This window comes from Doryrhamphus excisus, linkage group LG13, assembly GCF_037039965.1.
Source record: "Doryrhamphus excisus strain RoL-2023G ecotype Guam linkage group LG13, RoL_Dexc_Guam_v1.1, whole genome shotgun sequence".
NCBI classification, from domain to species: domain Eukaryota; kingdom Metazoa; phylum Chordata; class Actinopteri; order Syngnathiformes; family Syngnathidae; genus Doryrhamphus; species Doryrhamphus excisus.
In genome coordinates, this window is record NC_136369.1 from 13,973,044 (window position 1) to 14,045,132 (window position 72,089).

Sequence of the window (72,089 nt, forward strand, 5' to 3'; positions counted from 1 at the left end):
CTGAAATTTATTTAATACTTTGTGCAAAAACCTTTGTTGGTGATTACAGCCTCAAGACGCCTCCTGTATGGAGAAACCAGTCGAATACATTGCTCAGGTGTGATTTTGGCCCATTCATCCACACAAACTGCCTTCAAATCTTCAAGGTTCCGGGGGTCTCTTCTGTGAACCCGGATCTTCTTTCCAAAGATTTTCAATTGGATTCAAGTCTGGTGATTGACTGGGCCATTCTAGCAGCTTTATTTTCTTTTTCCAAGCTGTGTGCTTGGGATTGTTGTCTTGCTGAAAGATCCACCCTCTTTTCATCTTCAGCAGCCTGGCAGATGACAGCAGATTCTGATCAAGAATGTCTCGATACTTTTCTCCAGTCATTATTCCTTCAATGATATGAAGTCTACCAGTACCACATGCTGAAAAACAGCCCCACGCCATGATGCTCCCACCTCCAAACTTGACTGTTGGTATGGTGTTTTGGGGGTGATGTGCAGTGCCATTTTTCCTCCAAACATGTTGTGTCTTATGACATCCGAAGAGTTCAATTTTGGTCTCATCTGACCAGAGTATGTTCTCCCAGAATGTCATGGGTTTATCCAAATGTTGTGTCGCAAACTCCAAACGAGCTTCAACATGCTTCCTCTTCAAAAACGGAGTCTTGCGTGGTGTGCGTGCATGGAGGCCATGGCGGTTGAGTGCATTACTTATTGTTTTCTTTGAAACAACGGTACCTGCTGATTCCAGGTTTTTCTGAAGCTCTCCACGAGTGGTCCTGGGCTGTTGGAGAACCCTTCTGATGATTGTTTTGACTCCTCTGTCTGAAATCTTGCGAGGAGCACCTGGCCGTGGCTGGTTTATGGTAATGCCGTGTTCTTTCCACTTCCGGATGATGGCCCCAATGGTACTCACTGGAACTTTCAGAAGTTTAGAAATGCGCCTGTAACCAATGCCTTCAGTGTGTTTTGTAACAATAAGGCTGCGTAGGTCTTTGGACAGCTCTTTGCTTTTACCCATCATGCAATGCGTCTTGTCTAACACCTTGCTGGTGAGAAACCTTTTTAAAAGGCATTAATCAGGACTAAACCAGCTGATATTACTTTGCACTAATAGGGGACAGGTTAACCTTCTAAATACTGACAAACTTCAGCTGCTTTCTTGGCTTTCCAGACCTTTTTACCCCTCCTTTTCTTCATGTGTTCAATACTTATTCCCTGTGCCATTTCACTTTATTACACATAACTTAATTTATGGACATAAATGTTTGGATTTCTTTGTATGTGTGCATTACTTGGGTTGATGCCGACATCTGGTGAAAATTTCATGTCAATAGCTCGATTAGAAATACGTTTTTTGAGAGAAATGTTGACGTGTTCAATACTTATTTTCCCCGCTGTACATTAGGTTAAATGAATTGAAAGAGAACTAGATGAATAGTTTCTGCAAATATATCAAATAATTTCCCAGAAATATGTATAGCTGCTGCTGAGAACCCCCGAGGGGTGAACTGGCTAGGGCCCCCAGACCACTTAAACCACACGTCCCCATTAACAGGCTCCCAGATATCATTTTGCTCCCTGGGGAGCAGGTGTGTTCCAACCATTTCAACAGACTCCTCTTTTTGTCTCGCTCAAATATACCACGCCCCTACCTCCTCGTCATGATGCTCCTCAATATATGAGATTGATTTACTCTGGGACGGACTCCTCTCCCTCCCTTTCTCTTGCCTTTTCTCTCTCTCATTCTGGGCAAACTGAAACCAATTAGTGAGCAGAGCACTTGTAGCGGAGAATGTAGGGCAAGCGAGGAGTAATAAAAAAGTATTGACTTTTCGGCGACTGTACGCAGCGTGAAAGGGGTGCCGCGGCCTTGTCCGACATGAAAGGAGCGCCATTAATTTCACTTATTTCACCCGGGCCCCTGTCAGGAGGCCCTAATGCGTCCCATGCACACTTCTCGCATGCAGCCACCGCTCAAGACAGCACACCATGCAGCTCTAGCCTGCTTACCAAATGAGTTGACATTAAACATCTAACCAAGAGAGAGGGGGTTGCAAGAGAAAAGAGTAATTTCTAATTCCCTGCTTGAGGCCGGCCTTTCATACGAAGCTAATTTTTCACCAGCCCCACCTCCTCCTATTGATTTTTACCCTCACGTCAAGGCCTCCTTTGGTGGAAATTGACCTACAGTACCAAAACAATGACACTTTTGGTTCAACTTTAGGTGATTAAGAGTCAATGGACCCTAACTCCTATTGGGCTTTCCTACCCAATGATTTAGTAGAGTATGACTTTACTAAAGATGTAGAGTGGCTGTCTATTTGGTCCATCAGGGGTTTATACGCCACATTTTGACTGAAAGCTGGCATTTTCCTTACAACATGACAGCATGAAAACACTCATTCATTCATTTTCTACCGCTTATCCTCACGAGGGTCATGGTCGAGCTGGAGCCTATCCCAGCTGTCAGGGTACACCCTGGACTGGTCGCCAGCCAATCACAGGGCACATATAGACAAACAACCATTCACACTCACATTCATACCTATGGACAATTTGGAGTCGCCAATTAACCTAGCATGTTTTTGGAATGTGGTAGGGAATTGGAGTACCCGGAGAAAAACCGGGGAAAAAATGCAAACTCCACACAGAGATGGAATTGAACTCGGGTCTCCTGGCTGTGTGGCCTGCGTGAAAACCACTTGTGAATGTTGGCCTATCTATTGTTTATAATGCTACTCCTCCTCATGGGGCTGGCCCCCCAAAAAATGTATGAATGCATTATAAAGGAGTGTGTTTGCATGTATTCATATGTGCATGTGTGTGTCAAAGAGAGTAGCTGTGTGTGTGTGTGTGTGTGTACAGGAAGGAGGGAAGAGTGAGAGGCTATCGGCAGACAGAAACTAATCAGTGTGTGTGAGATAAGAAAGCAGCCTTTATGGTGTATGGTAATCATCCACCACCACTCCTCTTGGCCTGCCACCACCATGCATAATCACCACGACTTATTCACATGATTGATGAAATATGCGTCTGTGAAATCTGAGCTGCTTTTGTTATCATCCTGGTTTTTCCTCGTAGAGCCCCGACACCCCTTGTGTCTTTCCATTTCTTCCAATCGCTCTTGTCGTCTTCAACCTCTGTGCACATCTCCTCCTCCTGCGCAGTGGCAAAAGATGTCTAGGAATATGTACAAACAAGAAATTACACACACAGCACGGGGTCCCTCTTGAAGCACTGTTCCCTTCCGCTGTAGTGATACCATGTATGAGAATGAAGGGGGAAATGAGGGTTAGGAAGAAGGGGGAAATTTAAAAGAAAAAGATAAAAGTGTTGATCAAAGGGACGCTAGAGTGGAATGAGCTGCATATAGAGCTTTTGTCATTGACACTTTATCGTACCAGACGAATGTTTCAACAGTGGGACACCACTTGAACACAAAGCAACAGCATGTCCACTTGAGGACATAACAATGGTGACTATCTCAGACACAGAAGAAGTGAAGTCAGCCCTCACAAAAATTGTATTATATCTTCTTATGGAACAATACTATGGAAAGGAGAGTAGTCAGTGTATAAGCTCCTCCATGATGACATCAATGTTGAATGTGAAACACCTGCTGCTATATCACCTTCCCCTTCAAAATCAAGTCATCTTGGAGATTCATGTTTCCCTTAAAGAACCACAGCTCCTCAGTGCCAGCATCACTCATTTAGCTTGATGTACTCTTTTGGCTACCACCACCACCACAATAGCTGCATGTAGGGGAAAAAAACAACTCTGGAAACAGCTCGTCAGAATACAGCAGGATGTAAAGAACATATATCTAAGGTCAAGAGGTAGTCCAAACATCATATAGACATGCAAAGCACAAATAATAATCTGAGAGCTAGCAAAGGCAATGGTGAAACTGAACCAACGTATCCACAATCTAGAGTGACGATGATAAGTGACTAAATAAGTCTTGGACAGGAAATGAAATGAATGGAAACGTGTATTTCTTCATAGAACAATGGCATGGTACACCCTGGACTGGACTGGTCGCCAGCCAATCACAGGGCACATATAGACAAACAACCATTCACACTCACATTCATACCTATGGACAATTTGGAGTTGCCAATTAACCTAGCATGTTTTCGGAATGTGGGAGGAAGCCGGAGTACCTGGAGAAAACCCACGCATGCACGGGCAGAACATGCAAACTCCACACAGACATGGAGGGTGGAATCGAACTTGGGTCTCCTAGGTGTGTGGCCTGCGCGCTAACCACTCACTGTGCAGTTGTGTAATATTCAGTGATATTATATTCAGTAAATATATACTGCTGTCTAGTCTACAATATTTTAGTATATTTCCATGACTATTGTTCTTTGAGAAGATATACGCTAGTAAACAACAAACACAATCTTATAGATGGATCAGAGTGAAGAGGAATCTTGGAAAGAAAGCTTCTTCTATGTTTAGATTGCACGTCAGAGAAAGTTGGAGGCAGAAACCACGGTTTAGATTAAGATTGGGGCTGGTGAATTAAGGCCCCCAGCCTGAGGGTGCTGTTACATATCAATAATGAGAAACTGGGAAGAGGAGAATGAGGTGGAGCTGGGGAGGGGTGGGGGTCGTCTTTGCTCCTCGCCGCACACCTTAGATTAAATATGCACAATTCCAATGCAAAATGGGATAGGAGCCGGCGAGGCCCGCGTACACTTCTAATCCCCTGCGCTGGAGTTGTTTCAGGCGGGGTTAACAGGCTCATCAGTCAACACAGGCTGCTTAACACAGGACATCAATGCCATTTGCACATTTAAGTGTTTGTGATTGCTTCGCTTTACAGATCACACTGACATGGCGACGGCGACCCCCCCCCCCCCCGCTACACACACACACACACAAGCACACACCCACACAAACACACACCCTGTGCTGGCTTGCAATAAGTGACACATACTTACAGAAACATACACATGCTGTAGCAAACCTCTACTAGTAAATGTAAAAGTCTTCAAACAGACGGGTCATATGCCAATGCAAATGTAAGTAGACAAGAGTGTACTGTACTTTCATATTTACTGCATATACGGCGATTCAGCTTTCAAAAATCTTTGACCAACATATTGTTTATGGGCTGGCTGTCATCTGGCTCGAGTGAATGCTGTTTGATAGCACATACACTACATGCACTATACATGTTCTCAGAGACCGGGGTGGCAGATTGTGAGCGGTCAGAAGGGGAAGGAAGAGAGAATGATGACAGGAGATGGAGATAGGCAGTGATTAGACCACACTACATATGGACTATGGTTCAGTGGAGCATATCAATGCACAGGCACAGGCAGCCCATTAATGCACAAACACCCAGATCTTAACATGTTTGAATCCTCTATGTACACTATGACTATAACCATGACGTGAGGACACTGCATTTTAGACAATAACATTACAGCTGTAGTTTCTTCAGAAGGGTTGAACTGAATTCACAATTCAAATTCTCAATTTGAATGTCTTAAAATCTTAAAAACTACTTTTTCTGGGGCTGCACGGTGACGAGTGGTTAGCACTCAGGCCTCACAGCTAGGACACCCGAGTTCAATTCCACCCTCGGCCATCTTTGGAGTTTGCATGTTCTCCCCGTGCATGCGTGTGTTTTCTCCAGATACTCCGGTTTCCTCCCACATTCCAAAAACATGCTAGGTTAATTGGCGACTCCAAATTGTCCATAGGTATGAATGTGAGTGTGAATGGTTGTTTGTCTATATGTGCCCTGTGATTGGCTGGCGACCAGTCCAGGGTGTACCCTGCCTCTCGTCCGAAGACAGCTGGGATAGGCTCCAGCACCCCCACGACCCTTGTAAGGATAAGCGGTAGAAAATGAATTAATGAACAAAAATACTTTTTCCAAAAGATCATTCTGTTCCATCCAAAAAGGTCAGAAATTGCCAAAGTTGATCTGTTCTCGTCACGTCAACAGCTTTGAGTATAATTACTGCACTCTTATGCCATCCATTCACTCAAGTGACAAGGAAGCATCACAGTTAATCATAATCCAGATTGCACATTTTGAGTCCTACACGTGTGTCCATGATCGTTATCCCGCTTGCTGAAGGCCTCTCAGAGTAAAACGCCACCATTATGGAGGCAAAGTGCGGGCTAATTGAAAAACACACACTTCTGAGTAGGCAGGAGTACGATAGGGGGAATGTTTTACGACTGTGCAAATGAAGGGGGCTGCAGAGTTTTACGCACGCTGTAAAATTATTATGGAGAATTAGCGTTCTTTCTTTCCCACCGCAGTAACCTGTACACGACGGATGAAAGATGGATGGACGTGTTACCGCAGGAAATGTATACACTGTCGGGAACATAATAAAAGTAGACATGCCTTCAAGCATTAGCTGCACCCTCCTCCTGCCCTATACCAATATACATTATCCATACTAGTATTTCATATTCAGGTATTAATTGTGGAAGGACATTGCTCCCTATAAAATATCCTCCATATATTGCATATGAGACATTATGGCTTCTTATAGTAGGCCAGCATGCATTGCAGGCACTTACTTTTGTTTATGAATTTAATGCATTGCATGGCTGTGCAAACGGGTTCTGCTGTGCACTGCAGCCGTGATTCTAGTCAGACGTTAGCTTTTGAAAGTGGTGATGGATGCCAGTCTAATGCGAGCGGAAGGATATGCTGGAAGCACAGACAAACACAGACGTGACCACTCAGTCTAGTGTATTTGATGAGCACGTGGCCTCCTAATTAGCAATCTTTTATGGTTACAGGCAGTACCGCTAGTGACACAGCTAATAACACAACCACAAAATTAGCATAGGCATACCCCATATCTGCATTTGCAATTGTCTCATTATTCATGAAACAACACGGTAAAGCTGTAATAACAAATGTTGGTATAAAAATGTCATTTTTTCTGCATAATCTGATGAGCTAATGATTAGCTAATTTGTTATTTTACCTGGTCCACAGAATGTGAGAATAATCAAATATTGGAGAGATGAGCCCCTCATAAGATTAATTTTCAAGCGCTGGGTTTTCATGACGTCCCAGGAAATAACCTCCTTCCCCGTGCCTCTGATCTGCCCCCAGCTAGATGAGTATACTTGGGGTGACATGTATAGACTCACCATTAACATAGGACTGCTTCGGAAAAATGCAGGATTCACTACACATCTTAACTCTTGGGTGTTGAGGACCTCACAGGCGCGGAAAATGCGTCAATCATTCAAAGCAGTTTGGTAAGCTAACACTGGTATGAAGTCATTGCTTCGAAAGGCCTACCCAGGCCTGACTTTTCCCTCTGGATGATCCATGATGGCAACATTCTTGAGGTGGACTAAAACATCTTTTTTGGGGGGAATGGGACATTATTGGCTGTGTGCATTGTTAGTAAATTGCAACTGTCTGAAGGTAAATGGTAAAATATGAGGTATAAATTTCATTACATTTAACTTGGTTTGCTTAATTTCTAAATTTTGAATTACCCTTGGAACCCTTGGCCAATTTGACTTGTTTACAAATCTGGTTACAAAACAGATACGCCAGAAAGGAAAATCATAATAATATATAACTTCTTCCTGCTCTTAGATTACAAGTAACTATGCTGAAGTGTTACTGAAAACATTGGGATATTATTATAGTTTGATGGTGATAGTTTTCTACGAGACAATAAAATAAAATAATGCAAAATCGTCCCAAACCGAAGGTTAAAACCTCTGAAACTCAGTTAGACTTTCAAGATCCATTATATTCATTTAGACTATTACATACATGTATAGTATGATATGACAAGGTCTTAGTTCAAGACAGTAAACAGAGGGGTATTTTCAAGAAACTGATCATTGAAGAGGGACCCGAGTAATGAGGGCAAGGACACATGTACGATAGATAAAAGGACGAGCCTGCACAGCACCCTTCGGTGGAAGACGAGGCCATTGAATTCCTGGAGAGGTGGGGACTGTCATCATTGTGATGATGTGGACGCCTGTAAGTCGTGACAGGACAAGCCACATTAACACTGACAGACTTTCTTGCTGTGACACAGATGGGTATGGTAAATAAAAGGTCCAGGAGTCATGGGCTATTTCCAGAGCTGTAATGGTCAAGCCAGCAAAAATTGGGATATGCTAATGACGGGACTTGAGGCTACAAAGCAAGGCTTAAGGTGCTGATTACAAGCAGAGTAGGGTAATGTGGCAGGGTGGTTGATAGGGCTGCGGCCCGGATTTGAAAATAATTAGGAGCATGGCTGGATAGCATAGCCAGATAATGTGTCTGGGGGGGGCTGAGGGTGGGGGTTGCATGGCCTGGCACAGTATGAAGATGATGAGTATCAAGGCTGAGCTGTCCACTCCATCGGCCCTCTGAGCTGTGACAAAAAGCTCTGCTGGCTCTCGCTGTAGCTGGGGGTGCTTCCAACGATAGGAGTTGTGCGCTAATTACAGAGAAGAGAGAGCGCAAACAGAGACAGCAAGAGACACACAAGGATGAAGCCACAGACGGAAATGAACATAAAAATGTAGTTACAAAGGCTATGAGTCACATTTAGGACAGTTCTATTCTTTAAACTTTGCGGGAACAGTTTAAGGAAGGCCCTTTTTTGTTCCATACCCAATTTTCCAATCTATAAGTCACACTTTTTATCAGAGTTTGGCTGGTCCATACCCCTGAATGTCGTACAATGCAAACTTAGGATGGAACAGAATGGAACACAAATGCCCCACAAAAAAAACACAGTTTAGTTCCATATGTGAAAAAAATAGTTTGTAAATAAATTGATGGAAAGCATCAATTGTTGTATCATTGATATTTGAGCTGTCAAAAAAGCAAAAAAAAATAGTGTCAAAGCAAAAACTATGCTTGAAAATCTCATTATATCCCTTTTCTAGTTGGCATCTGATATTTTCCTGAAACTTACCTATGTTCTACTGCTGATTACTAAAGAACAGAAAAAGGTAGAAACCAACTTTTTTTCTGATGAAAGACGGGAGTCTAATATTCCTTTTGGTAGGTTCCATGTTTATATAACCATAGAACACAATATTCTGTGTGCCTTGAAAGATCAGTCAAAATCGTCTAAAATGGCCGGTATTGAAAGGGTTTTCTTTTGAAAAAGGTTGAAAGAGTTAATTGCCACACAAACGTAAAAAGAAGTTAATCACTGTAAAACAAACAACAAATACTCCCTTTATTTTGATAAGAAATCTTAACCGCTTTTAGCAAAAAAGCCCACTCAAAACACACATAAAATTGTACTTCTAACTATTTTATATTGGCATATTCCTTCTGAAAAATGAATTCCACATTAAAAGTTGTATGATTGTGTGTGTTTGTGTTCTTTGATCAAAGCTAAAATGAAGCTTATGTTAAATTGGTTAAGGTCATGGTAAGGGTTCAATGTCTGATGCACAGTGGCATCACTGCTAATCTTGCTATTATGCTAAATAGCCCACATGCTACCCATTCTGTATATTACAAAGCCTGCATAGACCGAATGACCACGACAGATCGTACTCCCCCAGCCCCAGTTGTCAGCTGCAGGAGACCCCATTCACCCACCCACTCAATCCCCATTCTTATTTATCTCCACTTCCTGGGGCCGCGTTACTTCATTCCCGTGTTGCTGTTCTCTCCTCTTGCTCTTTTCTCTCTCGCTCGCTTGTTTCACTCCTTGTTTCCGGGCAATTGGGTCTGGGTGCTGGTGGTGGTGGGGGGCTGGTATAAGAGGTTGGGGTGGAACTGCTGGGAACTTTGTGTGTGTGCATGCACATATATGTATGTGTGTGTGTGTGTGTGTGCTGGGAAGTGAGCTAATAAAGGACGGTGATCCATGAAAGGCCTTGAGCAAAGACACAGTCAATTACCTAATGCCTGGACCAGACCGCAGGGCCCACACGCACGTACACTTTCACTTTCCACCATGCAGACACACACACGCGCACGCGGCCGTGCATACACCTCATTTACGTATACATGGAAAGGGGGCAATGGAGGGCATAACTGGGAATTGTGTTCGTGTGTGTGTGTGGGTGGGTGTACATACGCGTGTGATGGAGAGCGGCGATTTATTAAATTGCTGTCACTTTTGACAAATTTGTGCAACTCAAATTGAAAGGGCTTGGCCGCAGCAAGTCTCTTTTTTCCCTTGTTTATTCTCGAGTTGAATGTTGTGATACACTTCAGGCAGAAACACTGGCATCCCCAGTTTATTGCCTATAATGGTGTCCCAGCTCAGGACCACATACAGATAAATCGAAGGATACAGGGGGCCACTTTGACGCATTTTGTATATTAAAGTAGCTAAACCAATTCAATTGTAGGTCAATTCATGCTAAGCTATATGAAAAAAATAAACATTGTCAGCTTTGTGTCATGGGTGACCAAGGAAACTACTGTAATATCTAATCATGTATCTTATTGATAATGGTTTCATTTTAATTATACTATGTGCTGAGGGTGAATAAAAAACAGGCCGCTTGACGAAAATGGCCAACGGGCCTCACTTTGGACAGCGGTCTTTGGGCGAGAGGCGGAGTACTCTGGACTGGTCGCCACCCAATCACAGGGTACATATAGACATTCACACTCACATTTATACCTATGGACAATTTGGAGTCGCTAATTAACCTAGCATACAATTTGATACAATTTAAGGCAAAATGAGGTTCTGGCCTCAATAATAAGCCAAACATCGTCTATACTCACATGGGAGGAAACGAGAGTACCAAGAGTAAACCCACACAAGTACAGGGAAAACACAGCACCATCCTAACTGTCTCAAAGTATGAGTTACGAGGTTACATGAATAAAAAAAACGATCTATATTTGTAGTTATAGTTTCCAACCTACCTTGTGTGTGTGACCACTTATGTGAATCTCTCGTCATTGTCTGGCCGAGGAAGTGGATGACTGCTGCAGTCCAATTGTTGCTCCATACTTTCATTTCCTCTGGTTGGCCGATGGGAAGATGGAAAATAAAAAAAGACAAGTAGTGTTTACACTTGGACACATTTTGCAGGCGCATTGTCCCGCAATTTTCTGAGGCAATGCATGTCATTCATTCATTCATTCATTCATTCTCTATACCGCTTATCTTCAACAACCATCACGGGTATGCTGGAGCCTATCCCGGCTGTCTTCGGGCGAGAGGCGGGATACACCCTGGACTGGTGGCCAGCCAATCACAACCATTCACACTCACATCAGTGCATGACATGTACCTATTTATTCATTTCTGCATAAGTCAATTTTCACCTTCTCCAGTACTGTTTACATCTAGCGCATGACAATAGTATGCACAACATGCATACAACATGCATTGTTCCTGCATGGGTATACACTGCCATTGACACTTCCTGCGTCCGTGACATTATTTGATCCCGCTGCGTCCCACGTGATACCATCTAACAGCAGGTATACCACCTAGCTCCATTAATTTCTCTATTTGCATGGGACCTACAAGATGTGGAACTCCATAGAGGACGCTCTTATTGCAAAAAAAAAAAAAAAAAGAAAGGTAGGTCTTTTATTATCTCACACCTGCAGAAAGAGAGAGAAGGAGGCATTGACTAGAAAAAAGCTGACTCAAAGACATCGCTTTAGGCATTATGATCACATATTAACAGAAATTCACAGGGAAGGTCTCCCTGGACTTACTCCAAGTGATGGGGGCGAAGTTAGTCCATTCATGTGAATGACACACGCTTTGATATGCATTGCCTGCATTGTTTGGGCATAGTTTGTGGTGCATTTGTGCTTCATTCATTCATTTTCTACCGTTTATCCTCAAGTGGGTTGCAGGGGGTGCTGGAGCCTATCCCAGCTGTCTTCGGACGAGAGGCAGGGTACACCCTGGACTGGTCGCCAGCCAATCACAGGGCACATATAGACAAACAACCATTCACACTCACATTCATACCTACGGACAATTTGGAGTCACTAATTAACCTAGCATGTTTTTGGAAACCGGAGTAAACCCAGAGAAAACCCACGCATGCACGGGGAGAACATGCAAACTCCACACAGAGATGGTTGAGGGTGGACTGACGTCTACTGATGTCAATGCAAACCCGTACTACCTTATATGGGCTGCAAATTGCCTGCACACAGTAAACGTGAACCAATGTATCTGGAAGTCCTCGGGAGCATTTGGGAGTGTGACCAATCACAGCAGAGTGGGCATACCTCGAGGAGGGTTCATTAAACAGACCGTTTGGGTTGGAAGCAGGAAAGATGTGCAGGAAGATTTCGAAAGCTTTCTTATCCTGTGTAGCTGCCTCACAACTCCATAAAAAGCACGGAAAATGAGTATAATAGGTCCCCTTTAATGTTTGTGGAAGGGTCCTTTTTTGTACAATAAAGCTAACATTTCTCCAAAGGAGATTGAAGGAGTGCTAGATACAAAAGAAGAGTACAGTGGTGAAAAAAGCAGGTGGTCTTTTGCTCAGTTGCCGGGGAAATTACAGTATGAAGAAGATCAAACTGAGGGTTAATACGAGCGCTTCACACAACTGAGTAGATTAGCCTGTGAGTGGTAATGAGGTTATAATCAAGTGTTTGACAAAGTCACAATACAGTGCAGCTACACTTGTTACACGCGCACGTGCGTGCAATGTTCCTAATTACGCAGAAAAGTCTGTGACATAGTTCATAAGAAATATGTGCTAAAGCAGTATTAAAACAATCACCAGGTATACACCCATTAGGTTTTCTAATAAGGATGTGTTCATTTGCTACTTAATGTTGAATGAATTGCGTATAGGGGCACAAGACAGAACGTGTTAACTAATTGATCTGCACCAGGACACAAAATTAGGTACACTTGCCCAATTGATTCAGATACAAGAGCAATACAGTACTTCAAAACAGGAGCATGATCACAAAGTATGAATTTAAGAATACAATAATAACAATAATTCTAATTTGCCACTTGACTGGACATATTTGTGTACTATACAGCTCTTGTGTTGGATGGTTTGAGACGGCACAGTCATTGCATGTTACATTACATGCTTTGCAATTCATGACAGACAAGAATACTGACAAATTCACTTGCTTCACTCACAGTGTGCCACTGTAGAGCCGTAATTCATTTTGTGCCTCCTCCAGGTGCCCGTATGAAGTCTGTAGATGCATAGCCAGCTCAGGAAAACGTACGCCTTGCTCCCACATCTCCCCGGGGTCTCTGATCCGGACCTGGAATAACCACAGAGACGCACAAGTATCAGATAATGATCACTGTTTCTTTCTGCTTCAGCCTCCCTCCCGCCTCTGTCTTTGTCTGATCCTTCTCCCACAGGTGGTGATGGTTTACAGCTAAAAGCAGAGGCCAATCCTCTTCATCTCTCCTCCTGTGACAGAGACCACGAAAGAGGCCGAGAGGGAAAGAGTGAGGAGAAAAAGAAGCTGGGCGGCGAAAATCCAAGCAAGTCTGGGGATAAATTAAGTGGATGATTGAAAAAAGAGGGGTGGCAATGTATGATGAAGACATACAAATATGTCTGTATGCTAAGCTGTAAATGAAATAATTATTTATTATTATTATTATTAAACATAGATCAAGAGGTTGACTACAGCCACATGCCAAATTTTTCTGACACAGCAATTATTCAATTTTGTAACCTGCATAATTATTCATTTAGACAGCATAGATCACAGAGTTGTTACATGTTCATCTTATGCTGAGGTGACCTTGTTTGCTGAAAAGCAAGGTTGGGGTGAAGGCAGAGGAAGGGGGCGGGTGTGGGGGACCCTGTCCTTGCTCCTATCACCATGGGATCAGTGGCCTGGCCTGACCACTTCCACAACCTGCACCTCAACCTTATCCATCACCACCAGATAGTTATCACGCTAGGTTTGGGGTGAAGGAGGAGAAAAAAACAGGGACTGTCTGCGGTAATCACATAGAATAATTGCAGCAATTTATCATTTGCATTCTGTTTACGACTTCTATTTTCATTACTAAACCCCAATATCATTGATCACCAGTCTTTTTTGAGACCAAGATCCCTGGTCTTGGCTTTAAACATGCGCAAGACCTTGTGACCTTGGTCGCTCTCTGGGAGGGGAAGCCACTGATGTAACAATACTATTTTTCCCAAATATGGACCAGTAGCTTGTGATCAACGGAATGGTGCTCATCTCTGTGTTTAGCCTCTTTGAGGTGGAAAAAGTTGCACATTATTTGCAGGGATTGCTATTAGTGATGCTCTGAACAAACAACAAACACTATTTGACTATCAGTCCACTTGAGACAACATCTAAAATATCAGATCCGACTATGAAAATCCTAATTTGGAGACAGCCTTCATCATTTCCAATGAACACGCACATCCAGTGGATTTCTCCTACACATGATTCGTGCAAATGTTTGACAGCTGCACACACACACACACACACACACACAATGTTCTGTCAAATGCAGACACTAAACGTCTCTTTACAGTAACCCCCGAGAGAGCTGTGTGCCATGTTTTAATGATGCAATTCCTCTTTGAAAGTAGTTTTAAAGGAGCTCTGCCTTCAATAAGAGTAATTCCCCATTGGGCAAAAAGAGGATGTTGAGGGGCTCATGTGATTAGAATGACACTCTGTAAAACTATTACTCTCTCATATCTGTTGCGCAGCCTCTGGTATTTTTCTCAGGCAAAACATTAGGTACAGGTACATTTTTATATGTCTATTTTCATTGTAGAAGGGGTATGGCTGGCATATGCCAAGGAAGAAATAATTATATTTGGGAGGGAATACATTTCATAAGTCCAGTAATTTTCCATATAGAAGACACAAGACATAAGGTGGAATCTCTGCAATATTCCCACCTGGAGAAGAAAATCCAATATATTTTATGTACTGTTTAACATTATTCATTCATTCATTCATTCATTTTTTTACCGCTTATCCTCACGAGGGTCGTAGGGGGTGCTGGAGCCTATCCCAGCTGTCTTCGGGCGAGAGGCGGGGTACACCCTGGACTGGTCGCCAGCCAATCACAGGGCACATATAGACAAACAACCATTCACACTCACATTCATACCTATGGACAATTTGGAGTCGCCAATTAACCGAGCATGTTTTTGGAACGTGGGAGGAAACCGGAGTTTTAACCCACGCATGCACGGGGAGAACATGCAAACTCCACACAGAGGTGGCCGTGGGTGGAATCAAACTTGCGTCTCCTAGCTGTGAGGCCTGCGTGCAGCCTATCTGCTAACTTACGACTGAGATTTTGTTTGTTTGTTTGTTTTTTACAGTGTCTTGTGTCAGTAAAGCTACAGTATAATTTCTGCAGAATCCTGGCTTTTCGTATCTTACCTGCTGTTTGGTGCTAGCGATCGGAGGAAGTATGGGCCTGGGAGAGCAGAAGGCTCTACCTCTTCTCCTTGGGGATCCTGGAGGGACAGCGAAAGTGGGGGGCGTCGGGGATGCAGGTGTGAGATGAGTGCTGTCCCTTGGGACTAGCTTGGTGGGGGCCTGGTACTTGACCTGCCTCAGTAGTAACTCCATCTCATGGGGGACGAGCCTGAATGGAGAGTTGAAAACCCCTGGGCACTATGGAGGAAGAGACGAGTTGGGTCAGTTTCATCCACCAATTAAATAAGGTTACACACTAAAAAACACACAGACGGTCCAATGTTGTATTACACACAAGCACCGATACACACATGTAAACATGATCTAAAATGGATTTTCTAAATAAGTCCTGATCGAGAATCACTCCCATAACAGTGATCCCTCTGCGTGTATGTTAATAACCAAACCAAAGCTCTGAGTTGGAGCACTCTATCTACTTTATATGCTAATAACACCACTTGCAATTAAGGACACTTAAAATGAGAAAAGGGCTTAAGTGGGAAATCAGTCGTATCATGTGTCAGCTTTTTTTCCCCCAAAATAGCATTTCCAGACTGGGTGATTAATTTTGAATGGTATTTAGTTAATATTTCACAATAAATAAGGGCTACTATAGCGTTGCCCCTAAGTGATCACTATTGCAGGCCACAGTTTATAATGATCATGTCTTTTTCTAACATATCAGAAGGTATGAGAGGAAATTTCATGACCTCATCAAAATGGATGAAACATTTGTAATCTCAAGTTATGTCATAAACACACCGGACCATGGAAGCCAAATAAAAATGTGACCTGTATTTTATGCACAAAAATTCTAACGTGAATTCACAGTATTGCCAGGTTTTCCTTAGTCAGACACAACAAATACCAATTAATTATAATAACCCAGAATTTAAGAAACAGATTAAAAAAAAGAACTTTAAATAGCACCAAAAAGTAACACAAAAGTCCATCTATTGTGAATGACCGCACATCGAAAACCGCCTTATTCCGCGAGGGACTGGAACATTTCAATAGACAAAAATAAACGCAAATTAACACAAACATGTCACTTGTTACAAATACAACAACATACACACACAGTAACAACGTGCAGAAGAGCAATGATGTTGACCCCAGGAACACAGCATCTCTGTCTCTGTCAGAGGGACTTGGGGCCTTTTGGTAAGCTGTGAGTGTAACTGTGTGTGTGTGTGTGTGTGTGTGTGTGTGTGGGCCGGGGTCCGAGAAGTGCGGAAGGATGAACTGTGTGGGAGAGCCATCTATTCACTGCTGACAAGGTCAGAGCTATGAAGGGAAAGAGTCCCCTGCCATATGCAGAGAAAGAGAGTACGATATATACAGTCCACTATAGAGCGAGAAAGAGCTGACACAGGACTGGGATGGAGTAACAAAACTTTTCCTCTGAAATTAGTACATCATTAAATAATAAGTGAAAAAGACACCACAGATCAGATTTCTATTTTATACTTTAGCGAGCCAAGAGAGTGAGATACTGCATACTGTAAGTATGGCAGTTGGGGTCAAAGGTCATATAATGCAGCACTCCATCAACATGCAGGCACTATGTTTGTGTGTTGCATCCCTACCCGCTTAGTGCTGAGTAGATGGTGCCATCGGTAAGCTTGATAGACTTTGGCTTTCTGTTCGTTCACCTTTTTCAGACAGATTTTCTCTCGCTTCTGGAGCTCTTCAAGTTCTTCCATTTCCCTCCTGAAACAATATTTGAAATTGTAAGTCTTGTCACTGAACAATATGCACGCAGGCATGTTCCTTTTTTGCTATTTTAATGGTAATTTACACTGAAGTAAATCCAAATAATCACTATCATCACTCAGTATAACAAATGATCTGAAACATTTTCAACTTGTTCAATATATTGACAAATCGATATCGACAAATCGATGCATCAATGCAGCCTTAATTCGGACTCGGGGAGGTGAAGTTAGTTGAAATCAGAAATGTAGACTCTCTGGCTTTAATAGTGTGGATGAGACAATGTTAGACTTTGCAAGATGTAAAGAGTGTATCACAAAAATACCCCACATGGGTGTCACTACGTTCACGGAGAAAACTGTGTAAGAGATTTTTCCATTCAAATGCTACTTGTGTTGTGTTACTCAATTAAGAGATGTGTGTTATGCTTACGTCATGCTTGTCCCACTGTCAAACTAGTCATTCTCTGTATTTTCCCGTTGATTCCATCACTACTCCTATACTTAACTAATAACTAATAATTAACTTTTTGTTGTGCTTCTACTTAATAGATTTGATCTACTTGAGAGACGTTACGTTTAAAAACCAGTGTCACTGTTTGTCAGACACCAACAACAGTTATGTTGCACTGAAACAGTCTTTAAAAAGTATATTTTGCAAAATATCCATCCATCTTCTGTACTGCTTGTCCTCATTAGGGCTACGGGTAAGCTGGAGCCTTATAAACTATGAAATGAAATTTTCTTTGGTTTTGTTTCACCCTATCTTTGAGATATTACCGTATTTTCCAGGAATATAAGCCACACTTTTTTTTCCATAGGTTGGCTGTTCCTGAGACTTATCCTCCAGAGCGACTTTATACATGAAAAGATATATATATATATATAATTTCACAGACAGCCACAAAAGGGCATTCTAGACTTTCGCACCGATATTTTCTACTCCTTAATTCAATATTTAAACAGTAGACGTTGCAGAGGGAAAGTTTGGAGTAAGGCTACTCTTACTGGCATGAAGAAAACAAAACAGTTACAGTACTTAAAATGGTTTGTTATGTTACATAAACCCTGGACACCTTTTTCTGTTCTGTTTATTTTTCGTGTAGCTGAATAACCATTGTGTTAGCATATATTACACCTATTCAGCCTGTTATTGATTCTTTTATTAATGTTAGAACTTGCCTTCCAAGATGACGCAATGTCTGTTTTGGTCAAGTAGTTTGTAAAATAAATTACCCACAAAAAATGCGACTTATGGATGTTTCTTTTCTACCTAATTATGCATTTTTTGCCTTGTGCGACTTATACTCCGGAGAGAGAAAATATGGTATCGTTATCGTGAGCCATGCATTGCAAATGCAACTATATGGCCACATCGTGTAGCAACAATAATGTCCATTAATTTGAGCAACTAAACCATGACAAAACAACAACAAAAATGAAATTGGAAAATGTCAACACCCAAACTGTACACACAAACAGAAGTAGAACCATTTGGACTTAAACAATAAAGATTTGAGCAAATGAACATCCAAGTAATGTGGAGCTGTGCCGCTGTATTTTTAATGCAGCCTTTGCTGGTAATTCCCTGAAGTGTCCTTCAGATGAATGAAAAAGTGCCTGATACTAAAGGGCTGGGACAGCAAAGGTACCGTGAGAGAAAAACAAGGGGGGAAAAGTGAGCGAGCTTGAGGGTATAAGTGGGAGGATGATGAATATATTTCATCACAACAGCCAGGACAGGTCTGTCTGTGACATCTGTTAAGCCACGCTGCTTAAATGGGATACATTAAAAGCCCATACACAGCAATTTCATCTGGCAATCACACAGCCTTATTGTTACAAGGGGGTAATAACTTAAAATAGGGAATTGGAAACAATTACTAAAACACTCATATCACGGTTATGTGGAAGCAGGACGGCTAAAGCCAATCTATTTCCTCAAGAGCAATTCCAGTAAGAGTTGGCTCGAGCTCATCAACAATTCATCCCCTTTTTCACAGGCTTCCACTCCACTGTTCTAGCCAACTTCTATTTTCAATTACAAACCTCCACAGACAAATCAGAATATTCTTAGTGGGGTCTGTAATGGCGGGTTAATACATTCAGCGGCTAGTGGCGTTTAAAAAGAAATCACAACACCGTTCCCGCCGCCTTTGCATTCTCATTTCTTTCTCAGCATCAGATTATATTACAAGATAAATGAAATATGCAGAACATTACCCCCGCACATGCAAATCTATATGTGTGTGCATGTATGTGTTAAGCTCAGAAGTTTAAGTCTATGCATGATAGTGTGTATATGAATATAGAGGTTGCTTGGCCTCCATTTGTCACCCTGGCTAACAGGGATATTACTTATTAATGCAAAATATAAAGTTGCAGTTTACTCTGGGACAGTGTAAATGAACTGAATAACCACAGTGTACTCTGTGTGTATTTAAGTTTATTATTTATGCATTAAAGCTGCTTTAAAAAAAAAAGATATGGGCTATATTTCTATATCAGCATGTGTGTCAATATTCATGCAGTGTTCAAAGAGCTTTTCTTGAATGTGCGTGGAACCTTGCTATCTGCACAAGTGTGTGTGTGTGTGTGCGTCGTGTTGAATGGGTGACCTTTGTTTCCCTGCCCCCAGCCCCAACATTATTAATTGCTGTGTAGTGGACAAAAGCCAAACAGATTTGTAACGGCTGAAGGCACCTCGATCTGTGTCGACCCAACCAGCCGACACAACATACAACCCTCATTAGCCCTGTTCGGCACGCTGCACATGCACTTGCTACATTGGTGTGTGTATGTGTGTGTGTGTTTTGAAGTAAGTGAGACATTGAACGGTGGAAGTAGATTAAAGGACCAAAAAGAAAGATTCAAGCAATGAATGCCATGTCAATAAATCAAATGAAAAATTTGTTTAGAGATATTTTTGTATATACAGTGAAACCTTGGTTTTCGTACAGCCTTGGTTTTCAACCAAAAATATTGCTACAAATATGCCCTGGTGGCTGCATGGTGCATAAGTGGTTCGTGCGCAGGCCTCACAGCTAGGCGACCAGAGTTCAATTCCACCCTCTACCATCTCTGTGTGGAGTTTGCATGTTCTCAATGTGCATGCGTGGGTTTTTCTCCGGGTACTCCGGTTTCCTCCCACATTCCAAAAACATGCTAGGTTAATTGGTGACTCCAAATTGTCCATAGGTATGAATGTGAGTGTGAATGGTTGTTTGTCTATTTGTGTCACGACGCTACATGACTCCTGCCTTTTCTGGTTGCTGCGGAATATGTATTTATATGGGAAAGATGCATGCCGAGCTCTTATAAACTGCACTTCTGCCACCTTGTGGTCGTTTTTACGTCTTAAAGCTGCACCAAACATGATCTCTTCTATTGTGCACTTGCATCATCACCTCTTTTTTTCCCTGTGCAAAAAAACCATAAAATACATATAGTTGCATCTTTGGGTGTTCAGGTTGAAAAAAAACCCCATATGAATACATATTTGGTAGTGAATAAGTTCCAAATGTTCAGGGAAAAAAAAGCATGGGATACTTCTGGGATGCAAATTGAACACGGAGAGTTATCTTCTTTTTGACCTTTTTTTGTATGAAAGCTAAGACTGTTAAAATGTTTCTTTAAAAGCGCGTTGACCCGGGAAGAGATTATTTCTATTTCTCTGATCTTTAAATGGGAATTCAAAATACAAACAAGTCTGATGTCGATCAGTTGGTTGGTTTTTTTTTGGATTGGCTTTAGATTATTATGACCATGCATACATGAAGTAGGACGAAGCAGAGCTTATTTATTCTTACCATTCTCTACACAGTACATCAGCGATTGCTAATGATTTTTTATGCTATGAAAAAGGTAGGGATATTACCGCCCGAGTGAAATCCCCAAATTCCGGAATGCACACATCCAAAACCAGCATCACCAGCAACAATGTGTACTGTTCCATCTTTCTGGGGAGGTTTGTTTTTATTCCCAAAACAACAACAATTTTTTCCCTTTGTGAAAGTCTCACAAAAAATGCTGTCTATTGGTGAATATCTTATAATAAAGCGTGGAGACGGTGAATAAACGAGCTCACCGATCCTCCCTCAAGTACTTTCAAATAAGCCAAACCTGAACTGACATTTGACCGGGGACCTGTTCACTTATTTAATGGCTAATATAGTACAGCTAAATTTCTCACCGCTCCCTCAATAATTTACCTCCTGGTTCAAAATGGGGCGTCAAGGGCTGCTGGGATATCAGAGACCGAGACACTTGCGGTCATCAAGGCCAGCAACAGAGCAACTAATTGGCCAAATTCTAAATATTTAATGGAGGCTTGACCTGATTGGCTGCTTTAATTGCTCCAATTAAATGATTCAATAGGGCGACAAGGAGGAGGAGACAAGGGTGTCAGCCAGTCAATTGAGACAATGGCCAGTTGGATGTATAGTGCCTGTAAATTGACTTTCTCATAAATGACTCATAAATTGATCACTTCATTGTGCAAAGTACTAAAAACTGGTACCATGAAATGGTTTGGGAAGCGGACAAATATATTTAGCAAAAAGTTGAAAAGCCTTCAAGTTGTCCTTAGTTTCCTTCATTGTTTCCTCCTCAAAAGTAATTTTCTTAAGAGTCAAGGAGAGCACAGCAGCCAGATTATACTGCACCACACATCCCCCCCTCCCCCCCACACACGCACGCTCAATATACAAATCCAATCAAACTGAGGGAGTGAACTTGTCTCCACCCAAACTGGATCAGAAAGTAGCGGCAAAAGAGAGACTGACGCATAGAAGCGGTTCGAGTAGGCAGTGCAGGTCCCACTCCGCTGTAGCAGCTCGCCTTTCATCAATGTCCTTGAGAGGGACACGAGGAAGGGAGCGATGAAGAAGTCTGGAGAAAAGAGAGACAGGAGAAGAAGTAGCTGGAGGATGTGAGACGCCACAGAAGAGCAGAATAAATAACCCCGACTGTGTCAAGTCTGTGCATTTTTTTTTTTACATTTCAGTTCAAATAAGCGTATGGAAAATAGAGGTAGGTGTACATAAGTTGTGAATGTTCCCGTGTTGTTGCGGCATCACAGGGAGAATATTTATCAGATGATGGCGGTAATAATTACCCAGCTGTTTATGGCAGATAGAGGAATAATTCATGCAGCCAACAGGCCGTGTTGGTGGCAGCGGCGATGACTCCAGCACATTTAGTAAATATGCAAAACAGCCTCGCGCCGCTTTCCTAATTGCCCCCATCGTCCCACCGCATGCCCTTATTAAAGCCCAGGAACTTTAAGTGTCTCGCTGACAAAGTGATAAATTGTTGGGGTGCCGAGGAAAACTGTGGCAGAGTGGGGACTGAGCTGGGGTCTTGACTTCATTAGGCTATGCAGAAGGAGAGGAAGGATGAATGAGGATGGACGCTGATGCACTGGTGGTGGTGGGGGTGCGGGTGCGGGCGGGGGGGTGCACAGAACAAAGTGGAATTAGAAGAAGAAAGAGAGGTGCTGCAGAGTAGAAAATGAAGTTGAACTCAAGTGGTGTGTAGAGCCAAACACAGACATTTTAATAATAAATTGAGTATAAAACACTACAAATATGGTAAATATTTAACTTTTTCTTTGTTCCACACGGTAGTTGAGTGGTTGTCGCACATGCCACACAGCTAGAAGACCTGAGTTCGATTCCTGTGTGATTCCGATCTCTGTGTGGAGTTTGCATGGTCTCCCCGTACGTGCATGAGTTTTCTCCGGGTACTCTGGTTTCCTCCCACATTCCAAAATTATGGATGCTAGATAACCTGGGATAAACTCCAGCATGTCTGCGACCCTCGTGAGGATAAGCAGTACAGAAAATGGAAGGATAGAATTTCAGAGGTTTTACAGTAGATCAATGTTATATTAGGATTTTTTTAACCAACACAAGATGCTACAAATGATTATTATATTTTATATTGAAGTGGCACTTAAATCATACAGTCCACATGTTTGATTCCCCTTTTTCCTTGATTCATACTTGTTTTTATTGTGCCTTATGTAGAAAATATTGTCTTATGCAGGTTAGGGGTAGTAGTGCCACCAGTTGCTTTGCTTTGTGCTATGCGGAATGCAAGAGCATTATTTTTTTGTGTGTGGACAAGTGAGTTTTATTTAAAATGAGTAGGGGAAAATAGACATAGAAATAGATCATAAAAGTCAAAGAAAGACTACTCAGTCAACATAAACCCTTAAATCAGCCATGGTGACTATTTGAGTGTTGGACCAACAGTCAGACAAGACAAGTCCTAAAAGAAAGGGGCACGCTGGTGGATTAAAAAAGCAGACCTTGGCGGCATGAGTGATCATGCAGCGTGCAATCTGAGGGCTTGCCGGCTCCCAGAGAAAGGATGTTTCAAATAAATGCCTGCGCGGCATTAATTGATCGCAACTCTGGCAGCACTAAATAAACATGTGATTAACTGGAGAGGAAAATGACCTCAACACCTCAAAGCATTTGCAGCATGTCACACATAGTTGACAATCAAACCTAATCAGGTGCAACTGTAGTCCTAATTTGTTCTTTTGTCAATGTGAACACAAACAAAACATGCACCCATGAAGCTGCTAATTTTTTAATCTGAGCTGTTGAGAACTGTGATATGCAAATGATGTTACAAATGATAATTTGTTGCTTGGTTTCAACATTACAAAAGCCTATTTGACTATATTATATAGTTTTTCCATAATTTTTCCAGTTTATCTTGTCGTTTTTTTTAACCTTTTATTGGCAATATAGTATTAGAGTGAGGTTGTGCAGGTGTCCATCTGTCTTTGTTATGATCATGAAGTGGCAACGCTTCCATAATAGGCTTTAAAAGCCTGCTCCCTCATCCCTCAAACAGGGGGCAAGGAGTGTGTAGAAAAGCTAAAACTGCTGCTGGGGAGGTAAGGAGACAAGTCAGTGATCCAAGAAGCCCTTTTACAAATTTACATTTAATTTTAGCAAAACCCTAAAGATATTTTGGGGTAAAATATATTAGCAATGCTAAAATAATGACTATTAGTTAAGTGTGTGTGCGCTTTTTTTGTCCAAAGTAAAAGATGAGTGTAACTCTAGCAGTACACCCTGGAGCACGGGGTGTTTTATTAATGCAGCATCTGGGGTTCAAATCACAGGCTAATTTTTAATTTTTTCACATCGTTCACTTCTCACTGTCTTCGCCTCAAGCGCTTTAAAATGATTTTTCCTCCCTTCGTCTTCTTAGCCATCTTTCTCTTTGTCTCTATGTCACTTTCATTCCCTTACATTTCCTCTCAGCTAATGTCTACTCTGCAAGGACAGATCTTAGTGCCGCCATATCGTGCCTGTTCTCACACACACACGCATTAAGGTCATAGGTACCCAATTAGATCATATAAAATCCTCAGGAGTGGCCTAAAAAGCCGCAGCATAGCTAAGATAATCTTGACCAATCCTTGAAATGAAGGATTTTTCATTCTTCAACTTTCTCAGCTCCCTGAGAGACATGCTTACATAAATATATCAAGTATTGCCATCACATCAGCATATACTGTGCATAAACTAATGATAAACACCACAGACTATTGATGGTCCAATAAAAAAATCACCCACTCACACAAAGCTTAGAAAAGCAAGCTCTGAAGCTATAAAATCGAGAAATTTGTGAAGAATCAGGCAAAGATCATCCCACGTTAAACTCGTAAAAGTTTCTCAAACAATAAAACTGTACATTTTTTGGCACATCAACAAGCGCTTAACGTTAGTCCCTCCCTCCTGTGCTCCATTGCTCTACAGACTCTTCAGGCTGAATTATACAATGCTCTATTATATATTATAGTACAATGTGGCAGTTTACAATAACACACCATTCATTTTTATTCATTTATTTCTTATGTAAGTTGACACTTAACTTATTTTCCGGACTATAAGTCGCACTTTTTGTCATAGGTTGGCTGTTCCTGTGACTTATACTCCAGAGCGACTTATAAATGAAAAAAAAAATATATAATTTCACAGACAGCCACGAGAGGGGACTCTACCCTACTCTTAACTATTCAATATTTAAACAGGAGACGTTAGCTTACAAAGACAACGAAGAACGACAGAACACAAATGTCCCCCAAAAAGCCTGTTTTCTATTCTTTCATTAATGTTAGAACTTGCCTTCCAAAAGGACATAATGTCTGTTTTGGTCAAGTAGTTTGTAAAATAAATTACCCATAAAAATGCGACTTATACTCCAGTGCGACTTATGTATGTTTTTTTCTACCTAATTATGCATTTTTGGCCTTGTGCGACTTATACTCCGGAGCGACTTATAGTCTAGAAAATACGGTATTACAATCGGTGTTACGGTGTTACACTCTTCTGCACTCACACTGTCTGTACGCCAGCGGCTTTGCCTCCACCCACCGAGACAAAGAGACCTAAAAGGGCTCACACCGTTCATGCCGTTGTTCTATAGAATAAACGAACCAAAGTGCTGAAACCAATGCACAGAATTAAATCTCTTCCTGCATGTTTGGAGGCAAGGGAAGGAGAAAACAAATAAGCAATATATTAAGGTCGACTAAATTATTGAGTTAATCTTCATTTATTATGTGATGAATTAATTAATATACTATTTTCCCACGTCTGTGCCCACAGGACACTGTGTTTTTTTCTGAACGGGCAAGATCTTGGGACACTCCAAGTCTCTTCTGTATTGAACAGAAAAATATGTCCATTTCAGCCCATTTGTGCGTCGCCATATTGTGAGGTGCAAAGGTGTGACAAAGACAATATAAATACTACAAAATGGTGGAACTTACCTTTCATATGCTGTGATTTTTGAAGTATAACAACACCTCATTGTGTGACAAATATATTTTGCTGCATCTAAACTCTGAAAAAACTTTTACACATCTCAAACGTAGCCCGCACCCCATGTTACTGAATCGCAGAAGACTATATGCAGATGAACCATGAACAATCATACCTCCACATTGTATATATAAATGTATAATTAAAATAAAAGTACCAAAATATGTAACAGAAAAGAGAAAAGAGTAAAATAGCAAAATGTGCATTACTTTCTTTTTTACCTGACTACTTGATTTGTCCTGGATAGTCTTTCCAGGTAGCTCTTGCGTGAATAGAAGCTATGAATGTACTTGCGCACATAAAATCCTCGCCACCTTCGCTGGATCTGCAGACAAGCACATCATGGAAGACACATCAAACCCATGACTGTATTAATGGCGCGAACAACAGCCTTAAATCACACATGGCATCATTATGAATCTTTTTCCCTGTCATGATGGAGGGACAAGCCAAGGTGGGATAGACAGCTGTCATAGCCGCTCCATACGTTTTTTACTGCGTCGCTGCAGATTGATCGTGGAAGCTGCAGATTAGCCTCACCTCGCACACACCCACACATGTGAGCGCGGCATTCCGAAGTAGAAGGGCGGATGTCCTTCAGACTAATTAGGAGATTAAAACAACAGCGAGTAAAAGAATCATCACACTATACGAAGAAGGAATAAGGAGAGACGACGGCTGGAGGATGGGGAAGAAAACAACAAAGAGCAAAATGAGAATTAGCATTGATCTGCCAGTCAATAGATAATTTTAAATAAAGTAATTGCCGCCTCTCAAGTTCTTGCTGACCTTTGTTGACAAGTGAAATCGATGCAGCCGAATCTGATACAAATCCGAGGTGCAGCATGTAAACATTGGTTTCTATTACGGTCCTAATACATTATCCTCCGTTAGCTTAGCGCGGCACCATAAACAGGAGAGGAGCGATGAGAATGATTCAAAAGGAAGTGTCGCTGGGGGATTCTGGGATGATTGTTTCTCCCACTGTGTCTTTTCGCTTCCATTCACACACCAGCAAATATTTCTTTGGTAATAAAGGGCTGGCGACTACCGACGCCCTTCACTGATTCGTTCTTGCAAAGGGTCACTGGTACTCCATTTCGGCCTTATTCGTGAGTGCATTCACTCTTGCAAATACAAAGCAGTGGCCACAGAAATGCCAAAGTTTTTGCAGCATTAAATACATTCTTAAGGACTTGAACTTTTATACAAACAGTAAAAAAAAAAGTATTTTCTCAGATTGTCACCTCTGCTTTGTTCGATGCTGTGCACCATGAAATCATTCAATTGAAAAAAATAAATGCACTTCAAACAGTAATTACCTTTACTATGGCTGATACCACTTACATGTTGCAGTATATTTACCACATGCAGAATCGACATTGCATTTGTTATGATGGGATCTTTGAGGTCAAAGTGGCTACGACACAAACAAAACCCCCCCAATAACAAAATGAAAGTCTTCGCTTCATGAAATATTTTTGTCATACTGCTATCATAGATAAATAAACAACTATGAAAGACTGCAGGAGTGAAATGAAGTTGTGATTATGACACGATTTTAACAGTTTTTCGGAACCGATGCCATCTTGGCTGTGATGTCACTACCAGAATATGTTGTGGAAACCATGGATAATGTCCATCCCGAGCCGATCCGTATTGCCTAACAATCGGTTAAATGTTTTTTACTGTAACTGGTACTCCAACTTATACAGGTGTAATGTTGGAAATGTATATTTGGTTTATCGTTTTATGGTGTTATGTGTAAATACATGTGTTTTATTGTGCCTGCCTTAGGACGGCAGATGAAATTTAGCTATTTCAGCTAATTCTGGCACATTTACTGTGATAATTTTGCTTGTACGTTGATTAATATGTACCGTCCTAATAAATAAACAAACAAACAACACTCATTCATATTGTGTTGTGATGACTACGATATAACACACACACAAAAATGACTGTCTCTATGCATACACAAAATACAAAACCAGTGAGCAGCGATCGCTGCTTATCTAGCCCTGGCATGGAGATTTTTCGAAAAAACATGCATGATGAGTGACAGCCATGGTTGTTTAGCCAGCAACTGGGCATGAAAACTCATATTATTATTGTATGATTCTTAATGATGCTGTGATGGAAGACAACCCTTTGGATTTACTGTTGCACAGATAGCACATTAGCCGCGTAGCTAGTGCATCACTTGCATTTTGTCCTCCTTGGTAATAAAATGGTAAACATTTCAAGACTCACGTCTGACACAGGAAATATGCATTTTGGTACATGTTAATCTCACCCAACTACATTTTACATTTTTTTTTCCCAGCAGTCCACTACATCTTCTTGGGATCAGTGCCTTACAATGTAGGACAATGGCTGGTGAGTTCCTACAATGTTCACTTTCACATCCTCGTTGGGAGGACATGACACAATCCAGATAAAACTCATATTAAACTCAAGGAGTGAAATACAAACTTTGCAAAGAAAAGTCTGGATTGGCCCTTGTGGGGTTCAAACTTAGATCCTTCTTACATCACCAGCCGCGGATCCAATTCCCTGCTCCATTCACGTTAAGTTCTTTTTCATTAAAATTGCTATTGCATCCTAAAAGAGGCTGTGATATTTTATAGTGGTAATAAAGCACTTTTCCCTCTACCTTAAGAAGCTTCTACTCTGCTCCACATGGTGACATCAACTCCTGACCTTTTAACCCCTGCTCTGCACCAGCTGTGTCTAACACTACTCCTGGATATACGTCCTTTTTAATGTGACATTTACTGAGACAGCTGGGTGGTCACTTCTCGTTGTTTCATTTTCCAGTAAAAGCATAACATTTCCAAACAATTTCCAAGCCTTTCCACAACACATGCAAGCCACTTTGTCCAGCTGGTCATTGACACAACCTCTTCAATAAAAAATGGCGGATTTCAGTTTTTTGTTGGCCTATAAAACCCCTTAATGGTTGACGCAGAATGAAGTTGTTAGCAAAGGAAGAGACTATATGGAATTGTAAAAAATATGAGGTTTCTGTGAAATTCATTGTGTAAAAGTGTCAAAACATCAGTCACAGACGGACTGTGATGATATACAGTACAGAAAAATTCACACTCACATTCATACCTATGGAAAATCTGGAGTCGCCAATTAAACTAGCTTGTTTTTGGAATGTGGGAGGAAATCGGAGTACCTGGAGAAAACCCACGCATGCAAACTCCACACAGAGATGGCCGAGGGTGGAATCTAACTCTGGTCTCCTAGCTGTGTGGCCTGCGCACTAACCTCTCTTACACCGTGCAGCCAGATGAATGACAATCAATTGCAAAGTTTCTCTTTGTTATGAAAATGACCCCAAAAAATAATTTCCACTGCATTTCAGCCCTGCTACAAAATGATCAGCTGACATTATTTGAGTGATTCTTTTTTTAACGTACTGTAGATGATGATGTTGACAAAGATGAAAGCTGGAGATTACTGTCATCCTGAGATGAGAACAACAGACTGTCTCTGAAAGTCCATTAAGTTGTGGGATCAGGGCACTCCCAGTGCAGCGCTTGTTCAGGAATGGAGGCAGGTAGGCAGGAGTGCACCGGCTCACACAGTGAAGTGAAGACTTTTGGAAGATGGCCTGGTGTCAAGAAGGGCCCATAGAAGCCACTTCAATCCAGGAAAAACATTAGCGACAGACTGGTATTGGGCAAAAGATACAAGGATTGGGGTAAAACCGTATTCTCTTATGAATGCTCTTTGGGATTGTTTGGGGCGTACAGAAAAGAGCTTGTCCAGAGAACAAAATGGTGAGTACTACGCTCAGTCCTGTGTCATGCCAACACTAAACCATCCTGAAATCATTCACGTGTGGGGTTTTTGATCGGGTGTCCCATCACCACACATTTCCTGTCCCTCCACCGTGACATCCTATTTGTTCAAACAAGACACTGTGGCGATATTTACCTTGACCGCCATCTCGTTGTAGAAATTCATCTTCATGATAAAATATGCTGCCTGTGAACACAAAGGAAAAGACGACGTTACATGTTGTCTCACGGCCCTCTGATCTGTCCACAGCAGGCGTCAAAGATAAAGAGCTCTTAATACATAATACATTTCACACAGGCAGCGCAGATAGGGCCACTCCACGGGAGGAGGAGAGAGAGAGAGAGGGTGGAAAGCACCAGAAGAGAAAAAGACAAAGAGTCAGAGGGGTATGAAGGTAGAGAGAAAGAGAGAGAGAGTGATTAGGGGGACTTTGTATCAAGGGGAGGACAGTGCTCTCTTAATACACCAACACACGCGAAGGCCAAGAAAATCTATGGCGGTGAAGCAGCGAGCTAATGGAGATGTATGACGGCCCTACACTCTCCTCTGGATTTCATAATCAATGACAGCACCGCCAGAAGAGACTAACAAAAGGCCAGAGAATATGCAAGCCGTCACACACGCAGTCATCCAGTGGGGGCACATTTCAGGAGCACTCTGAAGAGTTGGCCATAAAAGGGATCCATATTTCAACACATCTTTTTTTCTTTCAATACCGACGGGTAAGAGACGAAGGAGACGGAAGACTTGAAAGGAAGCTGTAAATTCAGCTTGATGTTTGGAGATGAGGCTTTTGTAGAAGTTGCATTAAACATGATAAGGTCTAAAACGATGGCGGGAGTCAGCCGGATGAGGAACGGAGGAGCCTCTCTGGGCTCATTCAAAAATGTGGAAAGTGTGAGTGATTCAAATTAACGCTTGTCTGTTCCCAAACACCATCTTTTTAGCCCATATGCGTGTTGTGACACATCCTTCATCGTTTATACCAATGCCCCTCACCACCATCAACCCCCCGTCCCCCTTCACTTTTTTTTTTTTTGAACGCCTCCCAAACGGCGGCTGGCAGTTATGCTTTAGCAAACAGTCAATTTAGAGGCATGATAAATAGCTTGTTGTGATACGTTTACAAAACTCAATCCAGGGGAAAATTATATGTGAGAGCGCTGGGTATTGGATCCGGTATCAACAATCTGTTCAATTAAGAAGCAGTTGGAGGCAATATGCTGAAAATGTGGCCTTGTTTTACTAAAGCGCACACACACACACACACACGTGCACCACGCTAACTACTTGTACCATTTTGCCTCACACTCGTTCTAAATGTATCCCAGGAATTGCTATGCAGATAAAATTCTATCTCATATTACATCATATATCCTAAGTGCTAATTTCCCAATGTGTAATGAGTGAATTATATTTCTTAAGGTCAGATGTAGGGACTTAGGTGTATAGCAATTGAATTCTAATGCCTGCTATCATAACCTAATCAATACATCTATAGCTGTTCCGGGTTTGGGCTTACCATCACCATTTGTCTGAAATGTGCCCTTGCTTTGAAGCCCCGCCATGTCTTCTGTATAATGACCGCCTTCTCGTGCAGATGCCTGCAATAAAGTCATATTGGGAAGAGGATTAGGTGGATATTTTATGCATGTGAAATGGAGAAAACTTCAATTAAATTGTGAATGTCTTTTGTTAGTGTGTTCAATAAAACCTAAAAACAAAAGACATCCTCTTAAATGATAAGAACTAAAAAAAAAGAATGTCTATCCTGCATGAAATTTATTTAAATTAGGCGTCGACTAAAAGAGAGAAAAAAAAATCTATTATAAACTCTCTTGAAAGCAAGCAAAACAGCAATTTTGCTCGCTCACATGTATGTGATGTAAAATAATGGAATTAAAAGGTCACAGAATCATTATGCTTCTTCACACACACTCACAGAAAATTGCTGCTCTTCCAGGCCTTTCTATCATGTCCGATGAGCCTTTCTCCCACCCTTTAAGCAGCAGCACACATTTGTATTCATCTTCAAACATACTCTAAATGCAAGTCCATTGCGAATCTCCACCTCCAATGAGGCCATCAATTTCCAAAAGGCCATTTATACACCCAGAAAATCAATGCTTATAGTGGGATAGCACAACCCCAGAGTTGCACTTAGGCAGCTAAAATTGTTGCTAATTATCCACTTAACGCATTGATCAATTAACTAAAGTAATCTGAATTAACCTACTGTCTGGAAGTTTGTCTGCTGACCCTGCAGAATGGCGCTGGGGTCGCAGCACAGAACAGGCATGCGATAGAGACACTCATTTCTCCCGGTGTGTGTGTATGAGAGAGAAAGGAGAGCATAGAGCAAGCCACATTTATTCCTCAAGGCCATTTGCAAAGCTCTAGAAGTCCTATAATTATGGGAGTGAGACACTATACGGGTTTTCCCTGCAAATTAACATAGCCTGGATGTTTTATAAGCCCTGGAGGAAAAAAAGGCAAAGCTAAAATTGGTGTGGATGTATGAAATAAAAAGGGTGTAATCTGTCACATGACAAATGAAGACAGAAGGATCAAGTATTACCTTATGTAAAATCTCACCCTGTAGCCTCTGAAGCAGCTCTGGATCCGTATAGCAGCCCGGGATTTTGCCTGTTTGTTTGCCTCAGCTAACCTAAAGCAAAATGCATTCGTCAGAACTAGCTAAGCACCCCGGAAGTTTAAACCTAAATGACCTTAAAGTAGTACAGTAACTGGAAGTGGTTGTTATGATACATATAGATATATATATCATACGGTGCTATCATATGGAGGTGTATGTGAATTAATGAAAGAAATATACAATAATTTGATAAAGGTAATTTATCGTGCACTACGTATATCTTAGCTTTAGCTTGTTTCGCCGTAACACCCGAATAATAATAATTAGCATTGATTAGCATGTCTTTTTAAAATCAAGCATCTTTACCGATACCTTGCTAAGTAGAACTGTCGCTTTCTGAAGTCTTCTATTTTACACTTAATCTGCTGGAGCTCCGCCATTTCCACACTATACTGGCGTCCGTTTACTGTTGCCCGGGAAACACAGCCGTCAATCAGAGAAGAAAAGGCTACTTCCGGTAGAGGTGGGACAAGCACAGGTGGAGAGTTTTTTTTTTCCTTTTTCTTTTTTGCTGACTCCATTTGTTTGCGTTTCGTCTCTCAGTTAATATTCAAAAGCACTGTTGTGAATTTTTATATTTGAGCTTTGCATATAGTTTGCAGTCAATGACATAAATTATCAATAGTTGCAATTTTATGTTCATTCTATGGGTTGGAAAGGAGGCTAGCATAGCAGGCCATACGGTAAGTACAGTACCACTTTTATATGTTTCTTTAACGATTGTGGTATTATTTTTTTCTCAGACGTTTAACATGTGATATACTGTATGTAACCTTCTGTAATATAACTTGTTAAACATGAGAAAAATAAACCATGACCGTGATCACCGTATCCCGTGGCAATTTTGAGTTTTACTTAAAAACGTATTATGTTTAAAGGTAATTGACATACCATACATACCAGATGTGAGTATTCTTTGTTTGTGTTTGTTCTGGACATAAATCCCTTCATTAAATAAGTAACTGAAGCAGGGATTCAGGGATATATGTGGAAAAACTCCTATGAAAGTAATTCCTCTTCTGTGGATGCAGATTGTGCATCTGTGTATTGATCTGCCGGTGCCACAACTCTTCCATTCCATTCCATCATCCATTTTACCTCTTTCCTGACATTATCTTCATCTTCCTTCTTCATCACGCAGTTATCAGTTTATTTCTCATTGCACTTCCTCCCTCATTTTGCCTGCCACTCCTCCTCTTCAGCCATATTTACCTGTCCAAACGATCGCAAAGCTATCTGTCTAGCCAAGCCATTATAGATTATTTCTTAGCAGGCAGGCAAACCACAAATATAGCTATTCGATGAGCGTGTGTCTCCATACCCAAGTGTCATGTTCTCTTTCCTGTGTGTTTCCCTCTCAGGCTAATTTGCTGTCCGAGGGCCACAGTGGTTATGAGGAGCAGAAGGCCAAAGTCCTACACAGAGTTATGACTCCGGGGCAAACCCGTGGCACCTCATCCCATCCATCCAGCGGGGTTTGGATGGAGGACGGCCGCCCTGGTAATTACTGGAGGTACGTTGTTGTGACGAGACAGCACGGATACAGAATGTGAAGTGTCGTTCCTGACTAGGCTGTGATGACGGTAGGAAGCTATTTGTCCTGTCGCAGCTCTGATTAGGTGTCACCAGGTGAGCAGAAGAATGAGAGCACTTCATGGAAAGATGCTCTGTTTACACACTGTCTAATGACCCACATCTCGGCTCAGACGGACGGTCTTCTCCATGGTCCACTCATACACACTTCCATCAAGTTCCTACACACTCATCTTTTCTGACACCCTCCCCTTTGCTTGCTGTATTCCCCTATCCTCATGATCACATTGAAAAGACAATGTTTTGTTTCCCCACAGTGAGTCAGTAATTATCCAGCATCTTCTTTGCTCTGTCTGCCGCACGCTCCATCTCTCCATACGGGGCATGTCATTTAACACGCCTCCAGTCACCTCTCGCAGTCAGGAAGCTCATCCAAGCAGTCATTCTCCATGCCCATTGTTCCTAAATGAGGGCCATATGCACTGTGGCCAGCACTGGTCATAAAGACACACACTCCTCCTGTCTATGGATATGTGTGAGTAAGACTGTCACACTCCCTTCCCCACTGTGCGTGAATCATTATTGTGTATGGCGGGGTATGAGTGATTATACGTGGGCGTCTGTGCATGTGTTTGCGTGTGCGTGCCACAGTAGGGTGGATGTGTGTTTCTCGGCAGGGCCAGTTCGGCCATTATTATTAAACATCTGTCCGCAGCACATTAATCCCCCCACTCTGACGCATCCCTCTCTGCCCAGGGATCACTTAATTGAAATCCATAATGACTCTTTCTTCTCCTCTCTCCTGTGCCGAGCAAAGTGAGGGCAGAAAATGCATTTTAGCTCAAAATAAAGGGTGCATGTAAGTTAAACATCGTAAAATCGTGAATTAATATAATACTATACAAGTGACAAATACTGTATATGCTTTCTATCACATTTGATAAATTGATGAGTTCAATTAATTATTTTTAACTCAACAGTTAGAGAGCCAAAACCATGCATTGATTGGGCTGTTCACAATTAATGTAATTTTTGTTTCATTTTTTATGACCAATTCAGAGCAGAGGCATGACTTAATACTACTAACAATAATAATAACTGGAAAACTGCTTTCAATTCATTTTGACTTGATCCATTTTATACAAGTATGATTTAATATATCAAATTCTTAATATTCCTGGAGGAAAATTCTGCTGAAATATATGTGATAACATTGCACCCAATCATATAGTCACATATAAACCTCCAAAAAGTGATTAAAATCTCAAATTCTGGTCCCAAGTCTAAAGAAAATGGAGTATTGCTATAAAATGAAATCTCACCAAAGGCCTAAAAGGAGCAGTGGATGGTGTTCATCACCTCATTTGTTATGCCCGGGGCTTCTGTTGCTTTTTAAACCAATTTGAAGCCAACTTTTTTCCATCCTTCTCCATCCCCACCCTCACACCAGTCCTCATTTCCCATCCTAATATCTTACTAATGGATAAAATCTATGATTGTGCCAGTAGAGGAGAAATATCATACCTGTATTAGCTCACATATACGCACAGAAAAAAAGTGTGTGTGTGTGTGTGTGGTGGTGGGGGGGGGGGGGCAAAGTAATGAATTGAGCATTGTGTAAAATAGTTTAATGCAGGGGTGGTTCATCATTATTTGTGGCGGATTGTGTGAAGACAGGGGTGATCCATTAGTGTGGTCGTTTCCATCTGTGTATGTGTGGCTCCGTATGTGTGTGTGTGTGTGTGTCCCACCCAGAAGGACATTCACTGCTGCCGGCCCCGCTGTCACCATGAGAGATTCATCGCCACACATGCTCTCACACACACTGCTTACTACAGTACTGTACACATGTGGCATTATTGTCCATCATTATTCCTCTCATTCCTCCTTTCAACTATTTGTCTGCCGACTGTCTTGTGTTGACACACAACCATACTAATCGTAACATGGTTTTCGTGTGTGTGTGTGTTTCGAGACAAGAAATTCAACAGAAATTTAATTTGGTCAACCAAATGAAGCAATGTTCTGTGTCTTCAATAGGTAAATCATATATTGCACACATAATTTATTAATAATCTCTGAAGGACAAGGAAGTATGATTTTAATATTTGCATATTTCATGCATTCATTAATTTTCTACTAGTTAAGTACATTTTTATTGTGTAGTATGAAGGGAATTCCAATATTGCACCTACTGTTACAGTAGGTACAGTAGATATTATACACTCTTTGGTTTAATTCAGTGCTGGTGCTCAACCATAAGTTATTAAATAGAATTTTAGTGTCGGTTTTCTTGAGCTTTAAATAGAAATAAATGGAAGTGGCCATGAACAGCAGTTACCTTGAGGGAAAGTAAGACACTTATGTGGTTACTGTATCCGTTCATCTGTCAGTATTACATTACTTCTGTTTAATGAATCTGGCCTTTGAATTTGAAATGATCCTTGTTTCCTATTTTGGGTTTGTCCATCCACCCTGTTAGTTAATGCATCAAATGACGCATATTTGAAGGTGTTTGCTTTGACAAATACTTTTGAGAGAGCAGTAGACATGGTCTCTCTGAGATTCCTTAACTGCACATACATGTCTCATTGCCCCATGTAAGATTTTTCTTTGCTCCCAGCTAATTGGTCACATCGTGCGAGAGGCAGACCTAAGAGGTGTCCAGACCTGACGGGGATTGTGCGAGCGTGTCAGGTGTCCTCTGGCATGCCTGGCAGTGCTAATCATAACCACGCTGCAGAGATTAATGAAGTCAAGAGCAATCAGCCCTGACACACAAACAGGGACATGCAAACCCAAGGAAAGTATTGCGGCCCTGGCTCGGGTAGACTGTACCTTTTTATCTCTATTTACTTGACACAGTGACATGTGACTTAATGATGAATTGGATGGCTTCTCATGTAATGTTATGTTGCTATTGCAATGTTACTTTCTTCATGCTTGCTTAACTTTTGCTTTGGGCTTGCTTTCCAGTCAGATGTTAGCTGTCCGTTTTTTTTCTTTATTGAACATAATTTACTCTATCTCACTGGAGGGAAACTTGGGAAATCCTCCATTGCTTCCATATATATATTTTTGTCACAATCACATTCAAACGCATTCAGTTCATGTGTTTTGTGGAGGAAGTACAATCGGCGCTCACAATATCACAGTTTTCACTCGATTATTGCTCCCTCGCTATATTGCGTTTTTTCAGAGATTACTTCATTAATCAATAATTACTGTTTCGTACCAGACTATGGTCTATTATTAGTCAAAACATATTGAAATACAAGTGATGTGTAGCTTTCTGGCCTGTTTTCTAATACTGATTTAATTCATGACTTTTTCTTCGCTCATTAAAAAGAACAGTTGAATAGCAGACTGGGGGAGCGGTCACACAACTACATATGTATGGAAATATAGCGGTGGAAAACATAACGTACCAAAAAAGTTAAAAGATGGATGTATGGCAGAGTCACAATGGCCGCTCACAAGCAATAGATCAGTGTGATAAGTCTTCAGTTCATGGAGAAGGAAGGATAGTCATCCCTCATTCGTCGTGGTTCATTGGTTTCAGACCCGACTGCAATAAATGACGTACCTTAAAGTAAGAATTCCTTATTAAAGGGAAAGTTTGGACTTTTTGACATGAAGTGATCACCATCACTGGTTTCCTAGTCCAACATGTTTACTGACACTATCCCAGCAGTAACCACTGTGAAACAGGTCATGGGAAGGTTTGCAACAGTTGAGAGCCAGTGGGAGCGGTGATACAAAGAGAGAGAAAATCATGACAAGCGATTGTGAATGTGACTTTTTCTTAGACAGCAGTTTTGTGATGCAAATGTATTACTCTTTTGAACGCATATTGTTTTGAAAAGCAAAAGATATACTTTGGCTCAAGGGATGAAGTGGAGGGGAAAAGTCAGTGTTTATGCACTACACTACCGATGGGGATGTCATACAACTTCATGTCAAAAAGTTTGAACTATCCTTTTAATAATGAACATTTTGACATTTTCATAGTTAGAGCATGATAATTATTAGAGGCCTGTAGACACGAAATAACACCCCTACAGTCACCTTTATACTCCTATTATTCTTTGTTTACACCACATTGCTAAAACACAGGCTACAGGATCACTGCAGGGGCACAAAAGACGTCCTTTAAGCATAGCATGCTCGCAAGCTAACTATTTAGCCTACATTGTATTTATTTGAAAGTTAAGAAAGGGTTTCAAAGAAGTGGGACAATGTAAGAATCCAAAAACTTACCACTTCCAGAAGTAATAATAATAATAAAGTAATAATCATGTCGGACATGCCATTACATGCACTGTTAAGTTATGTAATGTCATGTAATTTCTCATCAATGTTTGGTGTTATTACTGATGCCTTGTGACCAGAATGCTCTATATTAGTTGCCTTTTGATATTTTTTGGCCAATCATGTCAACCGTCATTCATTAATTCATTTTTGAGAGTTAGAGAGTGAAGTTTGAAATGCAATGTAGTGAGGGACAACAATTTATGTGATGAAATGTCATTTTCCAGTTTGCTCCGCGAGCCACTATAGTTTAGGAAACCACTGCAGGCCTATGCGATGGATACCCTTAAAAGTATTGCTTTTTTTCCTTTGCCACTACCTGCAAAAATATGCTCGTGGTCATATATCACGTCATATAGGCCTGTATTGCAACGTTATTGAGGGGAGTAGTGAAAATTAACCACCCACTATTAGCCAGTCAGGCATAGGAACTCCATCCCATCATTTTCATATCTGAGCCTCAGGCAGTCAGTAATAGCCGTGGACTCATGTAGCTTGAGGCGCACTTGCCTTTGGGCCACTACATTCCCCAGACAATGACTCTCCCGTCCCGAACCAATTACACAGTCTTTAGGGGTCTCAGCACAAAAACCGTGCGGTACAATGATGATGTCAACCACACACTTCCACATGGCTAGGTTATTTTCCAAGGGATGTTGTCATGTTTAACACCAACAGTGCTTCTTTTGACATTTAAAGAGAGAGAGAGAGCGCCAAGGCAATGATAAAACGTTTGTTTTGGAGCTTTGAATCCTTCATCCAAACCTTGACCTTTGACTCGTATGGCTCTCTGGGCATTGTTCATAGACCACAGTGGCCCCCGATGTCATTTATCTGTTTGTGTATGTGCTGGAGGATGGTAAGGTCTGTACACTTAAACTCAGTGAGGACAAATGTAGTGGGACATTGAACCACGGCTCTCACAGGAAGTGAAGGTAGCAGACCTACCAACATTTTTGCATTTTTTGTACTTGGTACGCATTTTGTTCCATTTCACTGGTTCAGCTCTGTCTCTGAAACCTGGCTTATGCTCCTGTGTTGAGGCACCAGCATATGCTACACCAGCTCGCTGTGACGAAGCCAGATATTTTTTATTGGAGTGGTCAAAGTGAGACCCTTGCCTACTCGCATAGGAGTGGCAATAAGTTGATACCTGAAATGCCTAGATGGCCAGTGGGGTGGCCATGGCCACCACTGGTCTCTTTAATTTGCATTGTTTATACTTTTGACGTGGAATCCAATAAGGTAAATAGTCGGCAAGGGTTTTGGTTGCTAACAGAGTTGACGCCATGCCATGTGTTCAATCCTGAAGAAAAACTTTAAAAGCACGGGTGTCATAGGGCTGCCCCGGACCATTTGCAGCACATGGACTGTTCGTTGTTGGCCTGCAGCATATTGTAAAAAGAAGAAGAATAAGAACAGGAAGTGCAAACAACCTTCAACTGTGAATCACTCAGAAAACAAATTTACCAAAGATGAAACAAAGGATACATTACAGAAAGGTGACAGAAACTTTGCTATCACACAGTTTGACTAGAATGGAGGAACAATAACAGTGTATCTTGTTCAAATTATTATCTCTAAACATGTCAGTGTGAATGGTGTGTTGAATAAAGACATGAAGTACTTGAAAATAAGGCAATCAAAGCAGTGTCGAACACTTATCTTAAATATCAGACCTTAACCCACCTTATTTGGGGAAATTTTTCCTCTACATCGACCCGCAATTTGCCATAGCAATGCTTGTCATTTCGATGGTACCCTTAAAAGCGTGAAGACTGTTTTGTGCACTCTTTGCTTGGCACACAATTTGCTGTTATTCTATGGGAGTCTAGCATCTGACCAAACAATGCAATCCTTAATTAACTCGCTTGGACTATAAATATTTGTTCTAAATAGCAAAGGACGTGTTCCCTTGTAGTCCAGTGACGAAGGATTAAGTTTGAAAACTTGTTCCAAGTCACTGTGTTGTTTAGAGGTGAATGCAGAAGCTCATTGGTCACAAGTAAAATGTGAAGTAGTTACTGGTTGCTGCTGGTGACCACGCGATAACATGCATCAACAGCCCCCCATTTGTGGTCACATTGTGTGTCCAAAGAACTTTGACTGGCTTTGGCCTTTTGGTCATTATCGCAGCACATATTTGTTTTCCCCCCCAATCCCATATTTACAGTTGAATGATTGCCATGATTGGACTGTTACTTTTAAAATATACCTCAGGGACGCTTTGTGTAAATGTCTTTCGGTCCTTAATGATAATAAATAAGAACAACATTTGTGAACAAATATAGATAATATTACCGCTTCAAACAGAGTCTGCATAGAAAAGCCCATTCATTTTAAAAACAATATACATTTCACATAAACAAAGTCAACCTTGGCCACAGGTGACTGCCCTAGCCAAATAGCCTTTCATTACACATGGGTGTATGTAAGCCTGTGCGTTTTGTGCGAATTTAGTTCAATGGATGTTTAATACACAGACCAGTATTCACTTTCAGGCCACTCCTCTTGCCCCATATATGGATTATTAAAATGAAACATACAATAAAGTGGAATGTGTACTGTTTGAAACTAAAAACTATAAATTGTAGACTGTAGAAACCAGGGCAAAGAAGCAAAGAGTACACCATTTGCAGACTGCCATATCAACTGTACTCAAAGTGAAAGTGTATGTCGGATGTTGATGAGCTTGTCTTTTCACATGTCAGAGACAGCAGCAAAGGTCACTGAACACCGAGGCGCTATGAGGCTTTTAGGAAGGAGGAAACCACTAAATACTCCTAATCCCCGTTTATTTGCCGCATGGATGGTTAAATGCTACTCTCAGCCTCATAAAATTAAAAGCAAGTGTGCACTGAGCTGTGGCCAAGAGCCATGGATAGTAAGCTAGGAAGGGATAGAGAGGGGTGGGGTGGGGTGGGGGCACAAAGATGATGAAGCAGGAAAAGGTGATAGGATGAGAAAGAGCATGAAGAAGGAAGTGGAATTGAGAAGCGGTGATGTGCAGCCCCAAAACATTCTTCCCCTGAATGAGCTGTCACCTGTGCCTCCTTGGCTTGGCGATCTATGGTTCACACAAGCTGCCTTTGATTAATACATCCCACCTAAATCATTGGAAGTTCCCCTTTGCTTCTTGCCCATAAAATGCAACACACAACACAAATCAGCCCCTTAAACAGCGGAGCCGGATAACAATTGGAAAATAATGCATCTTACCTGGGCCATCCCAATAAATTGTTCCTAAGAACACCCGCCCTTAAACCAAAATCAATTCATCCGCCTCCAACTTATATTAAAATTCTCAGTAATAAATCTTCCCCCAATGTTTGTTCATCTGTTTTTTGATGCATTTATATCACTTTCAGTTCTGCTCCAGTGTTTCCCCTGCCTCTACAGCGTAAAATGGAAAAATCTATTTGGGGCCAATAGAATTGTTAAAGGGGTGTTATGGGTGCCTGTTCTTGTGGAGAAAATGGGTGTCAATTTGTGTGTGTGTGTGTGTGTGTGTGTAGGCACATCTGAGTGCAAGTGTATTTGTGTGTAAATGGAATCGATAAATGTGGCAGTGTGGTGAGTAGATAGCACCCTTCCCCTTGCCTCTCTGATTAACCCACACCACTGCGAACCTGACAGCTATATAACAATATTAGGTGTGTTTGAGTGGGAATGTGAGAAGAGCATGTGTGTGAGCATGTGTCCCACTGCCATTCCAAACTGTATGTCTTTACATGGATGTGTATTTGTAAAGTTTGTTTACCCATTTGTTACTTGTGTATATTTAATATATTTAATATGCTGACTGTACTGTCACCATACCTTACAGTAGTGCTTCCTAATAGTGGCAGTGGGCCCATGGGGAGGAGGGTCGAGATGATGGGGTGGTGGGGGAACGGTATAATCATAACATTTCTTCCAGCTAGTGTCTTTATCAATGCTTGAACAATGCTGGTGCCAGCAACTCATACATTGGTTTGTACAGATAAACAAATATTATCAGGTTCTCAATTCTATTTCATTTTATTTCTGGGGGCGGCACACCAGAAAATAATTGAGAACCCTGGCCTTGTAATAATGCATAGGACCTTTTCCTACAACCTGTCTCCGATGGCATCTGTTGTTGTTGTCTTTGAACTCCTTAACTCTTAACACAATTAAGTAATAAAGAGCAATAATAGCTTTGCCTTTTTGCCCTTTTTTTGGTCGTTGGCCTTGCTAGCTCTGCTAGTACCACACCTTGAAATTTTCATTTCTGAAGGGCATAATGTAAGCCTCACTCCAAAATCTGATATACTATAGTGAGTGTAATTGTCCGAAACAACAACAAACAAAAAAGAAACATTGTCTTATGTTGGGATTGGTAGTGTAGTGGGTCACATAGCTGACATTCATGCAGCTGATGTGGGATCTGTCCTGGTGATCAGTTCCGAGTTTAGTAAGAGGATTTTATATGACCTAACATCAAAAGTCCAGTAAGTCCAGTCTCCAGAGCGTCTTAGCAACCATACTATGTCGGAATGCCACCCGTTAATGAAAGACGGTGTTGGAATTCAAATAGCAGAACTTGATAAGAATACAATACCATAGCCACGACCCACCATTGTGTCATTCGTTGGGTGATCAATGGATGATTTGCCAGTCCTAAAGAACTAAATGTGCACTGATTTATGCTGGTGCTTCAAAAATAATTTGCTCCAATCGATTCATGTTAATTAATTATGCTAATTGAGCAGCCTGAAAACAGATGTCGGAAGTGCCCTCTTGCTCATCCCTGGCTAAAACTGGCCATTTAATTACAGACACTGTTAGTTTCTAATTTAATTTAAAAATAACTCAACATGAGTGAATATGCTTGAACTTTGGCCTTTATATCCACATCAAACGTGCAAATAGTGTAGTGCTTAAAATTAGATTTGCTGGTTTTGAGTTGATGGTTTACTTCCATGGTTGTAAAAGTTTTAGTTAAGAAATTCCATCCTTGAAATGTGTATTTATGTATTTGAACTGCGATCAAGCAGACTGGCTTGCTATCTTTCTCAACCCAACCATTTGGTATGTGTGTGTATGTCTGTGTGTGTAAATGCTTTTTGCCAGGATGGACCAGGCTGCTGCTAGCTTGTTGAGCCGCATGGATTTGCTGCTAAATTTTGAACAGCTTTAAATTAAAATGTATTGCCCATTCTCGATGTATTGATCTCGGAGCCAGCTGTGTCAATATACCACCATGGTTATTTTTCCAATAACTTATAAAGATCTGCCAGCCAGACATAAATTCATTACATAGTATGGGTTATCATTCTCCATACATGTATGAGGTTTTTTTACGTTAATTTGTTGAAATAATACGAATCACAGTTTAAAAAAAACAATGCATTTGGTTTATAAAATGACTTGAATGTGTGGTAGATGGGCATTCGTCTGAATTGTTACAGCTAAGACAAACAGAACATCTATTTCAACTTGTTTGAATTGACTCAGTAGAGAAAAGAAAAAGACAATTTGTCGTATAATCAGGGTCCAGATTAAAGCACAATAACAAATGGTGCTGAAAACTCACATTTCTTAGAGGACTCGGCCCCTTTACTTTTCACCTCCTCTTCCTCCTTCCTTCTTCTCCTCTTTCCACCTCTCTCTTTAATCTCCCTCCACCTCCTCTCATTGTCAATACCTATCTAATTCCACTTTAGCACCAGTAATTGGCTGATGGATAGAAGCTATGGATTGGTCTCTTCCTGATGACTGCATGACATTTTTCCTCCCCAGCCCGTAGCTGGTAATACTAATAGAATTCCAAATCCGCGGCACTGGGATTCTGTCATGAGTAGGTCAACTGCTGTGTCAAGGTCCTATTGGAAAGCCAGCATCCAACATCTTAATTTAGATTTAGGCTTCCCCCCCTCCTGGTCTATCCTTACCTTGCTGGATGATGACCATCCCTGTGTTTCTATTATGTTGCTCTGCTCCATGGAGTCACTTTGCACTGTTGCACAAGAGAGAGTAAAACAAAGTCAGCCCCTGTGATTTACTTTTAAGATACTTTTAATAAAGCCCTTTGCAACAATGCATCTAATCCTAACCGGTGTGTATGTGCATGCATGCCTTATTGTGATGAATCTGCGGAAAAGAGGCCGGCCAAATTGGGTTGTAATGCTAATTCCGTCACCTGACTGCATAATGCAGTGCAGCAGGGAGTCGCACTGAACTTGACCCTGTTAAACCTGACCTTGACCTCCCCCCTTACTCCCTTCTCACATGAATGTGAGTGCAGGTGTCACCAAATTAAGATAATAAATCTTTCGGTCACAGCTGCCACACATTTACCAACACGGGAGGTTTGGTGAAAAGTCTACTCATTCTTGGGTTCACTGTGTGGAATTGATGTTTAATTTACCCCCACACAGAGAGCCACTCTTTTTCCTGTATTTTTTTACATGTAGTTTTTAAGAGTGAACTAGAATAGCTTGATGAATGGTCTACGTATTTTGTTGAGCAAGCATTTCATTAAGTGTGTTGACTGCAGTGACGGGCACGTTAAATGAAGCTCATCATTGGGTTGCAATTTAGTCAGTGTTTTGTGAGCAGCCATCGATTCTGTTAACTGCAATGGCTCTTTTAAAAATTGAATACAGAGTTCCTTTTTCTACTTTGCAACAACGAATCCCCAAGTCTGTGCCTCTTACAGACAGGTATTGCTGTGTTGTGAGGGTTCCAAGGCAAAACATAGCATGGCCATGATGAAAAGAAAAAATCTCATAAAATACTTTTTGGACTACTACAATCTGTGACATTGTAAGCTGAGTTCACTGACATGATGCATGAATCAAGCGTATTAGATTAGAAGCAGAAGGGAAGACACTTTTCTCCCCCCTTGCATAATCAGCGCTTTCATTTGCAACTGCATATGAAACATGTAAATTATTTCACATTATGGACAAGAGTGAGCAACCTTTTGTGGGTCAGCTTTGTTACTGTCTGGGTCACTACCACCCTGATATCATTATCAGTGAAAAACCGATATCATAAAACCAACATGAAGTGATATATCATTTTTATGTGGTTGGCCGATATTTCCAGACATCCCTATTGTATACAGCTGAGGTTCCCAAAGCGGGGGACGTTGATTGTCATAGGGATATGTGAATGACACAATTGGCATGTAACACTCACAATTACAAGTGTGCCTGAACGCCTCATCGTCAAGTTGTTCATTGCTCCCAAATAAGTAAGTTTGATTGATTATTTTGTTTCAGATTCAGATAATGGACACTTCTTACTCAGCAAGCAGGATCAAAAGAAGCCAACTGCTGTCAGTGCTGTGCAAGCTTTTTCTGAGAATGTTGCATTCAGGTGCATCACGTAACTTCTCAGGTACAAGTTGTCGGTGCATTCACACACATTGGGAAATCACAGGAAACTCCACCCACGCATGCTCACGCAGCCCAAGTCACGTGATATTTACAAAACCAACCACTTGTTGCTCATAACAGTAGGACAATGTTAAAGGGGACCTATTATGCTTTTTCCATTTTTCTGACCAATAAATGTAGTTAGAATGTTGTATACTTGTGTTAAACGATGCCAAAGTTTCAGATAATGAGATTTGCGCATTTGGAAGTAAGCCCTGAAAGAAGTTTGGGATAGCTCAAAACGCTCGGTTTGAAAAGGCGTGGTAAAACTCTTCCTTTGTGATGTCACAGAGGGGTGGACTTCCTTATATGTTCATAGTTAGGAAGCACTTTGGGCGTGTGGCCAATCACAGCGCAGTGTGCATGCCCGTAGTCGGGCTGTGGCGGAATAAATAAAAACAGATCATTTTGGCAGGAAGCACAAATCCAAGTAAATACAGCTGGAATAGGTACTGATTGTGCAAAATCTGAAAGGTTTTCTGTGCGGGTTATTGTGTGTCGTTGCTCTATAGGAGACCACAACTCAATACAAAGGGTTGAAAAATGAGCATAATAGGTCCTCTTTAAAAAAATGTTCTATTTATAACAAACATCAATGTAAAACCAATAGACAAATATGCAGACTTAAATTGAAGCCATTGTGAGTGGACAAAAACCTCAAATTCACTCCATTCAAATTGAAGGATGCCAGCATCAGAGTGGAATAAACGATATATAGGGTGATTATTTATATATTTATTGGTGCTCATGTCAAACTTTATCCTTATGTGTGAAATGCAAAAAATGCAAAATCCGCATTTTTGACCCGCAATTATCGTCAATAATCAATGTCAATGTTGACAAAACTCACAACTTCTCCTGTATCCTTACGTTACAAGACTGTAATGTAACAAATATATTAATTTTGAATGTATTATTCATCATATTAAAAATCCCTCATGTATAAAATCCCAAATTACATTCTGAATAAGAAATAATAATGAAAGTTGAGCGCATAAAGGTAACCGATTATCCTTTAGCTCAGCTATTCATCTGAAGTCAAGAGTAGCATTTGTTTATTTTAGCTTGGTGTCCGAGGGTGGGGTTACAAGACTGTGCGGAATGTCCCTTTAAATTATTCAAAGCCCAATCAGGTGTCTTTTTCTCCACTGATCTAAAGATGGCTATCAGAGGTCATTCATTCTTCCTTTACAGGGTCACCTTTCCCCACTTTGCCTTTTACCACTGATACATGTGCCACTTCCGCTCCCTATCTCTTTCACTAATGTTAAATAGGACAATGTCCTGGTCACCGTATGTACGACAGCATGTGTGTGTAGAAACAAAGCCGCCGTGCACACCCACACATACACACACTTAATAATCACACAGCCCATGTTGCCGTGAACCATGTGTTGATCTGTATTGTGTGTTTATAAAGACATTGTTTATTCTTCTCCTGTGTTAACGTGTACCTGAATAGCCAACTGACCTTCTCCCACAACACAAGGATGTGCGGCATTATTGCTCGTCCTGCAACTTGCATTGGTGCGCTTACAACAATACAGTTGACTATAAAGGCTGGAATAGAGAAGGGAATTAGGTAAGAATAAATTAAATCATAGATTGACTTCTTGCCCTTGGATATTTTCGATAAATATGCTGCTAGAGCTAAACTTGTGTACACATTTTTAGTGATCTGCTTGCTGTCATCGTATGTGAGTGCATTTTTTTTGCCCTGCCCTGATGTGTGCGAGTGTGTGTGAGAGCATCTATGTACAGTGTGGGCTGTGCACGCTCATCACCGGGGGCTTGTTGTCAGAGCTTTCTCTCGACTGGCCAATTAATTATGATGGCCTACTTATGATGTGTAATAAGATGATTTATTAGTAAACACACAAACGGAGCACAGGTAGCATGGTTGTGTTGTCTTTGGTTTAGGATGATACACTGGGCTAAGCTCACAAAGCCACCTCTCTACCTGTGTCCTATTAGATCCCAGTGAAGATTACAGTGAAAAAGTCTACTTTGCTGTTAAAAAAGCTTCCCCGGTCAAGGAGACAAGAAAGCAAAAGTTCAACCGACGTTATGACAGCAGCTTCCAGGCTTGCTAATGCGCTAAACCACTTGTGTGTTGTTGTCAATGTTCCGTCACTTTGGATTAAAGTTAAAGACACTGTCCACAATGGCATTGGAGAAGTTGCTCCTATTCCCATTCAATAACTTGTGGCACTAATGGTGAGTCAGTATTCAATTTGTGCATTTTCTGTAGTGTTCTCATGACATGTTTTGCTGTTCTTTGTTTAATATGTCAATGTCTTCTGTTTTATTGAGGACTTTAGTTAAGCACAAGTTAGATTTGTGTCATTCTCTGAGGAAACTTTTTACACTGTCTTTTATTTTTAAACTTTTCTTTTTTTCAATTCCACTGTTGCTGTATGAAAATAGCCACCCAAAAACGTTTGCCTGTGTGTGTGCCGTGCATTGCAAAACCATGGGCACAGTACTGAGAAGAGCCATTTGTTTTCTTTGGCTATCTGTCTAACTAGGTGGGTGGGTGTCCTATTTCTGGATGACACACACACACACACACACACATACAAAAACCTCATGCCCCCTCCGCCATACGTTGCGGGACATAATTTATGATGGCACGGTAACATATAGACTTTTCATCACTCAGTGGCAGCAGACTCTGTCCACTCGATGTTATAGCGTATTGTCTTTGCCTCCTCTGTTTTTTTTTCCTTCATTACTTTACTACTTTCTGCGGAATCTTGAAACTTTATTTATGTTTTCAATATAAAAGCAAGCAATCTGAAGCATTCTTTCAGACATGATATCAATTGAGCCAGTACCACATGGTTTTGAATGCTATCCAATCCAATGTGCTCACCATAGCGGATGTCAGAGGTCATATCAGTCAGTGTTTTTAGTCAGCCCATACTCTTTAATTGAATCTTGCTAGTGAGATGTACATGTGTTTGGAAATATTTCATGTTTATCAGGGTTTGTGTGTGTGGTCAATGCACAGTGATGTGTGCTTAATGACACGAATCACTTAGAAGGCGACCCGCAGTCCATGTACGCTGTGTTCCACACTTCACTTACATTCCACCACACTCTCTGTAACTATTGATGCTACTTTGTCCTCGTGATGAAGCAAGTGGGCTGTTGTCGGGTCGATGTGTGTCATTGTTTTATTGATGCAAGAAGAGACCCTTGAGGCCCGCAGCCTTCTACTCCCCTGTAAGCAATAAATCTATGGTGGGCAGTTCTCTTTCTGTGTGCTGGCCTCTCTCACAGGCATGTGCAGTACATTCATATGTTGATGAAATACGCTAGGATTGATGAAATGCAGTGAATCTAAAAGTAACTTTACAGTAGCACATACAAATGTACAATTAGAAGTAATATGCGTAGCGTACTTTGTGGAGGTACCTTGTGCCTTCCATGCCAGCATTCCATCTTTTCCCAGTTTTGACAGGGGTGTTTGCTCACTTTTCCTTACGGTCTCGTGCTTGTACCATTGACCTCTGCTGTCTATGCTGCATACTGTGGCGTGATCACAGTAATTCAATGACACGTCTTTGTGTGCATTCATTCATTTTCTAACGCTTATCCTCACGAGGGTCGCGGGGGTGCTGGAGCCTATCCCAGCTGTCTTCGGGCGAGAGGCGGGGTACACCCTGGACTGGTCGCCAGCCAATCACAGAGCACACATAAACAAACAACCATTCTCACTCACATTCATACCTATGGACAATTTGGAGTCGCCAATTAACCTAGCATGTTTTTGGATTGTGGGAGGAGTCCGGAATCCCTGTAGAAAAACCATGCATGCACGGGGAGAACATGCAAACTTCACACAGAGATGGCCGTGGAATCGAACCTGGGTTTCCCAGCTGTGTGGCCTGCACGCTAACCACTCGCACGCCATGCACAAAGCAATGGATTTTAAAGTAGTGGATTACAGGAGTTTTTTATAGATTTTTTTAATTAATGAAAAGTGACAGGTATCATGCACAACAGGCAAGGAAAGATCTCATTACAGCCATTTTGACTCGGCTTCAGTGTACACATGTTTGTGTTGACTGAAAGATTTATGGATTAATTTAATTTTTTTCTGTTGAAGGTATGAATCTGTTGGTTTGGATGCACGCTTGGGCTAATTGGCTTGCTGAAAAAGGAAATTCCTCTACATTTTCTGCTTTCTTGTAGAACTGTGAAGGTTTTGTGGCAATATCGACTGCTTCAATGTGTCCCTCAGTCCCTCCTCTTTGTAGAAGTGGTAGTTCCAGCTGCGGAAAAACAACCTTAAAGCATGATGATGTCACCCCCATGCCTCACTTTGATGAGCAATTATGTTTTTCCAAAATCACACCATAATGCTTCTCTTGTTGCTAAATTTGGTTAACTGCATTCACTTTCTATTACTTACTTTTACTGTAAACCTGCAGAGCTCCCTATATTTTGTCTTGTATTATGCAAGATGACGGGTTTCTAATGCCACATTTGAACAATTTATTCAATAATTTTTTTGTTCTTTTTGCGCTCTTGTGTTGATTTTATCCATGAATCATTTTAATTCCCTTCAGTCTACCAGTAGAGGCCACTCACAGCATTCAGAACAGACAGCTCATTCAAACACGCTCCCTCACACACACACACACACACACACACACACACACAGGCGACAGATGCCCGTTACAAAGTGAGTGCACAGGAGGTGGCAATAGAAAAAGATGTAGGGAGAAGGCAAAAAACAGGCATGAGAAGGAAACATGAGGGCTAATATGATGTGATGGACACATCACAGCTGATGATGTGCCTTGTTTTGTTTGTTCCTATTTATTCCTCAACTCGGCTCTGCTCAGATTTTTTTTTTTGGTTTCTGACAGGAGAAAAAGGGTGAGAAATTGGATTGTTCCTATTTATTCCTCAACTCAGCTCTGCTTAGAGTGTTTGTTTCTGACAGGAGAAAACGTGCGACAAATTGGAATTGACACCCATTTGGTTTCTTGCGTGTGTGTGTGTGGACTGAGCGGCAGATTTACCAGCTCTTCACAGCACGCAATGAATTTAATCATAACCATAATCAACGGCCGCAACATTAGAAATACCTCTCGGACCCAGTTCTGCCTTTACAAAGATAAAATGCTCACTTATGATTGGATAATGGGAAACGATCCAGAATATTAGAAACATCCTTCAGCATGATGCAGCACACTTGTACACGAATAATAATTGGTCTTGTATTGGATCTCATTTGATTGTGAAGATATACCTAATGTTATAGCAGGAAGTCTGTTATATTTGTATTGTGTTGAGATTACACACTTTTAGGTAAATTGTTCCATTTTTACCATATATGGACTGAAGCACATTTGCCCTCCATGAGTCTGAGTCCCCGCTCACAACCAATGCAGAGTTTAACTGGGAGTGTGTGAGTGTAATCTGCAGGTTTAAAGGGGAAGTCACAGAGGGAAGTTAATGAAATCAACTTAATCCTACTTTGCGGTTCTCTCCCTAAGCTGAAATCTTTCTTCTTTTTACAGTTCACATCCACCTCTCTCTCTTGCTCTCTTTCTCTTTCCCTTTTCCTCTACTTCAGATTCACTAATTGTTTCATCTTGAGCATGGAAAGGAGACGCCGAATCAATACGTCTCCTCTGTAGAAGCCGAGCGGAGGTAGAAGGGGAGGCTGAGGAGACGGTGAAGGGGAGGGTTTGCCCGAAAGAGGCCGACTGAATGCTGGAAGCCCTCGTGGCTCACTTGCTGGCCTCTGAAGATACTGTCACCTGGTGCTTGTGCACAGCTTTGCTCTGTAGACCACACAAAACTAACGAGTGACCAACATGGGGTGTCTGATTTATAGATTTGCATTTACACAGAACAGGATGGAAACAGATGATGATGCTGTGGTGACCCCTAACAGGACAAAATCATCAAAATCTTTCTCATTTTGTTTCAAATACTATTCCTAAAAGCGCAAACTGAAAACAATTGTTTACGAAAAATGTCACTAACACTTTGGTGCAGTTTAACCCAATGGTTAGATTGTAAACCCATTCAAACAGAAGAACAAAGTATATTAGCAGTGCCGCTGACCCAACAAAAATATGCTCAAACTTCCCGCTCAAATTCAAATAAAAGACAGGGCTAAAACGCTTATTTATTACATAATGACTCTCAATTAATTATTATACATTGAGCAGATATCTTGAAAGATTTCATCAGGAAAATGCCCAAAGCACACTGGGTACAATAAATTACTTATTTTAATTTGATTTATACAAGTGGTTAGCATGCAGGCCCCACAGCTAAGAGACCCGAGTTCAATTCCACCATCGGCCATCTCTGTGTGGAGTTTGCATGTTCTCATGTTGCATGCGTGGGTTTTCTCCCAGGTACTGCGTTTTCCTCCCACATTCCAAAAACATGCTAGGTTAATTGGCAACCCCAAATTGTCCATAGGTATGAATGTGAGTGTGAATGGTTGTTTGACTATATGTGCCCTGTGATTGGCTGGCCACCAGTCCAGGGTGTACCCCGCCTCTCGCCCGAAGACAGCTGGGATAGGCTCCAGCATGCTTGTGACCCTCGTGAGGATAAGCGGTAGAAAATGAATGGATGGATGAACTTAAACTATATTAGGAAAGCAGGAAGTGAACAAATGTTACTGCTTGTAAAAGTACCAGATGGAGGGGTAGGATTTAATCAGCTTTGCTTCTTCCTACTCCTTTTGGACGTGTGGAACTGTGAACTGATTATGGGATGCTTTTCCACTCAGTTTTCCACTTCTGTCAAAATCAGTCTACAAAGAATGGATTCCACTTAATGAGAATAACTAGAAATGGTACCTTGGAAAAGCATAAGCAGCCGTGTAGAGCCATGCTGAGCTTTAGTAAAAGGGCCCTTTGACACATGTATTGGGAGATCCTTCCATCTTCTACAGTCTACTGGGGATGTGAAAGAAACAACAATACAGTAGAAGATGCAGAAGCCTGACCTTTGGGAGGCAGAAAGGACACTGAGATTTGGGGGGGATTAAAATGTCAATATTCTTTTGGTCATATTCCATTCCTAGTGGGTGGCTGAGTATGGTGTCCCTCACCGTGACTAACGTGATGTTTTGTCAAATGCAAACTTTCTCCCACTGCCCACCTCCTGCTTCACAGCTTTCTTTTCTCCCTTTTCGGCCATTGCTTTTTTTTTTTTTTTTACAATTTATTTTATTGTTTTCTCCCACTTAGACCACCTGCAGTTTAACACACTTTTGTGTTTTTAAACCGGTGTGTGTGTTTACTTGTCTACACGTCATTGCTCCTCCTGATCCAAATGTGTTTTTTGTTATTGTGTGTGTGTGTGTGAGTATTGCTGTTTAGGTGTGATTTATGTTAAGATAAGACTGTAAACCAGATTAATCTGGTGTGGAAGAGCTTGTCAGCAGGACCACCGTGTGTGTGTGTGTGTGTGTTTGTGCAGGTCTGCCCATCAGGTGAGCCATTGGTTCCTATATTTTCTAGCGTGTGTGTGTAGTTAGGGTCCAGTGCTGGGTAATGTGATCACGGCTCCATGTAACACAGCATGACAACTGCTTGTGCGTTTCAGTGTGTCTTTGTGTTGTGTGTGTGTGCGTATGAAACACGGCAGGACAACAACATCCCTCCATACTTGTGGAGAGAATGGATTACTCTGCTCTGCAACTCAAAATGCCAGCACGCACACACACACGCACACACATACTTGAGGACATTTATTTAGATAAACACTTATATTATACACTTATACATTTCCAACACTTATACATTCCCAACAGTTTTTAAAATTCCCCTTAAAAAGTATTCAAAATGGAATAGCAGGCCCCACTTTTCTAGTTTAAGCAAGCTTATAAATCCCTATAGATGTCTATCCAGTTTTAATTTGATAACCGAGATTAGAGTATATACTCCTGTATACTCTTAATATTCAAATGTGTCCTTGATTGCACTTTAAAGTTGTCCAGAAAATAAATATAGTAACATCACAACATTGGTTGTGTTGCCGCTGTGTTGTGTAATATACTCGTTTGTGCTCTGGCAAAACTTTGAAGTTGGAACCGTGTGATGAATGGCGTCATGAGAGACCTCAAGTGTACCTGAGAGCCCCGTTCAGTGAGCATCAAAAGGGTCATTGCTTCATTTTTTTGTTTGCATGTTCTCTCTTGCGTGTATGGGTTTTCATCAGGTACTCTGTGTTTTTAAACACTCTGTGTTTTTTACCGGTACGTGCTAAGATTGTCTGCACTCAGCACCCTCATGACCGGCTTCTGAGCCCCACGGTTACAGCAGTGCCCTTGACATAGTGTGCCCGACAATGAGTGCTCCTCTTCGGGCAGGCGGGGTGGACACAGCGCCCTCACGTCCCGGTTCTCCTGAGCTCCACGGAACCAGCGGTGCTTCTGACAAAGTGTGTCCAACAATGAGTGCTCCTTCTTTGGGAGGCGACGTGGACACAGCGTCCCAACGTCCTGGTTCTCCTATCTCCACCACACCAGCGGTGCCTACATTATCACTCTTTCCAAGGAGCTTCCAAAAGTTTTATTCATTTGTTATCAACTCTTAGACCTATTATTGTCATTTTTCGGCCCTTTGTTATGAGTTGTGGACTTTTATAATAGAACAGCTACACATGAAAACCCACACGGAAAGCTTTCTAGATCTTCCAGAATCTGTCCCTATTCCAGACGTATTTCTTTGGATTTCTAAAAGTAAAACTTAATTTATTATTGGAGGAGCTGATAATAAATACTTAAACCCTTTGGAGAGTTACTTGTGCTCACTGTTGGCAGACTGTGACATCACAAAGAGCCAGTGTTAGAAAAACACTCTCAGAAACTGAGCGTTCAGAGCCATCCCTAAGTTCTTTCACGGCTCACTTCCAAATGCGCAAACAAAACCGGTCGCAAACAAAATGTAAGAAACTCACCTGTGCCTTTTTAAAGTTTATTTTTTCTTTATTGTACAATAATCACTGAACACCGAAGGATTGATAAAGGTTTAATGATGCGACAGTTTGTCTTTTGAAAGGATTATTTCCATTTTTCTCTTTGTGAATATTGTTTAAAAATCTGAAAAAGTATGTTGTTTTTTATGTTAGGAGTTGAAGGTAGATTTGGCTCGACTCTATGAACGTGACAAATGCAATCTTGGTAAAATTGGTATTTTTACATCCAGTCTATTCATACATACCATACCGTACACAAGCTCTGTTATACATTAACATGTTGTCAGAGGTGTTAGAGCCCCCCTGCAGTGCATCATGGGACATGGTGTCTCATTCAAGGGCATTGCTGGTGAGAACTTTAGAAGTAATACCACCACCCTCCAGCTGCCAGAAAACACCCCTGTCTGCGGCGGGGATCAACCCACCAACCTTTGGGTTATTAGTCAGCCTCTCCATCCGGGCCGGCCCAGGGAGAGGCTGTGGGTGGGTGGCTGTGGGATGGAAGCCAAATGCATGTGTGTGTGGTTGAGTGGGTGTTTTTTTTTCTTGCTTCCCCTGTGTGAGGAGCACACTGTATCTTCCTCGACCACTTTCTGACAGGCCTACATACATCACCACCCCCAACACCCCTGTTTCTCTACCCCTCTCCCTCTTCATCATCCCTATTCCCACTTTCCATCCCTTCCTCCATCCATCCAGCTCCAACCTCCCAGCCTCCCGCTCACCTGATCTCATCTCTCACCAGCGCCGGTGTCTCTCTCACCTGCTCGCAGCCCCACCACACCTCGCAGCAGGCCTCCCTGAGTATCATTTACATCGATGATGCCTCATCATTACCCCTGCCCTACTTTATCTATCACCCAGCAGCTCTGCCATATAAGGCCTAGATTTGTGCCCCGGACTGAAAACTTATTTTAACTACTTTAAGAGGTATAAACATATGTTAAAAATCTGTTGGTATTCATTTATGAATATGTTCATCATAGTACAATGTAATGGTACAAACTGTACCTATGTATTAAGGACAGTAATCTTTATAATAATGTGGCATGATAATTATCAGTCTTATAATTATCAAGCTGATATAAGGAATTATGATATACCAAGTACAATGTCATTAAAAAATAGCTCCAATAATCGATTAAAAAAACTGTAATGAGGCCAGATCACCTATACTGCTGTGGTGGGTTAGTATGAGCTAACCAAGCACTCCTTTTCTGTGATGAGTTGCAAACGTCCCGTCGCAACATTGCAAACAAACATGCCACCGATTGCTTGGGACATCTCAGTGTTGCAGAGGAAGACATTTTGGCAAATGCTCATAGTGCTATGCAAACATTCTGTGATGAGAAAAAAAACCACCCAGCCTCATCACATCAAATCTTACACCAGATAACACCTGAATCGCTTTGACGACTGGGTACACCCTGGACTGGTCGCCAGCCAATCACAGGGCACATATAGACAAACAACCATTCACACTCACATTCATACCTATGGACAATTTGCAGTCGCCAATTAACCTAGCATGTTTTTGGAATGTGGGAGGAAACCGGAGTACCCGGAGAAAACCCATGCATGCACGGGGAGAACATGCAAACTCCACACAGAGATGGCCGAGGGTGGAATTGAACTTGTGTCTCCTAGCTGTGAGGCCTGTGCGCTAACCACTCGGGGCTGCCGTGCAGCCTATTTAGTGTCCAGTATAACCAAAATTGGAATCATATACCTGACCCAAATAGCATTGTTTCTTATTAAAAAATAGCTTATTTAAGCTTTTTTGCTTCAAACTACGGAGTTCTGCAGTTCTAAAAAAAACAGGTCAGTAGGCTGCAGGGCCGTTTCCCATCAAACATATTCTGTCACACATTGACATACAAATTTTCCCTATGAGATTAGCCGCATTACCTTGACCTTGGAATATTGATTTTGCATCTTCTGTTCTTATTAAGACTGAAATGGGAAGTCCGGTCTGTGCTCTAACAGGAAAATGTTTGCGGGGAACGGTGAGGTTGGTTTAGCAAGTTGTAAATTTATGTGTCTGGCTTTTGACCTCTGTCAAGACGTCATTCTTTTTCTTTTTGACTTCATCAGACTGTGTCCTGTCTGTCTTTGTAATAATGGCCCAATTTAAACGAATCATCATCAAGTGACAATTGTAACTACAGTATATGACATCATGTGATTAAATAAGAAGTGTACCATGCATCAGTATAATACTCTCATTGTCCTTAAAAGAATGTAGACTTTTGCATTCTTAACAAAGTCGTAACTTGTGCATTTTATCTTCTCATTGAGATATCGGATCAGAGTGTAGATGGAGTGCGTAGGTTTCGGGGTTAAGTCCCTCATTGTTGCGTTGCAGCACTAAATAAAAGGAATCGCGCGTGCAAGTGCATTAGAGGAGGACTTAATATTATGAAAGAAAATTGATTTTCCGGAACGAGATTTCTCCTTTGATAAGGTATTAGCTGGGAGGAGAAAATGTTGTGAATCTTCATTAAGAGCCTCTGATATGCACTGGGATAATCACAGGGGGAGCAGTAGGAATGAAAAATGAACACAAAGGCAAGAAGAGGGAAATCATACATTAGGGTGAAAAGAAGATACCAGCATTGAGAGAAAGGATCGAGGGAGAGGAGAGAGGGAGTAACCCCCTACCCTAGCTCACATCTTCCACTCAGACGTATGCACATACTCGAATCAGAGACTTAAGTAGGAGTTGGCTGCCCTTAATAAGAGTGAAAATTGATTTCTTTCCACTTTCATAAGAAGAGATCTAAAGATGATGAAGGTGAGGATTGGGCTGCAGTTCATTATGGGAAATTAGACTACGTTGAAGCCTGCCGTATATGTCTGATACATCTTCGCTGGCTTTATCCCACGCCACTTCCTACATCGAACAAACACAGGAATGGCCAATTGGCAAAAAAAAGAATAGAATTTACTGTGAAACAGAAAAGATTTTCAGACAGGCGTAGACATAGAACGGTGGGATTTGCTCCGAAAATTGGGCACAGTAGCAAAGACAGACGTTAAAATTAGGAAAACACAGGAATTTAGGATGAAACCAGGAAAAGGGAAGAGTTTGCCAACAGTGACTCTCCTGTAGCCGTCAGCATTAGGCGATAATGAGTAGAGAGGGTTAGAAGGGATAACAAGCTGATAGACTGACTGCAGAGAGGAGAATTGAAGGCAGCCTAATTCCACAGAAAGAAATTTGTGACAGACCAGCAGAAAATATATAGTGCAAAAGCAGTGAGGATTCCTTTTGTTGAGTCAAAAAAAAAAGTAGAAACACAGTTGAACTGAGAGTGAAAGGAAAGTTTGGGACTACCTGGAAACTAAATGGCGTTAAGGTCACTGGATGCACATACAACTATTTTTTCCAAAAATATTCCCATTCCCACATTGTATATCCTTGGTTTTGTTTGAAAATCATGTCCGTGCAAAGAAACGTGTATCTATTGCCGCTGGGGAACAATCCAACTAGATTGTACTATGAAAATATTAGTCAACATGGCCATGGCTGGTCATCACGATGACGCCTCTGCATGCACATTTCCCATTGTGATATCTCTCCCTCTCTCTGCGGTACAGCCTACAGGCTGACGGGTAATGTGTGAAAGCAGAAGGTGGAAAAGATCAAACCCAACTGACCTGAGAATGCCACTGACACCTTCTCACACAAATTGTCGGCCTGTGTATGTGTGCTTGTTTGCATGAACCGAATAGGACAAAATACAAAAACTGCAAGAAATCTACTTTGGACAAAACATAATGCTAACTAGTGATTTAAAATTAGAATCTCGAAGTGACGAGGGGGCAATTGTAGTTATGGTTTCTTTTTTGGCCCATGTCAATCCGCACAAATTGGACTTTGACTTGTTTCTTGGAAACAAATACAGTTTTAACAAGGGAATAAAAACACTGCATTGCTAAACAGGAATTAAAGGTATCAAATTCACGGAGCGGTACAAAGTTTAGAGAAAGAACAAAGCATGAAATAGAGACTGAGAAAGAGAGAGTCTTAAGAGAGACAGAGGAAGGTGAGAGGTGGAGAACATTTATTATGCTGATGCTTCATCTACAGATACAAATCACAGGCTGTTATCACACGCAAGCAAACCCTGCTAAGACCCCACACTCGGATCCATCTCCACCATGACACCCCGGTGCAGGTATACCGCAACAAACTTTGTGTGTGTGTGTGTGTGTGTGTGTGCGTGTGCACTCTGAGTGATAGGATTATAAATAGAGCCAGTGGATAGACTGCAAAGGTGAGAGCATCCACTGAGCATTATCAGGGAAAGACCAGCAGGCATGTTACTGCTGTGTTGGTGTGTATCACTGTTTGTTTTTTGTTGTGGGTTTCCACACATACATTCCGAGTGTATGTGTTATTTTGATAAACACATTTGCATCGATATATGACATAAGCTCAATAAGGAATGATCCGCAATACCATTTGAATGAAAATTCCTGCTTTGTTCCCGGATAATTCTGAGTGCAGTCCAAAAATTTGAGCCAATTGTTGATGCGAGTCCCAATATTTTGCTCATGCTAAAAAGTTTTGAGGTACATCGAGTAGCATTCGCAAGTTATTGTAAATGCACTCTGACTACATTTTAAATATTTTTAGGGTATTCCAACAACATTCTAAGTATTTGGGCAGTGGAGTGGAGTGTGTAGAATTTGCATGTTCTCCCTGTGCATGTGTGGGTTTTCTCCTGGTACTCCGGTTTCCTCCCACATTCCAAAAACATGCATGTTAGCTTAATTAGTGACTCCAAATTGTCCAGAGTAGGGATGTCCGATAATTATTGGTAATGATAATTATCATAAATATCAGCATAAAAATGCAATATCGGTTGATATTAGGTCGATCATGAAAAACAATATTTAAAATAAGGCTGTATACAACACAAATGTGTTCATTCCACTACATGAGACATGTCATGTTACACAAATCGGTATCAGCTGATATCGGTATTGGAAATCGAGAGTTCGGCAATATTGATATTTACCTTTAGTAATTGTAAAAATGTCATTTTCACTAGCATAGGGATTGGATTCTTTTTGGCTAATGTCTCTTGTGACCAGAATTGGATTGTGGTCTGATAATTCTGTTAACAAATTTAATGATTTTATTATTCTTTCCTGCCTATTTGTAGGAATAAGATCAATTTGTGTCTTGGGAGAGTTATTTGTTTTTGCTGGCCCATGGGCAACTCGTGATAGATCATACATATTTGTGATTAATTTTAGCTTTTTCCTGTGAAATGTATCTTACTTAGTAGATTTTTACACCAAAAATGTAAAGTTTTCAAAGAATATGTATTGTAAGTCATTTATTTTTTACAAAAAAGTGAATCGACTCTAAATCTGTTTTCTGTTTTTGCAATATAGATGTTGTACCATGTTGATTGACAGGTGGATTTGTACCCTCAATCAACTCAATATGCTATATATGTATACAAATCAACTGCACTTCTGCAGTATGTACTGTAGATACCCCATTTATGGCGTTGTCGCCGCTGGGCGTCACACATTTTTGGACTACATTGCTGCAGGGATTTTTGTACATGGAGCTTGCACCAGCACTTCGATGCTCATTTTACTGGACTAAAAAGCTAGTTATCAACTTGGTATTATACAGAACCCATTGCACAACATTATATGAAATGTTGAGACGAATATACTCAAACGCCTGTACAAGGGCTTTATCTATATCTAGATTTACTATGAAAAACTTAACCAAACCAGCCTAACCCCTTGTCTCCTTCCCTTACGCTCCTCCTTAACTATCTCTACTGCGATTCGGCTTCCTTCCCATGCAGGGTCATAGTGCATAATTCAGTGTCTGATATTGAATGATATGCGACACCTTACTTTGGAGAGAGAGGAGAAGGGTCGGGTATGGGGAAAGAACTTCACCCTGACTGCATTAAAAGGGCTGATGCATACCAAACACCACTGCCCCACTGGTGTCTCTCATGCGGTCTCTCTCTCTCACACACACACACACACACACACACATCACTTTCACTGGAATGTCCAAGGTAAAATTTTCAATTATTGTCAATTTCAATTATTCTTGACTATTGTTTCCATGTTATTGAACATTATACTAGTTACGTGCAGAAAACTTGAAGCGTGCACTCATTCAAAGTGGTTTGTGCTGTTGGTCCATTGGCATCACAAAGTCAGAAGTGCATTATCTGAAATGTATCCACTGTCAGAAAGAGAGAGGCCGAGTGAGAGAGCGAGAGAGTGACAGAGACCCTAGCTGGCAGCAGTGCTGTCTTTTCACCCCTAATTCTTTCCACCTTGTTAGGCACTCTGCCGTGGGCCCAGCAAATATAAACACCCTGGCAGGAGAAGCAGGAGGGGGGAGCTAGGAAATGGATTGTTTAGCAACAATGGAGTGAGATGAGGGAGGAGGGGAATATATAGAGGAGGAGAGTGATTGACATATAATGACAATAAATATGTGGTAGGAGGGGGCGGCATGGCGGTTTAGTGGTTAGCGCGCAGACCTCACAGCTAGGAGACCAGGGTTCAATTCCACCCTCGGCCATCTCTGTGTGGAGATGCAAACTCCAGCAACCTCGTGCATGCGTGGGTTTTCTCCGGGTACTCCGGTTTCCTCCCACATTCCAAATTCCCACATTAATTGGCGACTCCAAATTGTCCATAGCTATGAATGTGAGTGTGAATGGTTGTTTGTCTATATGTGCCCTGTGAGTGGCTGGCGACCAGTCCAGGGTGTACCCCGCCTCTCGCCCAAAGACAGCTGGGATAGGCTCCAGCACCCCTGCGACCCTCGTGAGGAAAAAGCGGTAGAAAATGAATGAATGAATGTGGTAGGAGGAGCTTAACATAATCAGTGGTTAGCACTAACATGGTTAGCATGTTGGCCACACAGTAAGAAAATTGGGAAGACCTGGGTTCGAATCTCTGCTTGGTCATCCCTGTGTGGAGTCTGCATGTTCTCCCCGTGTTCTCTCCGGGTACTCCGGTTATTGTGAAAAAATGATTTACATATGGTCATACTGAATTTCTGCCCAGTTGGACTTGCGTTTGTGGCCCTCTGACTCACTTCAGGACATTTCGCAGTATCAGCCTTTTTCTGATTGGACTTTTTCATCAGACTGCTGTTCCTGCACGTCGCTCATGTTTATTGGCAGCATCCAAATAAACAGCTCAAACATTATAAATGATCATCTCAGTCATGACTCTCTCTATCTCATCCTCTGTCTCTGCCACCCGTTGTAGTCCGCTCCCGGTCATGTGCTGGTTGCCGTGCCGACTTCGGCAGTATCGCGGTGGCGACAGAGACAGGAGCAGATGTGACTCTGGTTGCGGGGCATTTGGCAGGAGAACTCATCGTCACGGTGATGGAGATGTGGCTGGACGGCACATCAGCTGTAGCGTCGTGAGGGATGGAGTGTGTGTGCGTGTGTGTGGGTGGTGGTGGGGGTGAGTGAGTGAGTGTGGATGGTTGAGGCGTGGATTGGCATTGGGTGGGTTCCCCTCACCCACCAGCACACACACACACTCACACTGTGTGACCCAACACACCCTGGAGGGACTGCAAGTGCACAGCCAGTAACCAGACAAGATGGGGGTGGGTGGGGTGGGTGTGACGTGCGCGTGCGTGCGTGTGTGTGTATGTGAGTGTGCGAGTGTGCGTGATCTAACCAGGCAGCAAAAAGTGCCGTCAAACACACAAGATGCTTTTATTGCTCTCTCACTTCCTCTGGCTGCGCTTTATTTCTTGAGGTATTTTCCTGCTATTTTGGTCCCTCTGTCTGCTAAGTTGGAGACAAATGTCGGTTTGGGGGCTAAATGTTTGAACTTGAGCAAGGAGACCCAAATTGACACACTTAAGGAAAACTGAGTCCCGAGGACAACGGAGAGAGAGAGAGAGAGAGAGAGAGATGGCGAGAGAAGAGGGATTACAGATGGAGGCATTACTCAAGACATCTGTAATGTGTACACACCACAGAAGACAACAAACTGGCCAGAGGACATGAACTGCTGCACTTGTTTCTTTTGCCATGTCTCTCTGTTTCCGACAAACCTTCAGCTCTGGCAATACATGGAAAGAACCGTCATTTATAACCAAATGAAATGCGGTTAAATATTAGAGGTTGATTCAGCAACAGAACAAATCTCATCACATTGTCCACAAATGCAGTTTTGTCAAATACATTTCATGACCATTTTATACACTTTTGTGTGTGATGGGCAAGAGTGTGTGTGTGTGTGTGTGTGTGCCTGTCAGGGGTGTGCACCACAACGGTTTGGCAGTGGTCTGACATTTACTGCTCTGACATCTTGTCTCAGTTCATCTCCCATGCCAGTGGACGGACGGAAGCCCTGGAGGGACACCCTAGCACCAGCTACGCAAACTTGTCTTTTTGTCAGCACCAGTGAGGAGCTGCAGTACATTAGTCAGACACACACACACGCAGATGAAATTTTTTGAATTTTTTTTTGAGACTTCCTTATTCTGTTTTGAAGTGGAACTTTTTTGGAATTTTGCCCATCATTCACAATCCTAATGTGAAACATGAACACATACGTTCCCTTTTCTGTGCATTCTAGCGCAAGAAAACAAGTTTATATGAGCTGGCTAGCAATGGGCGTCATGGAAATACCAATTTTGACAAAAAAACCCTCAAAAAGTGACATAACCGACTTATATATTAACCAAGCTATGGCAATATTATTATTGTAGCAGTTAGCATAAAAAATATTTTCATCTCGTTGCTAATCGCTAATCTCAGCGATGCTTGTTAGCCGTCAGTATTTCTTACCTGAGGACTGGAGCACACGTCTTGTGCTGGAAGATACAGCCATCCCATTTTGATGCCAATACCGATAACATACATGCAACGTAAATGTTTAAATGTACTACTGGCTATATTTAGGAGTCACCTAAAAGTTTTTTTTTCTTGTGAGAGCTCTTTTACAAAATGAAAATGGCCAATGGCCAATTCCATTGTTTGCGTTGTCAGCGGCGACAAAACAATACAATGTTTGGAACAAATTATAATAATCAACTTGTATAATCACTTTGTATATATATAAAACTGTATAAAGCTGATATGTATTGTTAGCAGAATACACAGTATATATGGGATGTGTGTTTTTCTACTCTGCACCTGAAGTTTAGCTACAGACTCGCTAATGACTGATTCAATAGGTTTGAACCCTGCCCTCCACTTGTGAGACCTCCTCCCAGTGGATCCAGCACAAGTTGTCCGCATGAAAGAGATGAATGAGGTGTGTGAAATTGGGGATAGTCTCATTGTCACTTGGCCAGAGTGGAAGGGCACCAAGATGGTATTGATATTTTCATCAATCAAGTCCACACCATCAGAGTCTTTCTCTCTGAGCAGCCCGTTGTGCCTTTACTTGTTCTCCCCATGTTTTCTTGGGTTTACTCCAGATATTGTGGTTTCCTGTCATATCGCCCAAAACATCCCTGTTAGGTTAATTGGAGACTAAACTGTACCTGGGTGTGAATAGGAGTTTCAATAGATGTTTGATTGACTGGTGACCAATCCAGTGTGTACACCACCCGTCACCCAAAGTCAACTGGGCTTCATCTAACCAGGGACCAATTTCAGTTCCTGAGCGGAAGTTTCTGAAAGGCTATTATGGGACCTGTTCTGTTTTTTTTTCCAGATACTATATTGTATATTCTTTTATTTAGTGCCGAGTGCCTTGAGCTTGTTTTTCCTCCAATCACAGGGAGACATTATCATCCAATGTGTGTTACTTATTTCCAGTCTAATTTTGTTTTGGTTGCTATGACTGACAAAGATGCCTGGATTTTAACCTAGAACAGTGTCGTCAATTAAAGTTGAGTATATGATAAGTCCCGTTTATGAAATTTTTTCATTTTGCCTTAAATTGCGTCCAACAGACTACAACATATACACTTGGATGTACTTGCTTCACTGCTCTACATTTTCTTGCATTTGCTGGTTTCAGTTTCAATCTGTACAGTACAGATAAATAGATATTTAGATATTAATAGTTGCTCAATCGTATTTAAAATCAATAGGGTGAGAAAATATTTCTGTCCAGCATTGGGGGGTGTGATGGAAAATAATAGAACACCACTGAGGTAATTACACCTTTAAACTGCCACTATGATTGCTATATTTTAAATGTAGTTTATTTGATCCCGGGTCCGTAAAGAGCCATTACTCAGACTGCACTTCCAGATTAACAAACAAAAAACAGACTGTGTACATATATTTATACTGTGTATTCTGTATATTTTGTATTTTTCATTCTTTTTTTAATAGATGTGTCTGCACCTACCTCACCAAAACAAATTCCTAGTATGTGTTTGATCATACCTGGCAATAAACCTTTTCTGATTCTGATTCTACTCGGTCCAGATCCTGACCGAGTTCTGCCATGTGGTGAAGGCTGATCTAGAACATCAGTAGAATAGTTGTTTGAAACATACTTTCAAGGCTTTTCACCATTATTTCAATGGTCTTAGTTTACATGGCTTGTTCACAAATGTATCGTGGATCCATTTATTCTTTTGTGGCTGGGAAGTGACCCCCAAACTCTTTTTAAAGCAGAGACAGGTTGCTGTCTTTTGCATTTATGAGGGCAGTCTGAACATATACTCAAGTTTACTTGCAAACAGCTTCAGACACCGGTTACCTGCAAAGAGCTGGAGCCCCAAGCTCCCAACATCCAGGAAGTAGCCTGCTCTTATGATTGTGATCTGAATGTACGTACGTATGTGTGAGGGAGCTGCCAATCCCCCCTCACTGATCAGGTGTATGCCCCACCTACACACTGTTATGTTTTTATTGGTGTATATAGCTAGCTTTTGTTATTTACATATATTCTGGTTACTACTTTAATTATATTTGTTTGCCATTTAAGTTGTTTAATTGCCACTTAAGTTAGTTAGTTTTTCATTTACAAGTCATTGGTTTTGTTCCTAATTTCTCACCAGTTTCTCCTTTTTTTTTTGAGGTGATTGGTCGGGGCACAAACATGGAGGCGCGCCCATGTGAGTGCAGGCCTGAGGCTGATCACCGTAATTGGACTCTCCCAAGTGTCACCTGGAGGAGGGGGGGTTAACTGGGTGGTAGTTCGGTCATCTAAGTTATGTGTAATTGAGTGCTTAAATGTATACAGGAAGCAAAACTTCAGTGTGGGACTCTTGAAAGACTTTTGTAACCTAAAAGAAGGGTGTTATAAATTTAAATAGGGTACCTTTTAGACGTATTGCCTCACCCTCTCATTGGGAACTATGGTTGGGCCTTCACGGATAAAAGGGGCTGGGCGAATTGTTTGGAGGAGGCCTGTTGTGTGTGCTGGGGGAAATGCTGTTGCACGGTCTGGCGAAATAAACTTGAAGCGCTCTCAAGCCCATGTCTGGTGTGCATTTCAGCTCCTATGGCTATCCCGGGCTAGTAAGAGGCCATTTTGTTCCAACTTAAAATCTTTCAGTATGTTTTAAGCCAAAAAGCCAAAATCCATTCAGCCGTTTAGCTATACAGTATTTCCATGTGGTGGATTGGTCAAAAACAGACAGCGACTGTGGAGCATGAAGCAATCAACCTTCTCATCCTCCAACTGGAACCAGCCCAACACGAGTCTTCCCTCCTGAGCAGATCCTCTGCCATCAGCTCCATCAGTGCCATCTTCCAGAACCATCACCTATTTTTTGCCAGCATCAAGGCCAGGCCCATCTAGCAAGGCCTCAGCTATTCCTTTCCTTTCCAGGCCCTTTTCACTGTCAGTCTCCCTCTTTTTTTCCCCATCTCCTGAGTCTCCGTCAACCTTTACGAGGCTCTAGAGAGCTGTGACATCCCTAAATGAAAAGGCTCTCTTTGCAGCACTGCAACAGCTGACGATTTATGACAAGGAGGCCTCGCCGGAATCTCAGCTGCTGTCAGACAGCATAATGATGTTTTGATATAAAGATGATTGGTGGGGCCGCATGTGCCGTGCACGTGCCTATACGTCTGTGTATGTGTGAGCAGGATGATGTGATTTAAGGTGAACGCTTTTTGTATCCTTTACCGGTTGTTGTGCATTGTGGTGACTTTTTTTTTGTTGTTGTTGTGTCAATGTCCTTTACTTTACACTCTTGTTTTGTGTGTGATTGTCTCAGTTTTGTCAAATCATGCCGCTTCATTGCCTCTCAGCTCATGATAGGTCATTTAGAACTTCCTTTAGTTGTTCCTTCTTTTTTTTCTTAAAACTCCTGCAGCACTCGTGCACCTCCCCCCTTGCCACTGTCACCGGTGACAGGCGTATAGTTCTCTATAGTTTCTATTAGAAGACCATTGCATGCTTGAGGGCCTCCGCAGATTGGTTACATTTTGTTCGGCAAAGCATTAGCGGCCCCCATCGAAGGGCCCCATCATCATCAGTGTGTCTGCCATCTTCAGGCGGTGATCTATGATTCGCCCATCAGACGTACATAAATCAGGCCGCTAAAAGGATTTCTACTCTACCCCTCAAACCCCCCTCCATTTAAATTTATGCCGCCATAAAAGAAAGGAAAATTAGTCATTGAGAAGCCCCCCCCCTGTGTCTTCCTCTATCTTCCTCTCCTTGTCTCTGTGCAGTGCGCGGCGGTAAATGGACGAAAGACAGGGGGAACAATCGCGCGCGGCACCCATCATCCTCTCCTCACCTTTTGCCTCCCCCCCTTCCACTTCTCTCTAATATCATCATTATCAGAACCATAAAGCGAAAAATAACATGCCAGAGACGTTGCGAGAGCGAGGCCCATGTTGCCTCTGACCACTAACCTCTCTTCCTTCTTCTTTGTCCCCTCAGGTCACTGCCGCGCTCCCGACTCCCCTCAACGCACCACTTGAACAGAAGAGAGGTCAGTAATTAACCCAAAGTGTGTGAAGTGTGTGCTGTTGGTAAATCTCATGCATGCGCTTCGCCGGTGTGTTTGCCCGGTGTCTCTCTCTCTGGTGAATGCAAATCAGCGAGTTGCCCAAGCGGAACGACTTTCACGTTCTATTGCTGCTCCGTTCTGCTTTCCTCCCTCCGAGAATGTAGTGCAGAAAGGCAGACAGGTTGAGGAGCGCGGCCACTGCGTCGTTGTGGGTGAATGCTTCTGTTATTGGCCACAATCTACTCATTAACGTCCGCTTTCCTCTCTGTCCATCACCGCTGCTTCTTGAGTGTGTTTCTTTGCATAAACAGCCATTGTTGTGCATGCCATTCCCACCTATGCACAAAAATAACCGGGACTCAAATCTTAATCAATTAATGCATCAAACAAATTGACCCCTTATTCTCCCATGAATCTTTATTGTCCATCTTACCAAGACCTTTTCATCATTTTATGCTCCCAGCATAGGGGGGACAGCTTAGACAGACCCTTGTCTGTTCCCAAGGTGTGGGAGTGTTTGGTAAACAGAACATTTTGTGATGCATTTCAACAGGTATTGCTGTCTATCAGGTCCCAACAAATGTTCACCCGGATGAATGGACAAACAACATTCCACAGAAAGAAATATAGCCTTTTGACCAGGGCTCTCAAACTCAATTTACCTGGGGGCCACTGGAGCTAGGGTCTGGGCAAGGCTGGGCCGCATCAGGTTTTCAAAAAAAAAAACGCATTTATTAAAACCAGAAAAATATACAAACTTTTTCAGTGCTTTGGTTCCGATTTTCTACAATAAAAGCTCTGATAAAACATTCCACTGTTCTCAAATATCTTAATTTTTATTTTTCTGCACAAAATAAGATGAAATATAAATAAACAAATCAAGAATAAAGAAAATCAATCAGTAATAAATATAATAATAATAATAAAACGGCAAATAATAAAAACTCAAGAAACCACATATAGTTGGTGGGTAGACAAATTATTTTTTCAGATTAAAATGAACAAAGCATTATTAGAGCCCTGTAGACATGACAAAACACGACTATAGTCACATTTTCAACAAATTTCCCCACTGAGGGACGAATAAAGGCATATCTTAATCTTAATTTATACTCTTTTTATTTACAACATATTGCGCAACTGCAGGGTCTCGACACATGCTAACTCGCAAACTAGAGAGCTAGCGACCTAAACGGTAGCCTTCAAGTTATTTCCTTTAAACTTGAATAGCCAAAAACTCACCACTTCCACACTGAGAGGGAGGATAACTATTAAGTTATTTAACCTTTAACATGAACATTAATCAAACGTAATAATTTTTTCTGGGTACATGATACCATACAGCATCCATATCAAACTTGCGCGGGCCGCACTAACATTAAACTTTCATATCAAGGCGGGGGCCTCAAACTAGTGTCCTGCGAGGTTTAAACTCTACATTGCTTACCACCTACAGTGGCTGGCTCTTTTCTGTTATACATAATGACTTCTTGTCATCCCGTGGTGGTTTCGTGTGATGATAATTCAAATGTGCGATGAGGTTGGTCATATTAAACTTCGGCGACATCTTTCTATTGTGAGCACATTAGCACTCACTCACTGTAGTTGGGGATCGTGTGGGCTCTATCCAGCCGCTGCTGAAGAGAAATGCACCCCTCACATATTCAATCTCATCCACATCTTTTGTGATACAATTTTGACATTTCATTGCACTTTATTTATTAGTGTTATGCATGCAATTATTATGAGAACCCTGCTTTAAAGTATATCAGTTCATTGTGTTTACAGTTTATCGGCGAAAAGAGGAGATGCCAAAGCACACAAAGGGACATTTTACAACAGTTAACCTTCCTCAGAAATGTAACCTCATAAATAAGTGTTCATTGTCATTATCTGTGTCTGTGTGTGTTGCAAACATCAACAGAGTCCCTGCAGGATCCAAATTGCTTAATAAGCTGCCAGTTGGGCTGCAGTCAGTTGGCCGGATCAACACACGCGCTCAAACACAATACTGTCGTTTTCTAAAGCCTATTACATTGGTGAATTACTCCCCCACTGGCTGGTTATATGATTCTGTGTCATGTCTGCGTGCATGTTGGGATGCTGGGCCTCCAGGGGGAAACAAAGACACTTGAATACAGTTAAGTGAATAATACCAATGCATTTTTGCCATGTAGTGATGGGAGGATTATAACTTTGGAGCCTCATCTGCAGCACTAAATCATTAATAAAATAACATATAAAACCAGTATGTTTAAAAGACATTTTAACCCCTGTAATATTAGTTACCACCATGTCTGTATGAACAAAGTACACCCTGTCAGTATGTGTCACCTGTGACTCAGGAGAGCGGTGATAACTTATATCCAGTCTCCATGAATCAAGTCCAGGAGAGGGGAAAAGAAATGCCTGTTATTTCTGCACCGCTTGCAGTAATCCCGTCTTTGTATGATGCTAATCATATGTAAATCCGCGTTGTAAAGTGATTTGGTTTTTTCCTCATGGTTGAAATAATTATACAAGTAACGCTCATACAGCAAAAGAAAACCCTCTTCAGCTTCAAGTATATACTATCAGGTGACTTAATCCAGCCAGCTTGTTTACAGACAACACCGGTATTAAGTCATTGTCACTGTCATGCACGCCGAGTGTTCATTTGACTCAATCAGCTTGGAGAAGGTTACTTCTTTGCAGAATACTGATTACCTGCTTAACACCATCATGTTTAAACTGCACATCACCTCCTTAAAAATAGTTCTGTTCTGTGCTGCTTTGAGTTTCACTTCACTCCCGTGTTTAAGCTGCAGGGCGCAACTGGCAGTCAGAAGGGTTCTCATACTCAGCATCACTATAAGAAAGACGCTGGTTCTTTGTGTTGCATGTGTTGGTTATGTCATACGGTAACCTAAGCTTTGAGTGCATTTTTGAGCATCTCCTCGTGCTACTTCCTTGTCGTCTTTCGTTATTTAGTTCATGCACCGTCTCTTTTTGTGCCTTTACTTTTCCATCTGCACATCGCCTTTGTCCCTGCATCCTGGGGTCATGCAGCATGCCTCGTCATGACAGATATACTGGAGTAAAAATGGTCGCTGAAACCCATCTAAAATATTCATTCATTCATTCATTTTCTACCGCTTATCCTCACGAGGGTCGCGGGGGTGCTGGAGCCTATCCCAGCTGTCTTCGGGCGAGAGGCGGGGTACACCCTGGACTGGTCGCCAGCCAATCACAGGGCACATATAGACAAACAACCATTCACACTCACATTCATACCTATGGACAATTTGGAGTCGCCAATTAACCTAGCATGTTTTTGGAATGTGGGAGGAAACCGGAGTACCCGGAGAAAACCCACACATGCACGGGGAGAACATGCAAACTCCACACAGAGATGGCCGAGGGTGGAATTGAACCCTGGACTCCAAGCTGTGAGGTCTGCGCGCTAACCACTAGACCACCGTGCCACCCCATCTATAATATAATAATATATATATTTTTTTACAGTTTTCATTCCTTGTTAGAGCACTTATACAATGCCTCTATCTAAAACACATGCATACACACAAGAATGCGGGCTAAGACTTCACACACATGGACACACACTCACTCACACGCACACACACACTCCCAGGGTGTGGCTATTATTTACCTGTGGGAAAAGGCTTATCTGTCCCACAGCTGTGAGGCCAAAGAGAGGCCTGACCTCCCCTCCTCTTTACTTTCCTCCTTCTTTTTGCTCACCTCTTCCCCCTGTGGCGAGTGTTTGTGTGTGTCCGGGTGTGTGTTTGCTCGGCAACACGAGAGCTCTAACCTACGACCCGGAGTGCAATGACTCCCAATCTTCTCTGTGTGATGCTACTGCAAAGGTTTTGTCTTTTACAACTTAGTTCAAGGAGATTTCCACGCCTCTGACACAGTAATGGATGTGTACTTTTTGGAATCGCACTGCCCAACCAGGAAGTCATCACTCAACAGTTAGTTAGCTAACAGCCAGCTAAGGAGGTACTCACACTTGCGCCATTTGTAGTGCCCTTGGGCCAACTTTAGGGTTGTCATTTGAGTGATTCCGGTTCCAATTCCTCATTTCGGTTCCGATTCTTTTCAGAGGTTGAGTCATAAAAAGTTTGCATGGTTGAAATGAGTACGCTAACCAAAGTTCTTGGATGACATGTCTGAATGTCTCCATGGTGGTTTTTTTTTATGATATGACCTTTTCAAGGCTGCACGGTGGAAAGTGGTTAGCGTGCAGGCCACACGCCTAGAAGACCCGAGTTTGATTCCACACTCGGCCATCTAGGTTAATTGGTGACTCCAAATTGTCCATAGGTATGAATGTGAGTGTGAATAGTTGTTTGTCTATATGTGCCTTGTGATTGGCTGGCCACCAGTCGAGGGTGTACCTCGTCTCTCGCCGGAAGACAGCTGGGATAGGCTCCAGCACCCCCACGAACCTCGTGAGGATAAGTGGTAGAAAATGAATGAATGAATGACCTTTTCATGAATTACTTATTAATTACAATGAATTTCTCAAAGGTCTATTACTATTTAGTATACAAGTATCAA

The 72,089-nt window shown here is 41.7% G+C and overlaps 1 protein-coding gene across 2 annotated transcripts; it reads right to left on the reverse strand.

Annotated features, from left to right (window-relative positions):
* Positions 1–10,830: 10,830 nt before the first annotated feature.
* On the reverse strand, positions 10,831–33,543 carry spata17 (spermatogenesis associated 17). 2 transcript variants are annotated; one of them, XM_078795509.1, is made up of 9 exons: positions 33,495–33,543; positions 32,319–32,408; positions 31,263–31,344; positions 29,876–29,926; positions 26,146–26,249; positions 16,947–17,070; positions 15,319–15,555; positions 13,070–13,200; positions 10,831–10,953 (listed from the first exon to the last, which is right to left on the reverse strand). In XM_078795509.1, the coding sequence occupies exons 1-9, from the start codon at positions 33,515–33,517 to the stop codon at positions 10,872–10,874; spliced, it is 924 nt and encodes a 307-aa protein (XP_078651635.1). In that variant the 5' UTR covers positions 33,518–33,543; the 3' UTR covers positions 10,831–10,871. The 2 variants fall into 2 exon arrangements, with proteins under 2 accessions (XP_078651635.1, XP_078651634.1); XM_078795508.1 differs by lacking the exon at positions 33,495–33,543 and adding an exon at positions 32,709–32,853.
* Positions 33,544–72,089: the final 38,546 nt, after the last annotated feature.

Bases quoted from the DNA above. Each gene is read 5' to 3' on its own strand.
- spata17 (XM_078795508.1), bottom strand. From the start codon at position 32,776: ATGGCGGAGCTCCAGCAGATTAAGTGTAAAATAGAAGACTTCAGAAAG. The intron at 32,409-32,708 runs GTATCGGTAAAG...ATTTTGCTTTAG, and splicing joins CGACAGTTCTACTTAGCAAG to GTTAGCTGAGGCAAACAAAC. The intron at 31,345-32,318 runs GTAATACTTGAT...ACTTTATTGCAG, and splicing joins AGGGTGAGATTTTACATAAG to GCATCTGCACGAGAAGGCGG.